This window comes from Bufo gargarizans, chromosome 4, assembly GCF_014858855.1.
Source record: "Bufo gargarizans isolate SCDJY-AF-19 chromosome 4, ASM1485885v1, whole genome shotgun sequence".
In the NCBI taxonomy this organism is placed as follows: Eukaryota; Metazoa; Chordata; class Amphibia; order Anura; family Bufonidae; genus Bufo; species Bufo gargarizans.
In genome coordinates this window covers 113,331,322-113,403,410 of record NC_058083.1, presented here as the reverse complement: position 1 = coordinate 113,403,410, position 72,089 = coordinate 113,331,322, and the positions used below count along the sequence as shown (strand labels likewise).

General features: G+C 44.9%; 1 protein-coding gene across 1 annotated transcript; it reads left to right on the top strand.

The window, feature by feature from the left end:
- Positions 1–48,610: 48,610 nt before the first annotated feature.
- On the top strand, positions 48,611–54,662 carry KCNE4 (potassium voltage-gated channel subfamily E regulatory subunit 4). The gene is made up of 2 exons (XM_044289927.1): positions 48,611–48,744; positions 51,417–54,662. The coding sequence occupies exon 2, from the start codon at positions 51,450–51,452 to the stop codon at positions 51,939–51,941; it is 492 nt and encodes a 163-aa protein (XP_044145862.1). The 5' UTR covers positions 48,611–48,744; positions 51,417–51,449; the 3' UTR covers positions 51,942–54,662.
- Positions 54,663–72,089: the final 17,427 nt, after the last annotated feature.

The following is a 72,089-nucleotide window of genomic DNA, read 5'->3' as shown; positions in this document are numbered from 1 at the left end:
TGAACCTGTCACATAATTGAGACAGAGGAAACGCGTCGGGACTTAGGAATGCTCATTGGGAGTAACTTTTTAGGGTCAGAATCTAGGGTTTAGCCGTCGATAAGTGGGGTCGCTCCACTAGGGAGTGATACTTCTGCATTTAGGCGGGGGCCATCTCCACTTTTAGGTAGGGATAGTAATTCTTATAGGGCTAGATCTCCCATTTTTTTGTGCCCTAATACATCCCTTTCTTCTGAACCCTGGAACACCTGCAGCCGGAAGGACCATATCCACAATACGATCAAGATATCAGATGACCGAAATTCCATCAGCGAACACCATACGTCTGAATCGTGAGTGGTCACATATGACCTAGTGTGTGTTATTATTTATTTGTCCGGAGTATTGAATACCCTATCTATACTTCGCTAGATTTATCTGCAGCTATCTAAAACAATATTTGTTTTTGTTGGAATTATTTTAGATAATATCATTATATAAAAGTTATGTTTTAAAGTAGGTTTAATACTTCAGTGATCTTTCAGACATAAACATAACAACAATATCTTTATGACCACAGGGGTGGCTCTCACTGGCAGGTAATATGCACAGGAGGCTGCTCCAGCCAAGCATGACTGAAGCAACCTCCTGAGCCATGCCAAACACCAAGGCTATATAGGCCAAGAAGCCACACCCCACAGTCGGACACACACAGTGACATCACACACACACACTGGGAAGGGAGTTAACCCTTCCACCACCACAGAAGGGAAACACACATAAAGGGGAAGTGACCAAACTAAGATCATACTGTGGCTGTTGCCGCAGGCAATGACATGTGTGGCAGCCATCCTGGGAGACAGCCCGAAGGCCGGGACACTGCCACCACATGTACAACATACCAAACATTGCCACGGGCAGCCACAGAGAAAGGAAGATGTCCGTGCGCATCAAACATAAAACACAGTGCACACCAGACATACAAAAGTGCATACACACACGCACACAACTCCAAGGGAACCGCACACATCACTGTTGTCCGCGGCAACCGCACTTGAGGCAAACAACATCATGCCTCAAGCTGCGGTTGAAACAACTACCCAAACCGCGGGCAACTGTATGCGGCTCCCAAGGAGTCACGGCCATAACTGTGGCCGTGACACTCCCTCTATTGTATATAACTCATTGGTGGCACAGTGTGCGGCCCCCCTCCCTCCCTCTATTGTATTTAACTCATTGGTGGCACAGTGTGCGGCCCCTCCCTCCCTCTATTGTATTTACCTCATTGGTGGCACAGTGTGCAGGCCCCCCCCGGCCTCTATTGTATTTAACTCATTGGTGGCAGTAGCGTCCTGGTTGCCATGGTTACCGATCGGAGCCCCAGCGATTAAACTGGGACTCCGATCGGAACTCTCCGCTGCCACCAATGATCGGGGGGGGTTAATTGTACGGATCACAGCCCCCTGTAAGAGATCGGGTGCTGCCAGGCAGCAGGGGGCAGTTGTGTACACAGTTTGTAGTATATTCTAACTAGAAGCGTCCCCATCACCATGGGAATGCCTCTGTGTTAGAATATACTGTCGGATATGAGTTTTCACGATGTAACTCATATCCGACAGTATATTCTAACATAGAGGCGTTCCCATGGTGATGGGAACGCTTCAAGTTAAAATATACCATCGGATTGGAGAAAACTCCGATCCGATGGTATAAAAGGGACTCCTGACTTTACATTGAAAGTCAATGGGGACGGATCTGTTTGCAATTGCACCATATTGTGTAAACGTCAAACGGATCCGTCCCCATTGCATTGTATTTCAGGACGGATCCGTTTGGCTCCGCACGGCCAGGCGGACACCAAAACGACTTTTTTTTCATGGGCGTGGATCCTTCAAAAATCAAGGAAGACCCACGGACGAAAAAACGGTCACGGATCACGGACCAACGGAACCCCGTTTTGTGGACCGTGAAAAAATACTCTCGTGTGCATGAGGCCTAAATGACAACTTTTTACTTTTTTTATACAAAGTTGTCAATTTACTGAGCTATTTCTCTCACCCAGCATGGGTATATGTAAAAATACACCCCAAAACACATTGCCCAACTTCTCCTGAGTACGGCGAGACCACATGTGTGACACTTTTTTGCAGCCAAGATGCGCAAAGTGGCCCAAATTCCAATGAGTACCTTTAGGATTTCACAGGGCATTTTTACGCATTTGAATTCCGTGAGGGGTATGGTGAGTTCATGTAAGATATTATTTTTTGTCACAAGTTAGTGGAATATGAGACTTTTTGTAAGAAAAAACAAAACAAAAAAAAGATCAATTTCCGCTAACTGGTGCCAAAAAAAAAAAAATCTTCTATGAACTCGCCATGCCCCTCAAAAGTGATCTTTATAGCGCCACAGCAATTTTACTGTGTTTTTGCAGTGATCAGAAAAAAAAAATTCTGTCACTGCGGTGGGGCGGACTGAAGTGTGCACACAAGATCAGGCCTGATCGGGTGAACACTGCGTTTTTTGTAGCGCCTTTAGAACATGTCCTATTCTTGTCCGCAATTGCGGACAAGAAAAGGCATTTTATATATAGTTCTGGCAATGTGCGGATCCGCAAAATGCGGAAAGCACATTGCCGATGTCCGCAAAACACATACGGATGTCTGAATGGAGCCTTACAGGGGGGTAATCAATGACAGGGGGATGATCAGGGAGTCTATATGGGGTGATCAGGGGTTAATAAGTGACAGGGGGGTGTAGTGTAGTGATTGGTGCTACTTACAGAGCTGCCTTGTCACGGAAGGTGTACAGAAAACTAGAAGACACAAAATGAAGATCCGACTGACTGGATCCAAAACTAAGGAACAAAAGGGAGACCCCTGCATCAGACCTGGCTCTCTCCCTAACTGCTCAGCCTATGCGAAAATCCCAATGGTAGATGATCGCATATCCTCGTACCTCGACTGTATAACACCTGAACACCCTATAATAGTGAGGGGACACGACCACCGGCTCCCTACACTTGATACGGAGGGAGTCAGGGTCACCTGGGATCCAGCAAACAGGAAAACACAAATGAACGAACAAAACTTATCTGTAGAAGACTCAGTAGCAGGATCAGCATGCACACACTCCAGGAAGTAATATAAACCGCAAAGTGATGGAGTATGGGGAGGGATTTAAAGGGATGCAATCAGTGCAACTACATGACAGCTGAGAGAGGCTAACAAGATGAGAAAATGAAAGCAAAACAAAAGGAACCTCAAGGAGGAGGTTCTGAAGGAAGTCTGGTGGTGACAGTACCCCTCCTTCTACGAGTGGACTCCGGACACTCAGAGCCCACCTTCTCAGGATGGGACCTATGGAAAGCCCTGATGAGACGAGTGGCCTTAATGTCCGTCACTGGGACCCACATCCTCTCATCAGGACCATAACCCTCCCAATGAACGAGGTACTGGAGAGAACCGCGGACAACACGAGAATCCACAGAGACCTGAAATTCAAGATTACCATCAACCACAATCGGAGGAGGAGGCAAAGACAAGGGTACAATGGGTTGGACATAAGGTTTTAATAAGGACTTATGAAAAACATTATGGATCTTCCAAGTCTGAGGAAGATCAAGACGGTAGGCAACAGGATTGATGACGGACAAGATTTTGTGAGGCCCAATAAACTTAGGACCCAACTTCCAGGAGGGAACCTTCAATTTGATATTCTTAGTAGACAACCACACCAGATCACAAACATTCAGGTCCGGACCAGGCACACGTCTCTTATCCGCCACACGCTTATATCTCTCACTCATGCTCTTTAGATTGTCATCTATTTGGCAAAAGATTCAGGATAAAGACGAGGAGAATCTGTCCTCATCAGGTAAACCAGAAGACCCCTCTCCAGAGAATGTCCCAAACTGCGGATGAAACTCATATGCACCAAAAAATGGTGACTTATCAGAGGTGACTTATCCTGACGACGGTTATTTAAAGCAAACTCAGCAAGGGACAAAAAAGAACACCAATCCTCCTGATTCTCCGCTACAAAACAGCGCAGATATGTCTCCAGATTCTGATTGACGCACTCTGTCTGACCATTCGACTGCGGGTGGAAAGCAGAAGAGAATGACAACCGAACCCCCAAGCGAGAACAGAAAGCCTTCCAGAATCTGCAAACAAACTGTGTTCCCCTATCAGAGACTATGTCTGAAGGAATACCATGCAATTTGACAATGTGATCAATAAATGCCTGCGCCAGCGTCTTAGCATTGGGCAAGCCAGGAAAAGGAATGAAATGCACCATTTTGCTAAAAACGGTCCACCACCACCAGAATCACAGTCTTCCCCGAGGAACGAGGCAGGTCCGTAATGAAGTCCATGGACAGATGTGTCCAAGGACGGGAAGGAATGGGTAACGAAAGGAGAGGACCTGATGGCCGTGAATGAGGGACTTTGGCACGAGCGCAAGTCTCGCAGGCTGCCACAAAACCCTCAACCGACTTACGAAGCGCCGGCCACCAAAATCTCCAAGCGATGAGATCCACTGTGGCTCTTGCCCCCGGGTGCCCAGCAAGGACAGTATCGTGGTGTTCCTTAAAAATCTTGTGTCTTAAAGCGAGAGGCACAAAAAACCTCTCAGGAGGACAAAGATCAGGAGCCTCTGACTGGGCTACCTGAACCTCTGCCTCCAATTCAGGATAAAGAGCAGAGACCACCACACCTTCAGCCAAAATGGGACACGGGTCTTCAAAATTCCCACCTCCCGAAAAACAACGTGACAGGGCATCCGCCTTCACATTCTTAACCCCAGGGCGGAACGTGACAACAAAATTAAACCTTGAAAAGAACAAAGACAATCTGGCCTGTCTCGGGTTCGGACGCTTGGCTGACTCCAAGTAGGCCAGATTCTTATGGTCAGTAAACACGGTAATAGGGTGTCTGGCTCCCTCTAGCCAATGGTGCCATTCCTCAAAAGCCAACTTGATGGCCAACAACTCCCTATCTCCCACATCGTAATTTCTCTCTGCGGAGGAGAGTTTCTTCGAGAAAAAGGCACACGGTCGCCATTTGGCAGGAGAGGGACCCTGAGACAAGACCGCACCCACACCCACCTCAGAAGCATCAACCTCAACTATGAAGGGTAGAGAAATATCAGGTTGTACCAAGATGGGAGCGGAAGCAAAACTCTCCTTGATATTAGAAAAGGCCTTACGCGCCTCTACCGACCAGGAGGAAAAATCTACCCCCTTTCTAGTCATATCAGTGAGTGGTTTAACAACAGAGGAATAATTCAAAATAAACTTTCTGTAATAATTGGCAAAACCCAAAAACCGCATCAGCGCCTTCTGATTCTCAGGAAGCTCCCACTCAAGCACAGCGCGGACCTTCTTGGGGTCCATGCGAAAACCAGAAGCGGAGAGAAGAAACCCCAGAAATTGAACATACATTTTTCCAGTTTAGCGTACAATTTATTCTCCCGCAGGATGAGCAAGACCTGACGTAAGTGTTCCTTATGAGTTTTGAAATCAGGAGAAAAAATCAAAATGTCATCTAGATACACTAATACAAATTTCCCCATTAAATGATAAAAAATGCTGTTCACAAAATGCTGAAAGACGGCTGGAGCATTCATCAAACCAAAAGGCATAACCAAATTCTCAAAATGGCCCTCAGGGGTATTGAAGGCCGTCTTCCATTCGTCTCCTTCTCTGACCCTGACCAGGTTGTATGCCCCTCTTAGATCCAACTTGGAAAAAACTTTAGCCCCAACAATCTGGTTAAACAGGTCCGGGATCAGAGGAAGCGGATAAGGGTCACGAATTGTGTTACTGTTCAGCTCCCTGAAATCCAGACATGGTCTTAAAGAACCATCTTTTTTCTTAACAAAGAAAAAAACAGCGGCAACAGGTGACTTCGAGGGTTGTATGTGTCCCTTTCTCAGACTCTCAGAGATATAAGCACGCATAGCGACCCTTTCAGGTTGGGAAAGATTGTATAAACGAGATTTAGGCAGCTTGGCGCCTGGGGTGAGATTAACCTCCTCAGGACCACCGTACGCAGGATTGCGTCCTGCCAGCGGCCCTGTTCTTCTGGGTGAACGCATATACGCGTCCTCCCGCGAGAGCCGAGATTTCCTGTGAATGCGCGCACACAGGCACGCGCGCTCACAGGAATGGAAGGTAAGCGAGTGGATCTCCAGCCTGCCAGCGGCGATCGCTCGCTGGCAGGCTGGAGATGTGATTTTTTTAACCCCTAACAAGTATATTAGACGCTATTTTGATAACAGCATCTAATATACCTGCTACCTGGTCCTCTGGTGGTCCCTTTTGTTTGGATCGACCACCAGAGGACTCAGGCAGCTTACTAAAGTAGCACCAAACACCACTACACTACACTACACCCCCCTGTCACTTATTAACCCTTTATGAACCACTGATCACCCCTGATCACCCCATACAGACTCCCTGATCACCCCCCTGTCATTGATCACCCCCCTTACAGGGGGGTGATCAATGACAAAGGGGTGATCACGCATATAGACTTCCTGATCACTTCACTGTCATTGATCACCCCCCTGTCATTGATCACCCCCCTGTAAGGCTCCATTCAGATGTCCGTATGATTTTTACGGATCCATGGATACATAGATCGGATCCGCAAAACACATGCGGACGTCTGAATGGAGCCTTACAGGGGGGTGATCAATGACAGAGGGGTGATCACCCATATACACTCCCTGATCACCCCCTGTCATTGATCACCCCCCTGTCATTGATCACCCCCCTGTAAGGCTCCATTCAGACGTCCGTATGATTTTTACGGATCCATGGATACATGGATCGGATCCGCAAAACACATGCGGATGTCTGAATGGAGCCTTACAGGGGGGTGATCAATGACAGAGGGGTGATCACCCATATACACTCCCTGATCACCCCCTGTCATTGATCACCCCCTGTCATTGATCACCCCCCTGTAAGGCTCCATTCAGACGTCCGTATGATTTTTACGGATCAATGGATACATGGACCGGATCCGCAAAACACATGCGGACGTCTGAATGGAGCCTTACAGGGGGGTGATCAATGACAGAGGGGTGATCACCCATATACACTCCCTGATCACCCCCTGTCATTGATCACCCCCCTGTAAGGCTCCATTCAGACGTCCGTATGATTTTTACGGATCCATGGATACATGGATCGGATCTGCAAAACACATGCGGACGTCTGAATGGAGCCTTACAGGGGGGTGATCAATGACAGAGGGGTGATCACCCATATACACTCCCTGATCACCCCCTGTCATTGATCACCCCCCTGTAAGGCTCTATTCAGACGCCCGTATGATTTTTACGGATCCATGGATACATGGATCGGATCCGCAAAACACATGCGGACGTCTGAATGGAGCCTTACAGGGGGGTGATCAATGACAGAGAGGTGATCACCCATATACACTCCCTGATCACCCCCTGTCATTGATCACCCCCCTGTCATTGATAACCCCCCTGTAAGGCTCCATTCAGACGTCCGTATGATTTTTACGGATACATGGATCGGATCCGCAAAACACATGCGGACGTCTGAATGGAGCCTTACAGGGGGGTGATCAATGACAGAGGGGTGATCACCCATATACACTCCCTGATCACCCCCTGTCATTGATCACCCCCCTGTAAGGCTCCATTCAGACGTCCGTATGATTTTTACAGATCCACGGATACATGGATCGGATCCACAAAACGCATACGAACGTCTGAATGGAGCCTTACAGGGGGGTGATCAATGACAAGGGGGTGATCACGCACATGGACTTCCTGATCACTTCCCTGTCATTGATCACCCCCCAGTAAGGCTCCATTCAGACGTCCGTATGATTTTTACGGATCCATGGATCGGATCCGCAAAACACATGCGGACGTCTGAATGGAGCCTTACAGGGGGGTGATCAATGACAGAGGGGTGATCACCCATATACACTCCCTGATCACCCCCTGTCATTGATCACCCCCCTGTCATTGATCACCCCCCTGAAAGGCTCCATTCAGACATCCGCATGTGTTTTGCGGATCCGATCCATGTATCCATGGATCCGTAAAACTCATACGGACGTCTGAATGGAGCCTTACCAGGGGGTGATCAATGACAGGGGGGTGATCAGGGAGTCTATATGGGTGATCACCCCCCTGTCATTGATCACCCCCCCTGTAAGGCTCCATTCAGACATTTTTTTGGCCCAAGTTAGCGGAAATATATATATATATATATATATATATATATATATTTTTTTTTCTTACAAAGTCTCATATTCCACTAACTTGTGTCAAAAAATAAAATCTCACATGAACTCACCATACCCCTCACAAAATCCAAATGCGTAAAAATTTTTAGACATTTATACTCCAGACTTCTTCTCACGCTTTAGGGCCCCTAAAAAGCCAGGGCAGTATAAATACCCCACATGTGACCCCATTTCGGAAAGAAGACACCCCAAGGTATTCCGTGAGGGGAATATTGAGTCCATGAAAGATTGAAATTTTTGTCCCAAGTTAGCGGAAAGGGAGACTTTGTGAGAAAAAACAAAAAAAAATATCAATTTCCGCTAACTTGTGCCAAAAAAAAAAATTCAATGAACTCGCCATGCCCCTCATTGAATACCTTGGGGTGTCTTCTTTCCAAAATGGGGTCACATGTGGGGTATTTATACTGCCCTGGCTTTTTAGGGGCCCTAAAGCGTGAGAAGAAGTCTGGGATCCAAATGTCTAAAAATGCCCTCCTAAAAGGAATTTGGGCCGTTTTGCGCATCTAGTCTGCAAAAAAGTGTCACACATGTGGTATCGCCGTACTCAGGAGAAGTTGGGGAATGTGTTTTGGGGTGTCATTTTACATATACCCATGCTGGGTGAGATAAATATCTTGGTCAAATGCCAACTTTGTATAAAAAAATGAGAAAAGTTGTCTTTTGCCGAGATATTTCTCTCACCCAGCATGGGTATAGGTAAAATGACACCCCAAAACACTTTCCCCAACTTCTCCTGAGTATGGCGATACCACATGTGTGACACTTTTTTGCAGCCAAGGTGGGCAAAGGGGCACATATTCCAAAGTGCACCTTTTGGATTTCGCAGGCCATTTTTTACACATTTTGATTGCAAAGTACTTCTCACGCATTTGGGCCCCTAGAATGCCAGGGCAGTATAACTACCCCACAAGTGACCCCATTTTGGAAAGAAGACACCCCAAGGTATTTTGTGATGGGCATAGTGAGTTCATGGAAGTTTTTTTATTTTTTGTCACAAGTTAGTGGAATATGAGACTTTGTAAGAAAAAAAATAAAAATATAAAAATCATCATTTTCCGCTAACTTGTGACAAAAAATAAAAAAATTCTAGGAACTCTCCATGCCCCTCGCGGAATACCTTGGGGTGTCTTCTTTCCAAAATGGGGTCACTTGTGGCGTAGTTATACTGCCCTGGCATTCTAGGGGCCCAAATGCGTGAGAAGTACCTTGCAATCAAAATGTGTAAAAAATGGCCTGCTAAATCCGAAAGGTGCACTTTGGAATATGTGCCCCTTTGCCCACCTTGGCTGCAAAAAAGTGTCACACATCTGGTATCGCCGTACTCAGGAGAAGTTGGGGAATGTTTTTTGGGGTGTCATTTTACATATACCCATGCTGGGTGAGAGAAATATCTCGGCAAAAGACAACTTTTCCCATTTTTTTTATACAAAGTTGGCATTTGACCAAGATATTTATCTCACCCAGCATGGGTATATGTAAAATGACACCCCAAAACACATTCCCCAACTTATCCTGAGTACGGCAATACCAGATGTGTGACACTTTTTTGCAGCCTAGGTGGGCAAAGGGGCACACATTCCAAAGTGCACCTTTCGGATTTCACCGGTCATTTTTTACAGATTTTGATTGCAAACTTCTTCTCACACATCTGGGCCCCTAGAATGCCAGGGCAGTATAACTACCCCACAAGTGACCCCATTTTGGAAAGAAGACACCCCAAGGTATTTTGTGATGGGCATAGTGAGTTCATGGAAGTTTTTATTTTTTGTCACAAGTTAGTGGAATATGAGACTTTGTAAGAAAAAAATAAAAATAAATCATCATTTTCCGCTAACTTGTGACAAAAAATAAAAAGTTCTATGAACTCACTATGCCCATCAGTGAATACCTTAGGGTGTCTACTTTCCGAAATGGGGTCATTTGTGGGGGTTTTCTACTGTCTGGGCATTGTAGAACCTCAGGAAACATGACAGGTGCTCAGAAAGTCAGAGCTGCTTCAAAAAGCGGAAATTCACATTTTTGTACCATAGTTTGTAAATGCTATAACTTTTACCCAAACCATTTTTTTTTTACCCAAACATTTTTTTTGATCAAAGACATGTAGAACAATAAATTTAGCGAAAAATTTATATATGGATGTAATTTTTTTTGCAAAATCTTGCAACTGAAAGTGAAAAATGTCATTTATTTGCAAAAAAATCGTTAGATTTTGATTAATAACAAAAAAAGTAAAAATGTCAGCAGCAATGAAATACCACCAAATGAAAGCTCTATTAGTGAGAAGAAAAGGAGGTAAAATTCATTTGGGTGGTAAGTTGCATGACCGAGCAATAAACGGTGAAAGTAGTGTAGTGCAGAAGTGTAAAAAGTGGCCTGGTCATTAAGGGGGTTTTAGCTAGCGGGGTTGAAGTGGTTAATAGGGCAATCGTTCTCCCTGTGCGGGGGCAAGTCCTGAACACCACTCTCAGAGAACACATCCGAAAATTCAGAGAGAAAAGATGGTACAGTCTTAGTAGAAACCTCAGAAACAGATGTCGTGAGGCAATTCTCTCTGCAAAAGTCACTCCAACCATTTATTTGCCTCGCTTGCCAATCAATGGTGGGGGTTATGTTTAGTGAGCCAGGGTAACCCCAACACTAGAGGAGTAGGCAACCCGCTTAGGACGAAACATGACACATCCTCAACATGAGTATCACTCACAATCAAACGGATATTGTGAACTATGCCCTTTAACGATTTCTGAGAAAGTGGAACGAAATCAATAGCAAAAACAGGTATATCCTTTTCCAAAGTGCATACCTGGAAACCATGAGTTATAGCAAATTGACAGAGATTGAGATTGACAGCTGCTCCACTATCTACAAAAATCTCACAAAAAATGTTCTTGCTCTTTAGCGCCACCCTGGCAGGTAGGACAAAATGGGAACTACAAGCAAACGGAAAACCTTCAATTTCTGCATCAACCTTGCCAATAGTAACAGATGGAACGTTTTTAGAGGATTATTTTTCTTTTTGTTTCTTTATTACTCTAAAAAAACTGCCTGAATCTCCTAGAGGGACAAACATTTGCCAAATGATTTATACCTCCACAACAGAAACAAACCTTCCTATGAGAGCTGAATCCTCTATTGTCAGAGGCAAGCAAACCCAGCTGCATGGGCCCCTGCTCAGAAGGGATTGAGAGCGACTGAGACCCCTGTGCACTGAATGAGACCACCGCACTGTCCTTGGACTGAGTATGACAGGGAGGAGTGATCTCTCCTCTCTCTCTAAGACGCCTGTCAATACGAACGGCCCGAGACATGGCAGAGTCCAAGGAGGTAGGTCTCTCATGAAAGGCAAATGCATCTTTCAATCCCTCTGAAAGACCATGGCAAAATTGACTTCGGAGTGCAGCATCATTCCAACCAGTATCAGCTGCCCATCTCCGAAATTCGGAGCAGTATATCTCTGCGGATTGTTTACCCTGACATAAAAGACGTAGTCTAGACTCAGCCAGAGCAATACGAGGAATGGGGAAGTAGGCGAAAATGGAGTTTGCAAGCCTCTCTAAAACGAACAAAATTCTCACTACCCCCGGAGAACGTATCCGGGAGTGAGATCTTAGGCTCAGAACAAACTCCATGAACGCAAGCTGAACCGGTCACCTGAAACTGAGAAAGAGTCTTACGGAGATCTGCTACCTCCAATGAAAGACCCTGCATGCGTTCAGTCAAAAGTAAAACCGGATCCATGCTTGAGATGGTTTTGGCGGTTTATAATGTCACGGAAGGTGTACAGAAAACTAGAAGACACAAAATGAAGATCCGACTGACTGCATCCAAAACTAAGGAACAAAAGGGAGAGCCCTGCATCAGACCTGGCTCTCTCCCTAACTGCTCAGCCTATGCGAAAATCCCAATGGTAGATGATCGCATATCCTCGTACCTCGACTATATAACACCTGAACACCCTATAATAGTGAGGGGACACGACCACCGTCTCCCGACACTTGATACAGAGGGAGTCAGGGTCACCTGGGATCCAGCAAGCAGGAAAACACAAATGAACGAACAAAACTTATCTGTGGAAGACTCAGTAGTAGGATCAGCATGCACACACTCCAGGAAGTAATATAAACCGCAAAGTGATGCAGTATGGGGAGGGATTTAAAGGGATGCAATCAGTGCAACTACATGACAGCTGAGAGAGGCTAACGAGATGAGAAAATGAAAGCAAAACAAAAGGAACCTCAAGGAGGAGGTTCTGAAGGACGTCTGTCAGAGCTTCTCAGATGTCTGGTGGTGACCTGCCTGTGTCCTCTGGTGGTCGATCCAAGCAAAAGGGACCAAAGGAGGACCAGGTAGCAGGTATATTAGACGCTGTTAACAAAACAGCGTCTAATATACTTTTTTAGGGTTAAAAAAAATCACATCTACAGCCTGCCAGCGAATGATCGCTGCTGGCAGGCTGTAGATTAACTTGTCAGCCGCGCGTCGCTGTGAACACGCGCGCATGCGTGCGAAATCCCGGCCCTAGTGGGATGATGCACCGACGCGTCAATGAGGAATAACCGGCCGCCCGCAGGACGCATCCCTGCGTTAGGCGGTCGGGGAAGGTTAACCACCTCAGCTCCCCTAGCTTAAACACCCTTAATGACCAGACCACTTTTTACAATTATGCACTACACTATTTTCACGGTTAATTGCTCGGTCATGCAACTTACCACCCAAATGAATTTTACCTCCTTTTCTTCTCACCAATAGAGCTTTCATTTGGTGGTATTTCATTGCTGCTGACATTTTTACTTTTTTTGTTATTAATCGAAATTTACCGAAATTTTAGCCAAAAAATGAAATTTTTCACTTTTAGTTGTAATTTTTTTTTAAAACTACATTTCTATATCAATTTTTCTCTAAATTTATTGTTCTACATGTCTTTGATAAAAAAAATGTTTGGGTAAAAAAAAAAAAGGTTTGGGTAAAAGTTATAGCGTTTACAAACTATGGTACAAAAATGTGAATTTCCGCTTTTTGAAGCAGCTCTGGCTTTCTGAGCACCTGTCATGTTTCCTGAGGTTCTACAATGCCCAGACAGTAGAAAACCCCCACAAGTGACCCCATTTCGGAAACTAGACACCCTAAGGTATTCACTGCTGGGCATAGTGAGTTCATAGAACTTTTTATTTTTTGTCACAAGTTAGCGGAAAATGATGGGGTTTTTTTGTTTTAGTTTTTCCTTACAAAGTCTCATATTCCACTAACTTGTGACAAAAAATAAAAACTTCCATGAACTCACTATGCCCATCACGAAATACCTTGGGGTGTCTTCTTTCCAAAATGGGGTCACTTGTGGGGTAGTTATACTGCCCTGGCATTTTAGGGGCCCTAATGCGTGAGAAGAAGTTTGAAATCAAAATGTGTAAAAAATGTCCTGTCAAATCCTAAAGGTGCTCTTTAGAATGTGGGCCCCTTTTCCCACCTAGGCTGCAAAAAAGTGTCACACGTGGTATCGCCGTACTCAGGAGAAGTTGGGCAATGTGTTTTGGGGTGTCTTTTTACACATGCCCATGCTGGGTGAGATAAATAGCTATGTCAAATGACAACTTTGTATAAAAAAAATGGGAAAAGTTGTCTTTTAGAGAGATATTTCTCTCACCCAGCATGGGTATATGTAAAAAGACACCCCAAAACATATTGCCCAACTTCTTCTGAGTACGGCGATACCACATGTGTGACACTTTTTTGCAGCCTAGATGCGCAAAGGGGCCCAAATTCTTTTTAGGAGAGCATTTTTAGACATTTGGATCCCAGACTTCTTCTCACACTTTAGGGCCCCTAAAATGCCAGGGCAGTATAGATACCCCACATGTGACCCCATTTTGGAAAGAAGACACCCCAAGGTATTCCGTGAGGGGCATGGCGAGTTCATAGAATTTTTTTTGGCACAAGTTAGCGGAAATTGATTTTTTTTTGTTTTTTCTCACAAAGTCTTCCTTTTCCGCTAACTTGGGACAAAAATTTCTATTTTTTTATGGACTCAATATGCCACTCAGCAAATACCTTGGGGTGACTTCTTTCCGAAATGGGGTCACATGTGGGGTATTTATACTGTCCTGGCATTTTAGGGGCCCTAAAGCGTGAGAAGAAGTCTGGAATATAAATGTCAAAAAATTTTTACGCATTTGGATTCCGTGAGGGGTATGGTGAGTTCATGTGAGATTTAATTTTTTGTCACAAGTTAGTGGAATATGAGACTTTGTAAGGAAAAAAAAAGAAATAATCAATTTCCTCTAACTTGTGCCAAAAAAAATGTCTGAATGGAGCCTTACAGGGGGGTGATCAGGGAGTCTATATGGGGTGATCACCACCCTGTCATTGATCACCCCCCTGTAAGGCTGCATTCAGATGTCCATATGTGTTTAGCGGATCCGCGGTCTCCGTGTTTTGCGGATCCACGGATCCGCAAAACACATACTGACGTCTGAATGGAGCCTTACAGGGGTGTGATCAATGACAGGGGGGTGATCACCCCATATAGACTCCCTGATCACCCCCCTGTCATTGATCACCCACCCCCCTGTAAGGCTCCATTCAGAGGTCCGTATGTGTTTTGCGGATCCGATCCATGGATCCGTGGATCCGCAAAACACATACGGACCTCTGAATGGAGCCTGACAGGGGGGTGATCAATGAGAGGGGGGTGATCAGGGAGTTTATATGGGGTGATCAGGGGTTAATAAGTGACAGGGGGGTGTAGTGTAGTGTGGTGCTTGGTGCTACTTATTACAGAGCTGCCTGTGTCCTCTGGTGGTCGATCCAAGCAAAAGGGACCACCAGAGGACCAGGTAGCAGGTATATTAGACACTGTTATCAAAACAAAGTCTAATATACCTGTTAGGGGTTAAACAAAAAAAATCGCATCTACAGTCTGCAAGCGAGCGATCGCCGCTGGCAGGCTGTAGATCCACTGGCTTACCTGCAGTTCCTGTGAACGCGCGTTCACAGGAAGTCTTGCGAGATGATGCGCCGATGCGTGACTGTGCCTCAGTGACCCGCCTCCGGAACGCGATCCTGTGTTAGGCGGTCTGTAGGCGGTTAAAGAGGCATATGGGAGATGGGGGCTGGGCTGCACTGGAGACCAGCAGTTTCTGTTTTTACGGAATAGAGAGGGTATTGAGACCAGTGAGAGGAGGGGACCAAGGAAGAAATTAGTTAAATAGGGAGGTTTCTTGCATTTTTCTGTTAAATATGAGATTAACTTTGGACTTGAATCTCCGTCAAGATTTGATTTATCACTATTAAATAGTGTTAGGCGAAGCAAAGCATTCGAAGCGGAATTTGGTCCGAAGTTTAGAAAAACTTTGACTCGCAACAAATCTGAATTTCCTCGCGCTTCGTGGTAATGAATACGTTTTTTCTAAAATGGCGGCTGCACATGTTACAAAGTGAAAGTAAAGATCACTCATAATACCATGCACCCAGCCATCCGCTGTGACGTCACAGCCCTATAAAACCCTCATCCCGTGCGGTCTCCACCATTGTCCTGTGAACTGAGCATAGGGAGAGTTGTGGCGCTCTCCGATGGATGCAGGAGGAAAGAGCAGTAATTTACCTACTGGCGGGCACAACTAAACTGCCACACCTTACCTGTTATTACCCTAAAAGAACAAGAATCACTGTTTGGGTGTGTGTTACAGGCTAGCCTGCGGTGCAGCACAACAGCTTACAATCTTACACAGATCTACAGTATTTCCCCTCCCATGACCGGTCCTGTAGCATGTGCCTGAGTATTCCTTCTGAGCAAAAAGCCAGCCTGGCTTGAGTTTGAATTTTATCAGCTCTCCATTGTGAAATGTCACTTTAAGTTAACGAGTCCTTGCAATGAACAGTAGTAACACATGTGGCCTGACACAAACAGAGACCCTAACTAACTACAGGCCTGGTCTCAGTCTCTAGGCGCCAACACTGTAATGAGGTGCGCACGCGATCTTACCGACCCGGGTCTGCTCTGCATCCGCTGGTGTCTCTAAACAGAACAAATGCCTCTCCAACAAGCATGCGGTACCGCTGTGTATGTAACTTTGCTCCTCAGCTCTCATCAGCGTTCCTGGATGCAATCCTCGTTCCTCTGGATAGGATCAGGGTCTTGAACACTCCTCCCACCTGTAGGACAGGAGAGGGCTGGAGTTTGAGAAATGGGTATGCCAGAGCTGATTAATATTCTGTGTTTACTGCAAATAACCTGCAGGAGATTGCAGGCCAGAACAGCAATAATATGCATATTGTCCCCCCACCTAACCAGCCAAACCCCACACCAACAACAGCCCCTGTTTAAAGGTGCTGCGCGGCCATTAACAGTGAAGCAGGACTATACAGTGTGGTCCTCAATATTAGCTAAAAGGCAGCTGCGGGCTAATTGGCAGCATGGCTGCTCTGTGTGGCCGTACCCTAAGGCAGAGTGGCCTGGGTATACTCGATTTATAGCGATTTGTGGGACCAATCAAATTTCTTGGCTAACTTCGGCAAAGTTGCTGAATTGAGATATTCAAAACTTTGCTCATCTCTACTATTAAAACAACCCATTTATTATTCATGTTATGTATATCTACTAAAATATTTGTACTATGAGATTGTTTTTTCATTAGTGTGGTGTATATGGGGTTAAACCGCCATGCGTTCAACCCACTAGTTTGGTGGTGGGCATGCGCACTTCACATTGTACTTTAGGGGGAACATTCATTCTGTAACTTGCTATGACTAAGGATTTGTATATCCAGAATGTGTAAGTTATGCTACTATTGGATCAGTATTCAGACTGCTTTTCATTTTTCTACAATAAAGAACACATACTTTGTCACTAGAGTTCTGGATTTAGTTTCCTAACACTGGGTTTCTACAGTTTACTATCAACTAATATTTCTAAGTCCTTTTCCATGTTACCCAGTGTTTTACTGGCTAGTATGTACGGGTGACTTGCATTATTCCTTCCTATGTGCATAACCTTAAATTTGTCAGTGTTAAACCTCATCTGTCACTTCTCTGAACAAGCTTCCAATCTATCCAGATCCATCTGTAGCAGTATACTGTCCTCTTTCATTTTAAATAATCTACACAGGACTACTACAGTAGTATTTTCAGCATAAATCAATATTACCGTGCAAGGTTATTTCTAGGTATATTGAAGAGAATAGAGCCCAATACTGACCCCTGTTGTACCCGACTAGTAAAAGTGACCCAATCTGAGTGTGTACCATTAATAACCACCCTCTGTTTTCTATCACTCAGCCAGTTACTTACTCACATACACAAGTATAAAGGGCAGATATGGCTTCTCTTTTTGAATTCACTCCAGTTTAAGGCTTCCAAACTTGCATCAGAAAACTTGACCATGTGGCCGTACCCTAAGTTTTCTGAATTTGGAATACAATTTATCTTAGAATTTGATGGTCTAACCTCAACTATTCGAAGAGGCCTCTGTGAGTGCTTAGGCCCCTTCTTCGACCATGTGACGTCACCGTACATCAGTGTACGGTGTGGCCTAGGCACAGCTCAGTCCCTTTCAAGTGAGTGGGGCTAAGCTGCAATACCAAGCTATGTAATGTACAGTACTGCGCTTGGTAAGTTGTGAAGCGAATGCAGTACTCACCATACAGTAGCTCTGGTGGGTGTTGCAGTCTTTTCAAACAGCTGATTGGCGGGGGTGCCAGGAGTGGAACTCCCATCAATCTAATATTGATGACCTTAGGATAGGTCATCAATATAAAAATTCCTGGAAAACCTCTTTAACCATACGTACAAAATCCTCTGGTAAAGTTTTGAGAGAACAAAATTTAGATTTGAAGCTTTTGGCCTCATCTGTTTCTTCTACCGCAATATCAAAAATGTTTAATAATTACCAGAGCTGTTTAAACAAGAGATTTAGACATTTGGGAGATAGCGCTATGTTATGGCAGGTCATTCAGTGCTTGTATCCACAGCACGGGCAGTGATGACAACAGATGTCTTTTATTCCAGCCTATCAGTTTTGCTACAGCGAGAGGAATGGACTGGAGGTCTATAACCATGTGTCACTGTGGGCAGGTCATTCATCCAGTAACAAATCTTTAAAATCCTATCCCAATAGCTCTAACTGTGAAAGAGAACAGAAGGCAAAAGTGACTTCTTCCAGAGCAAGTAGAAATAGAAGCCCCAAAATCCCACAAACTGCAATCCCTAAAAAAAATCTGAATAAGGGAATCTTAGAAAATACCTAGGTAGGTCTTAGATGGGTTGCCAGCTTTTAAATATTGATCACCTATTGTACCTTCAGGACGCGTCATCAATACCAGATCGGTGGGGATCCAACACTGGACACCTCCTCTGATCAGCTGTTTTTAGCAGCTACTGGAGCTGGAAACATTACGGAGGACGGAGCTGGAAGCAGAAGACTTTGTCTACTGTGTAGTGGCAGTGCCGAGATACTGCAACTCAGCTTCTATTCACTCGTTGAAAGCCATTTAAATGGAATATGTCTTCAGAATGTGACCTATTGTTAGATCAAGTTTTTATATTAAATATAATGGTTTTAGAATTTTTAGTCATTTACCTTTTTTTATTTATATTCCTATATATAAATTTAAAAAAATTCTAAAATTCTGTCGTTTTCTCACTGGCCACCAAACATTATAATATGTAGAGACCTCATGTTCTGTAGAGATCACTTTTCCAGGAGTCATCTCATTATCACAGATGGGATTACCATAAAAGGTAATACATAAAGATATATAAAGATATATCTTATCATATAAAGATACATACAGAAAATACATGATCATATAATTCACAATAGGTGATGGTCACAGCTCATCTTCTTGCACAAAGACCCCTGCAGAGGTCACACAACATGTCTAGAAAACATCTCATATTTATTGTATCTATAACAGAGATTAATCAATTCTAAACTAATCTGATTCATTATGAATTTCACCAAAATTCTGCTGACAAACAAATCAGAAATTTTGCTTGCTTCTGACAAATTGTGCAAAACGGCCCCTGTGCCATTTTACTGTGAAAATTAGCTGGGAACAGGGATGAAGGTGGACGATCACATGACCCTGGTAGGAAGGGGAGCTTTCTCTGATTGGCTCAGAGGCTGACAGCCAAATAGGGGGCAGAATTTTGGCAGGTCCTTCAGGCTCACAGCTAGCTTAGAAACACAGAGGCTATTCTGAGCTTAGTCTGCCATCTGAGAGGATGTGTGTTGTATGGCAAGCAGCAATTGCAGAGACAAGCCAGCAAGATTAGGGTGTTGTAGGGTTACTTTAGGGACATGTTTAGTTATGTAAATTAAATCAATAGGTAGAAAAATCAGGAGTTGTGTATTTGTGCTTTATAATGAAGGGAGGTGCTAAAAGTGGAAAATATACATTTTGTTGGAAACGCTGTGCAATTGTGCTTTTTTCTTTCTAAAAACCAGCTGCAATTTTTCTTTTGTTTATAATTAAACTGTTCAGCTCATTTTACCAGTGTGTACATAGCAGGACACGGTTAATAGCACCTTTGTTAATTACCAAAAAAAGTTTCAATTTACCTACCATTTGTAATTGCACATTTCAGTGCATCAATATGGCATTTATTGAATGCATTGTACTGTGTCAATATACCAGTTAGGGTCCATTCACACGTCCGTTTTTTCTTTCCTGATCTGTTCCATTTTTTGCGGAACAGATCTGGACCAGATCTGGACCCATTCATTTTCAATGGGTCCTAAAAAAAATCGGACAGCACAATGTGTGCTGTCCGTTTCCGTTGTTCCGTTCCGCATGTCCGAAAAAATATAAAACATGTCCTATTCTTTTCCGCAAAAATTGGATCCTGGTACAATACAAAGTCAATGGATCCACAAAAATCGGAAGACATTCGTATGTCATTACGTATGTCATCCGTTTTATGCGGATTCCGTTCCTGGAAATTAAATCCTGCAAACAGAAACTTTTTTTTTTTCAAAGAAATCCAAACAACTTTATTTGCTTATTGAAATTTATACATGTTTCCGTTTTTTGCGGATCCGCAAAAAATGGATGACATACGGAAACATTTTCAGGAACAACGGATCCGCAAAAAACGGACCGAAATTCGGGATATAGAAAAATACTGGCGTGTGAATGTAGCCTAATTTAACACACTTTATTGTGTCAGTATACCAGTTAATGCTGTTTGCTGCATCAATATACCAGTTATTTAATGCATTGTACTATGTCAGTATACCAGTTAGTTAATGCATTGTACTGTATTCATATACCAGTTATTTAACTCATTATACTGCCTCAATATACTAGTTATTTAATGCATTGTACTGGGTCAATATACCAGTTATTTAACGCATTGTACTGGGTCAATATATCAGTTATTTAACGCATTGTACTGCGTCAATATACCAATTACAGTATTTAATGCACTTTACTGAGTCAATATACCAGTTATTTAACACATTGTACTGGATCCATATACTGTGCAATTTAATATAATGCATTGTACAGAGTCCATATACCAGATATTTAGCACATTGTACTGCATCAATATACACGTTATTTAATGCATTATACTTCATCAGTATACCAGTTAGTTACTGCACTGTACTGCGTCAATATACTAGTTATTTAACGCAATATACTGCATCCATATGTCATGCAGTTTATTATAACACATTGTATTGCTCCAGTATATCAGTTATTAAACTCATTGTACAGCGTCAATGCACCAGTAATTTATTACACTCTACTGCAACCATGTTATTTAGCGCATTGTACTGAGTCAATATACCAGTTATTTAACAAACTGTACTGCATCAATATACCAGTTATTTAGAACATTCTTCTGCGTCAATATTTCAACTTCATTCAATGCATTTTTCTGTGTTACTATACCACTGTAAATTAATATCAGTGTGCAGTGTGTTCGTAGAAGGGGAGGGATATTTAATTGCATTTCTGTCTGTTAATTACTGAATAAACACTTGCAATTTTGAAATCTTTAATAATCTGTGTACCAGTCCCATGTTGCGTCATTCGAGAGTCACAATGTGGGTGGCTGTATTAGTTTAAACAGCAGTAGCTGCATTGGCCATGTGGCCAGTAGTAGTGGTACTACCATTTGCCACAGTTCTGCATTGGTTCAGGTAGGTGCCACATTATTATTGAGGATGACATTGTCGACTGGATGACTCACACCTCTCTGTAACAGTAGGATGATGTGGAGGTCACCTCTGAGTCTAGCACTGTGCCTTTAAACCAGGGGTCAGCACATTCCTCCTGCTTCTCCTCCTTTCAGTCCCTGATAAATGTTTTCACTTGCACCATCTCTGTCTTCACCTTCGCCTGTTAGTAGGGTGCCTTCTTTTTTCCTAAGAAGAGGCAAATAAACCCCATGTGCTATGAAATATACTTAAGATAATCTCCTGTTAATGACTTGAGTTGTGTGAGAATAGTGTTTGGACCTTCCATGAAGAGTATAGGGGGGCCCTATGCATAGCGGCGGTAATGTTGGTAAGGGCAGTGGTACCTGAGGCGACAGTGGCACTTGCAGCAAATACAGAGGAGGGAGGACTATGATGATGATTGGATGTTGTACAAGAAAGAGTAGGATACATCAGAGGAGGAGAGTTGTGGCCATGGTGCCAATAAAGAGCAGAGACAACATACACCCAAAACTTCCAAAAGAGCGGACAAAGCCAGATCTGCTTCTATTGTCGTCAGTTTTGGAACTGGTGATGTCACTGATTCTGTAGCCGCGGGCTCAAAATGTGTCAGACCTAGGCCAAGCTTGGCTGCTGCTAGCTCTTTACAAGTATCTCCTATTTGGCAGTTTGTCTCCACAAGGCTGGCACATAAAACCACTGCTGGGTGGAAGATGTGCAGGATAAGCTGTGGGGGTTCAAACACAAACATAGGTACCAGGCCCTATTGCAGCACATGAGACGACATCACTGCATCCAGTGGAAAAATAGAACTGGCCAGAATTCTTTTTATGCCAGTCTTCTTTGTGACCAGACCACATTCCAAAGCAGTACAGTGTCTTTGTCATCATCATCCGCTACTTTCTCTCCTGCTGAGACTCCTCCTCCTTGTCTTCCGTTCCCTCATGAGACATCCATAACGGAATGTGTGACCATAAGAAAACTATATGCTCCCACCTCGGTAGTTGCTGCCATACAACTTAGTTGTGGTAAATGTGGTGCAGTTCTGCACCATCACCCAAATTTTATTCTGTTCTATAGTATTGCTACTGCTGGCCAGCTGGCCATAAAAAGTCTCATTTTTAAAATGTTGTGTAGTTCTGTGCATGTAAGGCAGCATCAGCAGATTCAGTGGGGAAATAAACCTGGCCAGCAGTTACAACAAGACAACAAGGTTGTGCCTCTTCTACTCCATTGGCTTACCTGATCCTGGTTCGCCCTTGTGTGTCTCTGAGACTCATATACTGCCATATAATTATTGGATTAAATTTTTATCAATATATTTCTCTATGCGTTAGTTGTATTATTCCAAATGAGGTGTGCACAACTACTCTATACTCTTCAACTCTGTTGTCAGTCATCAATAATGCAATGTGGGGCCAGAAAACAACTCTAGACACCCAGAAATCCCATTGTGGGCAAGCTGGCAGTTACTGGCAGTGCAGTTGCTGCCATACCACTTAGTTGTAATTGTAGTTCAGTTCCACTCCTTCACCAAAATTGAATTGAGTAGCCAGGTGTTATTACTTCTGACTTGCTGAGAAACCTATACGCTCCCAACTCGGTAGTTGCTGCCATACAACTTAGTTGTGGTAAATGTGGTGCAGTTCTGCACCATCACCCAAATTTTATTCTGTTCTATAGTATTAATACTGCTGGCCAGCTGTCCATAAAAAAGTCTCATTTTTATAATGTTGCGTAGTTCTGTGCACATGAGGCAGCATCAGCAGATTTAGTGGGAAAATAAACCTGGCCAGTAGTTACAACAAAACAACAAGGTTGTGCCTCTTCTACTCTGCTGTTATTCATCGATAATGGAATGTAGAGCCAGAAAACAACTCTACACACCCAACAATCCCGTTGTGGGCAAGCTGTACTCCCACCTGGCCAAGTTACTGGCAGTGTAGTTGCTGCCATACCACTTAGTTGTAATTGTATTTCAGTTCTCCTTCACCAAAATTGAACTGAGTAGCCAGGTGTTATTACTTCCGACTTGCTGACTGTAAAACATGTCTTGCCTTTCTGCTAATATGGCATGCGCCTTCACCAAAATGTATTTCAGCAGACAGTAGTACTGTCACGGCTGAGGTTGGGGAAAACTCTCAGCCGTGCGGTATCAGAAGGCGGATGTTCAATGCCAGGCCAGGACTGGAATCAGGGAGCAGGTCACCTCCTACACATCCCTAATTCTGAACCTGTCTCCTATCCGTATGAGCCAACCGTGATGGTAGGAGAACCTGATATTCCTGCTAGCCCTCAGGGTGGCCCTGGACTAGGAGCAGGGTAAGACGACCTGTTCCTCCTAGACACGGAGGGACAGGAGTCTCACTGGCCAAGCTACATAGAAAGGGGGACATGAACAGACATATGGCAATGACAGGTAAGTGAGACAAATACCACACTTACCTGCCACAGACACACAACCTGGAACCCAAGTACAAGTGCTGCTGTCCAGAACAACACAAAGGACACAGCACACCACAGACATCACACGGGAACCCAGGAAACCATATGCTGCAATAACGAGGAGACCAAACAAAGATCTTCTAAACACCATACGTGAACTTATGACCACAAGGGTGGCCCCCACTGGCAGATTGAATTACACAGGAGGCTGCTCCAGCTAGCCATGGCTGAAGTACCCCTCAGACTAGAGATATTCACTGAGGCTTTATAGGCCCAAGTAGCCACACCAAACAGACGCACCCAGTGTTCACACACACAGAAGGGAATTAACCCTTCCGACACCAGGCAAGGGGAGAAGGGGAGACGGCCACTTAAAGGGGAAGTACACACATAAACCCACACTTCACCTGTTGCCACGGGCAACGGCATGCATGGCAATCATGTCCTGGGGATCAGCCATAGGGCTGAGACACTGCCACCACATGCACACAACACCACACTTTGCCATGGGCAACCAAGTGAAGGAAAGTGTCACACCATAGGCCGTGACAAGTACTTCTTGCAAGCTGTCCATAAAATGTGTCTCCAAATCTAACACAGTTCTGCGCTTTTATTGAAAGTTACGTCACCACTCTCCCACTGTCTCTGCTAAAACAAGTAGCCAGTTCACTTTGAAGCATGATGGAATTTTTTTTTCCACTGCTGCACCAAACTGACACACATCAGTAAAAGTACATGCACCGCCTGAACAACTAGATTCAGTCATACCTGGACTGTGTCCTTTCTCTAGCACATACCCTGTTCCCTGGCCCAATGAGGCAACTTCTGATGTCTGTCTGTTCATCATGTTCCATACTGCACTGCAGCTGCTACTTTCCCTGGTACCACTACTACTACTCACATCTCCTGCCTTGTTTGTGAGGGTCTGCACTGCACTGCCACTACCAATAAAAGAGAGAATTTTTGGGCACTTGTTCAGAACAAGCCACAGTTTTTACCGTGTGTATAAACAAAGGAAGTTTTTGGATAGATTTGTTCAAACTAGAACCAAGATGGTTGACCCCATGATCATGTACAGAAAGTAACATACAAACCAGGCAAGATGGTTGACTTCATGATCATGTACAGAAAATAACATAAAAACATCAGAGAGTAAAAGAGATATGTTTTATATATTTTCGGTAACGCTGGGCTCTTCTTGCGCCTGTTCTAATGAAGGAACCTCCTCCTACAACCTGGTACCCTGGAATATACAGCTTTCCAGCTGTTTAAAAATATAATGCCTACAACCTGGTTGGGAGTTGTAGTTTAGCAACAACTGCAGACAGTGGCATGCACTCAATCCCAGCGCCTGATTCTCCATAAAGAACCCATTTGTCTTGGTGTTAGAAACCTCTTTGGCCTTCAGTACAGTCTGCATTCTGTCATCGATTCCTTCAGCCTATGTTTGCCTTCCTAAAGGTTGCTATATACAGTAGAGTATACTTTTAGAAAGCATATAGGTTTTTCTGATTTGATGCCAGACTGTTTATTGTTTATAACCCGATGAACTTTGTCTTATAGACTTATAGCAAGAACCAAGAACCTGCTGCACACACCACAATAATAATAATAATAATAATAATAATAATAATACATGCTAAGTCCATTGCTTGTTCTTATTCCTGACCCTGCCATTATTATGTCACGTTCCCACACAACAGGAAACTTCCGCACTGAAGATGGCCTGAAATCTGCTGCAAAATCTGTATGTTACATGTGGATTATTCACCATGACATTGCAGATTAAAAAATCTGCAAATGTCTATATGGACTTTTGTAAAGCTCCACTCACATGCACAGTACAGTACTTTCCTGCAGATTCTTGCTATAAGGTCCTTACTGAAAATTTGCAACAAATAGACCTGGGAAAATTTTCCAGACTGGCGATGCATCAGTATGGGCCAGATCAGTGCTAAAAAAGTTGCTGTAGTGGAAAGTAAATGGAAGAGTAAACATTTACATATATAGTGGTGAATTTGCAATAGCCATAGTGCAATAAAGTAAGGTAATTTTATAATTAGTAGAATCCAGTATGGATCTAAAATTGATCACGTATGTAAAATCCAACTTTACTTTTGGCAACCATCTCTTCTAGATCTAGTTCCTTTCCACGACAGCTAGGGGCTTTCTGACTTTTTTATACTGTTCTGACCTATCCTTTGGTTAAGTCATCACTGCCTGATCAGTGAGGGCCCAACAATCAGGACCCCCACGATCATCTCCAGGATTGGGCCCAGGAAGCATGGGCCGTGTGTTGGTCATATTTCCCGGGCCAACCGCAGCTCTCCGGACCTGAATTGTCTGTATCATAGTAAGTTATGATGCAGTCAGTCTGTATTTGATTGGGCTGCTATTGCTGTGTACCCACAAATGATGTGAGTACACAGCAATAGCTCCGCAATCAGATATCAGAAATTACTATGATAAAGTCAGTTCGGGTCATGGGAGCCATGGTTGGCCGGGGAGATGCAGCCAACACACGGACTGTGTTTTATCGCGCTGACCACGGTCATATGCCTGAGCCCTTATTAATACTATTTCTGCATAGATTATTCCAGAATTGTTTTGGATCACCATATTTTGGATAAACGAGGGTCCCCTGTTCAGTAAATCAAGGCAGTCACATATGGATGAAGAGCAAATAGAGACGTGGCTTTGGATGTACCGTTTTCTCCAGTGAATCTATGAAAAATATCTTTACAAGTGAACTGAGCAGGCCATGCATGTACGATATAAGGTGTCCTGAACTCCACCCTGTTGTTCTACCATTAGTAGGATAAGTTAGTGTTTCTTATTTTACAGGAAAACCTTAGGTTTTAGCGACAATATGAAGAAAAACAGTGCCAATAACCATCATCCCAATGTACTGTGACATGAAATAATAAGATATAAAATATCTGTGACTCAACAAGATGTCTGTGTATACTTGGAGGATCAGTCATGTGGCACGTTAACATCAGCACGATAAGGAGACGTGAGCATTGTTCTAGCTGCCTCCTGTCTGGACTCATCTGTTCCTTTGTGTTGAAAACAGCTCACATTTTCCATGACAGCCGTTGTGTGCCTTAAGATATAGCCACAAGGCAGCCAGATATAAATAAAGAGGGAGTCTGGGTCTAATCTACGACTATAATACGCCAGTGTGAAGCGGCAGATTCACAAACCGCCAAAATACTGGAAATTTTACAAACTTAAACAAACAGGAACTTATTATTTATAATGTTATTACATCAACATCCCTGCTGCTAGGGAAATGTAATAGAATTACAAAAAATACATATTTTGTAGCCACAAATACCTAAGAATCTTATTGTTCATACAGTTTGTCCATACACATATGGGTGTTGTTGAGACCTGTAAATATATACAAGTAAGGCTACATGCACATGACCGTATGTGTTTTGCGGTCTGCAAATTGCGGATCTGCACAAAACAAAAAAGGATGACATCCGTATGCCATCATTTTTTTTTTTGGGATCCATTGTAACAATGCCTAAAGGGGACAAGAATAGGACATGTTCTATTTTTTTGTGGGGCTATGGAACGGACATACTGATGCGAACAGCACCCATTAAAATGAATGGGTCCGCATCCTATCCGCAAAAAAATACAGACAACAAACAACGTTCGTGTGCATGTAGCCTAATGGCAAGCTATTGACCTACTTGTAGACATCAGCCTTATTGCCTGCAGCTGCTTTCACACAGCCATAATATAGGCTCATATTATTATCCAGAGTATCTCCTCAACCGAACCTAAGGGTCCATTCATTCGGACATGTGAATGGACCCTTATGGTGATCAAAATTTGGTCAAAGAGATATTCCCATCTGGGACATTGATGGGATATCATTAGGATATTCTACCAATCCAGATAGGTGTCGGTCCCACATGTGTGACCCACTCCTATCTCTAGGCTCCCCAAAGTGAACAGACAGCAGTTGTGCATGGGAGTTCCAAAATTAGCCTAGCACTGGCTTGCCTTTTTTTGGCAATCCCAATAGCAGTGTTGCCAACCATAGTTTTTCTTTTTTCTGAACATCTTATCCAAAAATAACGGACAGACAAATTGGAAAACCAGAATGAATGATAAAGATTATACCGTAAGTGATACATGTCTAAAGCTCAACATACTGATAACACCTCATTACCAGCATTTACTGCGAGCTGTAAAATGTTGAGAATTACCACCAAAATAATCTAGGCAAGTACCACCAGCCTTTAAAAAACAATCACAGACACATTTATTTATTTTCATGGACACATGAAAAAGGTTGCCTATTTTTACGGACTGTCCAGGAATTTCTGGACGTTGGCAACCCTGTTCCATAGCGATGAATGGAGGTGGTGTGCTATGCATTCACCGCTATGGGACTTCCAAAAATAGCTGAGCACGGTCTCTCGGCTTTTGTCGGAACTCCCATAGCAATGATCAGAGCAGTCTGTCTTGCTTGCCTTCACTTTGAGAGCCCTATTCTGTAGATAGGAGTGGGTACCAGAGGTGGCATTGATGGCATATCCTAACGATAATAAAAATACACCTGTATTTTGGCCATTTGAAAATGGCTAAGGGTAAACTCCTGGCTGTGGTCAATATGGCTGCAGTTTGGAACATTACATGGTTGAAGAAACCAAACAGCTTTTTTCCAGAAATAGCACCACACCTGTCCATTCCTGTCCGGCAGGAATCAGCAAAAACGCTTTCATTATTGATAATACAACCGTCTGAATACCTTATGAACGGATCCGGTTGTATTATCTTTAAAATAGCAATGACAGATCAGGCATTAAAACTATTTTAAGTCAATTGGGGACGGATTCGTTTTCTATGTCCAAGAAAACGGATCTGTCTGAAAATGTCTGAACTAGAAAAATATAAAAATGTTTATCCTGCACAGTAAACAATGTAATGAAAAAAAAAAAATCGAAATGGCTTAATTGCAGTTTTTTGGTCACCTTGCCCACTTTTTTTTTATTATAAATTTCTTTATTAATTTTCTCAGAGGGAAGACAATATACAAATATAAAAAAAGAAGAACATATTGCATATACATTGCCTCCCATTTGTAAGACAGGCTTGCTTTTTTTCTTGGGTAGTCTCAGGGAATACCCCTAAATTTTGTAGCCCAAATGTCAAACAGGGGGTATTCTTCTGAAGAGGCCTACAGGCTTCTGACCCAGTCGGATGAGGAATGGGAACCCTCATCTGACGAATCTAGCGGGTCAGAATATGAACCTGTAGAAAGCAGTGGCAGTCTGACTCAAAGTTCGGACGAGGAGGTTGAGGTCCCTGATAGCCCCAGGCGTACCCGGCCCCGTGTCGCTAGACCACAGGTTGCGCAGGATCCGCTTCAAGGGCAGCAGAGTGGGGCTGGCGCTGTCGGATTACGTGGTGAGGCATACACTAGCAGCGCAGCCCTCCCTGGACCTAGTACCAGCACTGCCGTACAACATGGTGAAGTGGCGAGCACCAGAAGGGCAGTTGAAGCTGGTACGGTGGCACGTGCAGTAGTTACCCCGTCGCAGCCACCGCACAGACAGGCCCGTAGACCCCCTAGAATCCCTGAGGTGCTGGCAAACCCTGATTGGCAGTCCCCAACTTCAGCCGCACCTGTAGTTCCCCCTTTCACCGCCCAGTCTGGAGTTCGGGTTGAGACAGCTCAGATCGGTTCGGCACTGTTTTTTTTTTTAGCTGTTCTTGACTGCGGAGCTCTTGGACATAGTCGTGGCAGAAACAAATCGGTATGCCACACAATTTATATCCGCCAACCCGGGAAGCTTTTATGCCCGGCCTTTCCGGTGGAAACCAGTCCAAGTTTCCGAAATTAAAATTTTTCTGGGCCTTCTCCTCAACATGGGTCTAACCAAAAAGCATGAATTGCGGTCATATTGGTCCACAAACCCAATTCATCACATGCCCATGTTCTCTGCTGCCATGTCCAGGGCACGATTTGAGGCCATCCTGCGTTTCCTGCACTTTAGTGATAACACCACCTCCCGTCCCAGAGGCCACCCAGCTTTTGACCGGCTCCACAAAATTCTACAAAGAAATTTGCAGATTTGTATACCCCGGAGCAAAACATCTGCGTAGACTAGTCCCTTATACATTTTACCGAGCGCCTTGGCTTCAAACAATACATCCCAAGCAAGCGCGCCCGGTATGGGGTCAAATTGTATAAGCTCTGTGAAAGGGCCACAGGCTATACCCACAAATTTCGGATCTATGAGGGAAAAGATCAGACCCTGGAGCCGGTCGGTTGCCCTGACTACCTGGGGAGCAGTGGGAAGACAGTCTGGGACTTGGTGTCACCCTTATTTGGCAAGGGGTACCATCTTTATGTGGACAATTTCTACACAAGTGTGGCCCTCTTCAGGCATTTGTTTCTAGAACAGATTGGCTGCTGTGGCACCGCGCAAACTAGTCGCGCGGGCTTCCCCCAACGGCTCGTTACCACCCGTCTTGCAAGGGGGGAGAGGGCTGCCTTGTGTAACGAAGAACTGCTCGCGGTGAAATGGAGAGACAAGCGTGACGTTTACATGCTCTCCACCATTCACGCAGACACGACAATCCAAATTGAGCGAGCAACCACGACTATAACCTTCACATGGGAGGGGTGGACTTCAATGACCAGATGTTGTCTCCGTATTTAGTTTCCCGACGCACAAGACGCTGGTATAAGAAGGTGTCTGTATATTTAATTCAATTGGCTCTGTATAATAGTTTTGTTCTCTACAGTAAGGCTGGGAGAACAGGATCCTTCCTCAAATTTCAGGAAGAGATCATCGAGAACCTCCTGTATCCAGGAGGTTCCGTGGCCCCATCCACCAGTGTAGTTAGCCGTCTACACAAGCGACATTTCCCCAGTGTCGTTCCTGGTACCTCAACCCAACCGTCACCCCGAAAAAGATGTCGTGTCTGTAGCAGGAGTGGAATAAGGCGTGACACCCGCTATTTCTGTCCTGACTGCCCTGACCACCCTGCCCTATGCTTTGGAGAGTGTTTCCGGAAGTACCACACACAGGTACACCTAGCATAGGGATCACATCTCACAGGACAGGCACACAGGGCTATTAGGGCCCATTCACACACAGCTGCTGCAAACCTCTCCTTTCACCTGGGACAAAGTGCATAATGTACTTCGCCACATCTTTGGGCGATTTGCGCTTTGCACATTGTCCCATGGGGAAGGAGAGGTTTGTCCTATAAAGGTAAAAAAAAAAAAAAAAAACACCAGTAAGCAAAAAAGTTAACGTTCAGTTTCAAAAGTTAAATAAAGTTTATATGTTCTGTTCTAAAGTTATTATAAAGTTAATAAAATTTCTTGCGTTGCGGCCTGGTTTTTTCTTTTTTTCTTTTTTTTTTTTACCTTCCAGGTGGACCAACCGATCGACTAGCTGCAGCACTGATGTGCATTCTGACAGAAGCATTGCGCTGCTGTCAGATTACACACAAGTCGGTCTATGCGGCGCTGCAAGACGAGATTTCTCCTCTGCAGTAAAAGATACGTTTGCCGAGGCATATGAGCTGAGGAGGTGGCGGTGTTCATATGCTTTGGCAAACACTTTGTAGATAAAAAAATAAAAATAAAATCCCGGCAATGATTTATTCATCCACATCGATTGATGTGAATGGAGAAATCGGGTTTGCCAGGGCATACGAGCTAAGTGGGTATGGATGTTGGGCGAAGATCCTATGTCCTGGCAGACGCCTTTCCCCTCCTTTTTTTTTGGCAGAGATTTTTTCATCCACATTGTTCGATGCGAATAAAGAAATCTGTGCCGTTCATTTTTTTCTTTCAGCCCAGAGGCTGAACGGAACAAAAAAATCTCATTACCTGTATGCTCAATATAAGGAGAATAGCAGAAACTCCTAATGCTGGCCATACATGTAATGATTGCGGAGACCCTCAAATGCCAGGGCAGTACAAACACCCCACAAATGACCCCATTTTGGAAAGACACCCCAAGGTATTCGCTGAGGGGCATATTGAGTCCATGAAAGATTGAAATTTTTGCCCCAAGTTAGCGGAAATTGGTACTTTGTGAGAAAAAAACTAAATAAAAATCAATTTCCGCTAACTTATGCCAAAAAAATAAAAAAATTCTATGAACTCGCCAGGCCCCTGATTGAATACCTTGGGGTGTCTTCTTATCAAAATGGGGTCACATGTGGGGTATTTATACTGCCCTGGCTTTTTAGGGGCCCTAAAGCGTGAGAAGAAGCCTGGGATCCAAATGTCTAAAAATGCCCTCCTAAAAAGAATTTGGGCACCTTTGCGCATCTAGGCTGCAAAAAAGTGTCACACATGTGGTATCGCCGTACTCAGGAGAAGTTGGGGAATGTGTTTTGAGGTGTCATTTTCCATATACCCATGCTGGGTGAGATAAACATCTTGGTCAAATGCCAACTTTGTATAAAAAAATGGGAAAAGTTGTCTTTTGCCGAGATATTTATCTCACCCACCATGGGTATATGTAAAATGACACCCCAAAACACATTCCCCAACTTCTCCTGAGTACGGCGATACCACATGTGTGACACTTTTTTGCCGCCTAGGTGGGCAAATGGGCTCACATTCCAAAGAGCACCTTTCGGATTTCACAGGGCATTTTTTACAGATTTTGATTTCAAACTACTTCTCACGCATATGGGCCCCTAAAATGCCAGGGCAGTATAACTACCCCACAAGTGACCCTATTTTGGAAAGAAGACACCCCAAGGTATTCCGTGAGGGGCATGGCGAGTTCCTAGAATTTTTTATTTTTTGTCACAAGTTAGCGGAAAATGCAGATTTTTATTTTTTTATTTTTTATTACAAAGTCTCATATTTAACCCTTTCACGACCGCAATCTGTATATATACGTGATAGCTGCACATGCCCCGTGCAGCTACCACGTATATAAACGTTCTGGCAGCTCTTTAATCCAAGCGCTGCAAAGCGCTTGGATTAAAGCTTCTGCCCCTGCCCTGCTGCTGTCACGGACAGCATACAGTGCAGTAATGCCGGCAAGGGACCAATCAGAGTGGCCCCTTGCCGGCAATCGATCCGATTGGTTAGTCTGTGCAGACTAACCAATCGGATCGCGGCAGTGTTAAAATGCCGGTTTCATGCTCTGATCTGCGCTCTGCAGATCAGAGCATGAAATCAGGTAATGTGACCTCGGGTAATAAACCCCCCTCCCGCCGATCTGTGCCCCGATCTGTGGCTGTGCCCCCCCTTGTGCCGCCTGCAGCTCATTCTCCTACTAGCTGCCGTGATTTGGTCCGCCCCCTCCCCGCCCCATGCAGTCATTTAGTAGCCTCGGCGATCCCCCCCCCCCCCCACCCATGCAGTCATTTTGTAGCCTCCCCGATCCCCCCCACCCCACCTTTCCAGCGCTGCCCCCCCGATCTCCCTGCTGTGTGCGATGGCGGCGGCTCCATTACTGAGCCGCCGCCATCAGCAGAGAGTGTCAGCTCTATGCTGACACTCTCCTGTAACCCCATAGATGCCGCGGTTGCGGCATCCATGAGGTTAACAGAGGGAGGGAGCTCCCTCTCTCCACCATCGGGGCTGCAGCGCTGTGATTGCAGCACCCGATGGTTGCCATGGCAACCGGACGCTTTGCAAAAGCGTCCTGTTGCCATGGAAAGGTGTCCAGTGCTGCCACCTACAGGACATCTGTAAGTATTATACTTTGGAATGCAAGAGCATTGCAAAGTATAGTACAACTATCAGCCCCACTGGATCTTGAAGATCCAAGAGGGAACTGATAAAAAAAAGTGAAAATAATAAAAGTAAAAATAAATAAATAAATAAATAAAAATGTAAATTGAAAAAAAGAAATTGCCTTTTCCTTTAAAAAAAATGAAAAAATAAAATAAAATACACATATTAGGTGTCAGCGCGTCCGTAACGACCGCCTCTATAAATATATCACATGATAGACCCCGTCCGATAAACACCATAAAAATAAAATAAAAAAAACAGTGCCAAAAAAGCTATTTTTTTAACCTTACATCACAAAAAGTGCAACAGCGAGCGATCAAAAAGGCTTATGACCCCCAAAATAGTACCAATCAAACCATCACCTCGTCCCGCAAAAAATTATACCCTATTTAAGACAATCGCCCAAAAAATTAAAAAGTTTTGGCTCTCAGACTATAGAGACACTAAAACATCATTTTTTGGGTTTCAGAAATGCTATTATTGTGTAAAACTTAAATAAATAAGAAAAAGTATACATATTAGGTATTGCCACGTCCGTAACGATCTTCTCTATAAAACAATCACATGACCTAACTCCTCAGATGAACGCTGTAAAAATAAATAAATGAAAACTGTTCCAAAACAGACAATTTTTGGGTCACCTTGCCCCATAAAGTGTTATAATGAATGATCAAAGAATCCTATGTACCCAAAATTGGTACCAATAAAAACCTCAACTCTTTCTGCAAAAAACGAGCCCCTGCACAAGACGATCGGCAGAAAAATAAAAAACATATGGCGTTCAGAAAACCAATCCAGCACAATCTGCCTTCCAAAAACCGTATGGCATTCCTTTCCTTCTGCGCCCTGCCGTGTGCCCGTACAGCAGTTTACGACCACATGTGGGGTGTTTATGTAAACCGCGGAATCAGGGTAATAAATATTGAGTTTTCTTTGGCTGTTAACTCTCAATGTGTTAAAGAAAAAAAAATAATAAAATGGAAAATCTGCCAAAAAAGTGAAATTTAGAAATTTTATCTCCATTTTCCTTTAATTCTTGTGGAACGCCTAAAGGGTTAACAAAGTTTGTAAAATCAGTTTTGAGTAACTTGAGGGGTGTAGTTTCTACAATGGGGTCATTTATGGGGGTTTCCACTATGTAGGCCCCACAAAGTGACTTCAGATCTGAACTGGTTCTTAAAAAGTGCGTTTTGGAAATTTTCTTAAAAATTGCAAGAATTGCTTCTAAACTTCTAAGCCTTCTAACGTCCTAAAAAAATAAAATTACATTTCCAAAATGATGCCAGCATAAAGTAGACATATGGGGAATGTTAAGTAATAAATATTTTATTAGGTATCACTTTCTGTTTTGGAAGCAGAGAAATTGAAATTTGGAAAATTGTGAATTTTTCAAAATTTTTGGTACATTTTGGATTTTTTCATAAATAAAGGTGAAATATATTGACTCAAATATATGACTATCATGAAGTACAATGTGTCACGAGAAAACAATCTCAGAATGGCGTGGATAAGTAAAAGTGTTCCAAAGCTATTACCACATAAAGTGACGCATGTCAGATTTGTAAATTTTGACCTGGACACTGGGGCATCAATGACCCTTGGTCATGAAAGGGTTAACTAACTTGCGACAAAGAATAAAAAATTCTAGGAACTTGCCATGCCCCTCACGGAATACCTTGGGGTATCTTCTTTCCAAAATGGGGTCACTTGTGGGGTAGTTACACTGCCCTGGCATTTTAGGGGCCAAAATGCGTGTGAAGTAGTTTGCAATCAAAATGTGTAAACAATGGCCTGTGAAATCCGAAAGGTGCTCTGTGGAATGTGGGCCCCTTTGCTTACCTAGACGGCAAAAAAGTGTCACACATGTGGTATCGCCGTACTCAGGAGAAGTTGGGGAATGTGTTTTGGGGTGTCATTTTACATATACCCATGCTGGGTGAGATAAATATCTTGGTCAAATGCCAACTTTGTATAAAAAAATGGGAAAAGTTGTCTTTTGCCAAGATATTTATCTCACCCAGCATGGGTATATGTAAAATGACACCCCAAAACACATTCCCCAACTTCTCCTGAGTACAGCGATACCACATGTGTGACACTTTTTTGCCACCTAGGTGGGCAAATGGGCTCACATTCCAAAGAGCACCTTTCAGATTTCACAGGGCATTTTTTACAGATTTTGATTTCAAACTACTTCTCACGCATATGGGCCCCTAAAATGCCAGGGCAGTATAACTACCCCACAAGTGACCCCATTTTAGAAAGAAGACTCCCCAAGATATTCCGTGAGGGGCGCGGCGAGTTCCTAGAATTTTTAATTTTTTGTCACAAGTTAGTGGAAAATGATGATTTTTTTTATTTTATTTTTTCCTTACAAAGTCTCATATTCCACTAACTTGCGACAAAAAATAAAAAAATCTAGGAACTCGCCATGCCCCTCACGGAATACCTTGGGGTGTTTTCTTTCCAAAATAGGGTCACTTGTGGGGTAGTTATACTGCCCTGGCATTTTAGGGGCCCATATGCGTGTGAAGTAGTTTGCAATCAAAATGTGTAAAAAATGGCCGGTGAAATCCGAAAGGTGCTCTTTGGAATGTGGGCCCCTTTGCCCACCTAGGCTGCAAAAAAGTGTCACACATGTGGTATCGCCGTACTCAGGAGAAGTTGGGGAATGTGTTTTGGGGTGTCATTTTACATATACCCATGCTGGGTGAGATAAATATCTCGGCAAAAGACTTTTCCCATTTTTTTTATACAAACTTGGCACTTGACCAAGATATTTCTCTCACCCAGCATGGGTATATGTAAAATGACACCCCAAAACAGGTGAATACCTTAGGGTGTCTACTTTCCGAAATGGGGTCATTTGTGGGGTTTTTCTACTGTCTGGGCATTGTAGAACCTCAGGAAACATGACAGGTGCTCAGAAAGTCAGAGCTGCTTCAAAAAGTGGAAATTCACATTTTTGTACCATAGTTTGTAAACGCTATAACTTTTACCCAAACCATTTATTTTTTTACCCAAACATTTTTTTTTTTGGAAAAATTTTACAACTGAAAGTGAAAAATGTCATTTTTTTGCAAAAAAATCGTTAAATTTAGCAGCAATGAAATACCACCAAATACTGGTCATTAAGGGTGTTTTAGCTAGGGGGGTTAAAGTGGTTTATTATGCCATAGTATAGCCCACGGAGATATGCCTTCATCGTGTCCCACACAAAATGGATGGGTGTTGATCCGATGTTTTGTCTTCAAAAGTGGGCTAATTCCTTGTTTATCCTATCTTGGTCCTGTACAATAGATAGCCAGTGTACATTCAATCTGAAGGGTCTAACACTGGTATGTTGTCCCCCTATCTTAATGGCTGGTAAGATCGGTAAGTGATCTGAAATTCCGTGGATCTCATATTTCATTTTCAGAATTAGGGGGATCATCTCACTGTTTGCCAGGGCAATATCAATTCTGGACATGGCGTTGTATGTCTTGCTAAAGCATGAAAAAGCCTGTCTATTGCCATACAACGCCCGCCAGATATCCATTAGCCCTGATTCTTCACAGAACCCTTGGAATAATGAGTGTTTTCCCTGGTTGTATTTTGCAACATTAGATATTCTGTCCAGTTCGGGGTCTAGCACACAGTTAAAATCCCTGGATACTAAAACCGGAGACCGCACTCTGCTATATACGAACGTGGCCAGTTGCTTCAGGACGAAAAAGGAAAAAAAGACAGCTTCTACATATATAATCACCAGAAAATTGCCCTGAATGTCTGACAATGCGCATCAACGCATACACACCCACCATGCATCAAATTCTGTTATCAGCAGTACACCCCCAACCGGAGGCACAGAATAAACCCGCAGTTCTACGGACACATAAAGCCTAAGGACCACCGTCCCACCACCCCCACTCATGCGCCCAATCCTGCAAAGCAATATGTTGAAAAAAAGGCAATATATGGGGGCAGGTATTCTTATATATATATTTCGACAATATATGGAGGCAGGTATTCACACATGTATCCAACACAGGCAGTTCATGCGACGGCAATAATTATGGTGGTCACTCACCACCACATAGCCAACTACAACGATGCAGTTTGTATGTATTCCAACAAATTCCAGTAGGTTAGTATGTTAATTGGGTTATATATGTCCGCATACAGTGCCACTTCTGCGCGCGTTCCGATTATGTATTTGTAATAGTGGATTACACCTCAGCACCTCACGCACAGTTGGACCAGGGTCCCAAACATTAATGCTTCAGCAAATAATCCGTCCAACAATATTACAGGTGTTGTTGTGTCGCCATATCTGACGAGATGCAAAATACACTGATGTTTCCGGGTTAGCTGATATGTTATCTATGGCCCGCAAAGGACCATGCAACCTATTCCAATATGCTGACCCACATAAGGTAAGGTTATGTTACGTATAAGTTAGTGAGTTATGTGTGTTAATAGCACCCGTAGGTTAGCACACTCTCACCAATCTTCAGCCTGCCGGCCAGGAACAGACAGCATCAATCTGCAGGCAATGCGGCCCCAACGTGTCCACGTTTGTCGTACAGCGACTTCACCTGGTACGATGATACAGGAGCGCAACATCCAACTGAGAGGTCGGAGTTTTTGGGTGACCGAAAAGAACTATGCGGTCCCGGTTCCCCAGCGCTGTTCTAAGATGGGACCCGTGCGCTTCATCTTCCGACACAGCTCACTCAGTCCTGCTGCTACAGCGCTGCCCGGTCTCCTCGTAGCACACTCCTAGACCCCCCGTAAATAGCCGCGCGACTGTCGGGCCCACGGCATATCATATTCAGCGTGGTTTACAGGCCAGCCGGACGCCGAGGGTGAAGGACGTGGTGGACAAGTAAGGGGGTGGCACCTCAGCGGACACGCGGCACGCCCACGTAGCTACGTCATGCCGCTACGCTCATTCCCTCCGCGACTGCCCACTTGAGAAAGAATTTCATGGAAACTGCAGCTCATCTCCCACAAAACAAGCATTCGTGTACTTCTGTATATAGAAACTAAAAAAAAAAGTTATGGGTGTCAGATGGAACTGAAAGCTGCAGAGGAAAAAATTATGAAAATTTTTAATAAAGACTAGAGTTGAGCGGACACCTGGATGTTCGGGTTCGAGAAGTTCGGCCGAACTTCCAGGAAATGTTTTCGGCACTAAAAAGACTGTAAAACAGCCCAGGAAAGAGCTAGAAGGCTGCAAAAAGCAGCAACATGTAGGTAAATCCCCTGCAAACAAATGTGGATAGGGAAATGAATAAAAATAAAAATAAAATAAATAAAAATTAACCAATATCAATTGGAGAGAGGTCCCATAGCAGAGAATCTGGCTTCACGTCACCCACCACTGTAACAGTCCATTGTCAGATATTTAGGCCCAGGCACCCAGGCAGAGGAGAGAGGTCCCGTAACAGAGAATCTGGCTTCATGTCAGCAGAGAATCAGTCTGCATGTCATAGCAGAGAATCAGGCTTCACGTCACCCACCACTGTAACAGTCCATTATCATATATTTAGGCCCAGGCACCCAGGCAGAGGAGAGAGGTCCCGTAACAGAGAATCTGGCTTCATGTCAGCAGAGAATCAGTCTGCATGTCATAGCAGAGAATCAGGCTTCACGTCACCCACCACTGTAACAGTCCATTATCATATATTTAGGCCCAGGCACCCAGGCAGAGGAGAGAGGTCCCATAACAGAGAATCTGGCTTCATGTCAGCAGAGAATCAGTCTGCATGTCATAGCAGAGAATCAGGCTTCACGTCACCCACCACTGTAACAGTCCATTGTCATATATTTAGGCCCAGGCACCCAGGCAGAGGAGAGAGGTCCCGTAACAGAGAATCTGGCTTCATGTCAGCAGAGAATCAGTCTGCATGTCATAGAAGAGAATCAGGCTTCACGTCAGCCACCACTGTAACAGTCCATTGTCATATATTTAGGCCCAGGCACCCAGGCAGAGGAGAGAGGTTCCGTAACAGAGAATCTGGCTTCATGTCAGCAGAGAATCAGTCTGCATGTCATAGAAGAGAATCAGGCTTCACGTCAGCCACCACTGCAACAGTCCATTGTCATATATTTAGGCCCAGGCACCCAGGCACCCAGGCAGAGGAGAGAGGTCCTGTAACAGAGAATCTGGCTTCATGTCAGCAGAGAATCAGTCTGCATGTCATAGCAGAGAATCAGGCTTCACGTCAGCCACCACTGTAACAGTCCATTGTCATATATTTAGGCCCAGGCACCCAGGCAGAGGAGAGAGGTCCCGTAACAGAGAATCTGGCTTCATGTCAGCAGAGAATCAGTCTGCATGTCATAGAAGAGAATCAGGCTTCACGTCAGCCACCACTGCAACAGTCCATTGTCATATATTTAGGCCCAGCACACAGGCAGAGGAGAGAGGTCCCATAACAGAGAATCTGGCTTCATGTCAGCAGAGAATCAGTCTGCATGTCATAGTAGAGAATCAGGCTTCACGTCACCCAAAATTGGAACAGTCCGTTGTCATATATTTAGGCCCCGGCACCCAGACAGAGGAGAGGTTCATTCAACTTTGGGTAGCCTCGCAATATAATGGTAAAAGGAAAATAAAAATAGGATTGAATGAGGAAGTGCCCTGGCGTACAATAATATATGGTTAAGGGGAGGTAGTTAATGTCTAATCTGCACAAGGGACGGACAGGTCCTGTGGGATCCATGCCTGGTTCATTTTTATGAACGTCAGCTTGTCCACATTGGCTGTAGACAGGCAGCTGCGTTTTTCTGTAATGACGCCCCCTGCCGTGCTGAATACACATTCAGACAAAACGCTGGCCGCCGGGCAGGCCAGCACCTCCAAGGCATAAAAGGCTAGCTCTGGCCACGTGGACAATTTAGAGACCCAGAAGTTGAATGGGACCGAACCATCAGTCAGTATGTGGAGGGGTGTGCACATGTACTGTTCCACCATGTTAGTGAAATGTTGCCTCCTACTAACACGTTGCGTATCAGGTGGTGGTGCAGTTAGCTGTGGCGTGTTGACAAAACTTTTCCACACCTCTGCCATGCTAACCCTGCCCTCAGAGGAGTTGGCCGTGACACAGCTGCCTTGGCGACCTCTTGCTCCTCCTCTGCCTTGGCCTTGGGCTTCCACTTGTTCCCCTGTGACATTTGGGAATGCTCTCAGTAGCGCGTCTACCAACGTGCGCTTGTACTCGCACATCTTTCTATCACGTTCCAGTGCAGGAAGTAAGGTGGGCACATTGTCTTTGTACCGTGGATCCAGCAGGGTGGCAACCCAGTAGTCTGCACACGTTAAAATGTGGGCAACTCTGCTGTCGTTGCGCAGGCACTGCAGCATGTAGTCGCTCATGTGTGCCAGGCTGCCCAGGGGTAAGGACAAGCTGTCCTCTGTGGGAGGCGTATCGTCATCGTCCTGCGTTTCCCCCCAGCCACGCACCAGTGATGGGCCCGAGCTGCGTTGGGTGCCACCCCGCTGTGACCATGCTTCATCCTCATCCTACTCCACCTCCTCCTCATCCTCCTCGTCCTCCAGTAGTGGGCCCTGGCTGGCCACATTTGTACCTGGCCTCTGCTGTTGCAAAAAACCTCCCTCTGAGTCACTTCGAAGAGACTGGCCTGAAAGTGCTAAAAATGACCCCTCTTCCTCCTCCTCCTCCTCCTGGGCCACCTCCTCTTCCATCATCGCCCTAAGTGTTTTCTCAAGGAGACATAGAAGTGGTATTGTAACGCTGATAACGGCGTCATCGCCACTGGCCATGTTGGTGGAGTACTCGAAACAGCGCAACAGGGCACACAGGTCTCGCATGGAGGCCCAATCATTGGTGGTGAAGTGCTGCTGTTCAGTAGTGCGACTGACCCGTGCGTGCTGCAGCTGAAACTCCACTATGGCCTGCTGCTGCTCGCACAGTCTGTCCAGCATGTGCAAGATGGAGTTCCACCTGGTGGGCACGTCGCATATGAGGCGGTGAGCGGGAAGGCTGAAGTTACGCTGTAGTGCAGACAGGCGAGCAGCGGCAGGATGTGAATGCCGGAAGCGCGAACAAACGGCCCGCACTTTATGCAGCAGCTCTGACATGTCGGGGTAGTTGTGAATGAACTTCTGCACCACCAAATTCAGCACATGCGCCAAGCAAGGGATGTGCGTCAAACCGGCTAGTCCCAGAGCTGCAACGAGATTTCGCCCATTATCGCACACCACCAGGCCGGGCTTGAGGCTAACCGGCAGCAACCACTCGTCGGTCTGTTGTTCTATACCCCGCCACAACTGCTGTGCGGTGTGGGGCCTGTCCCCCAAACATATGAGTTTCAGAATGGCCTGCTGATGTTTACCCCGGGCTGTGCTGAAGTTGGTGGTGAAGGTGTGTGGCTGACTGGATGAGCAGGTGGAAGAAGAGGAGGAGGAAGCTGAGTAGGAGGAGGTGGCAACAGGAGGCAAAGAATGTTGCCCTGCGATCCTTGGCGGCGGAAGGACGTGCGCCAAACAGCTCTCCGCCTGGGGCCCAGCTGCCACTACATTTACCCAGTGTGCAGTTAGGGAGATATAGCATCCCTGGCCGTGCTTACTGGTCCACGTATCTGTGGTTAGGTGGACCTTGCCACAGACAGATTTTATCGGATACTTGGTTGTGCAGGGAAGGCACGGCACTCTTGGAGAAGTAGTGCCAGCTAGGAACAACATACTGTGGGACAGCAAGCGACATGAGCTGTTTGAAGCTGTCTGTGTCCACCAGCCTAAATGACAGCATTTCATAGGCCAGTAGTTTAGAAATGCTGGCATTCAGGGCCAGGGATCGAGGGTGGCTAGGTGAGAATTTACGCTTTCTCTCAAATGTTTGTGAGATGGAGAGCTGAACGCTGCCGTGTGACATGGTTGAGATGCTTGGTGACGGCGGTGGTCGTGTTGGTGGTACATCCCCTGTTTGCTGGGCAGCAGGTGCCAACGTTCCTGCAGAGGCGGAGGAAGAGGCCGAAGCGGCAGCAGCAGAAGAGGCCGAGGCGGCAGCAGCAGAAGAGGTAGCAGGGGGAGCCTGAGTGACTTCATTGTTTTTAAGGTGTTTACTCCACTGCAGTTCATGCTTTGCATGCAGGTGCCTGGTCATGCAGGTTGTGCTAAGGTTCAGAACGTTAATGCCTCGCTTCAGGCTCTGATGGCACAGCGTGCAAACCACTCGGGTCTTGTCGTCAGCACATTGTTTGAAGAAGTGCCATGCCAGGGAAATCCTTGAAGCTGCCTTTGGTGTGCTCGGTCCCAGATGGCAGCGGTCAGTAGCAGGCGGAGTCTCTTGGCGGCGGGTGTTCTGCTTTTGCCCACTGCTCCCTCTTTTGCTACGCTGTTGGCTCGGTCTCACCACTGCCTCTTCCTCCGAACTGTGAAAGTCAGTGGCACAACCTTCATTCCATGTGGGGTCTAGGACCTCATCGTCCCCTGCATCGCCTTCCACCCAGTCTTGATCCCTGACCTCCTGTTCAGTCTGCACACTGCAGAAAGACGCAGCAGTTGGCACCTGTGTTTCGTCAGCATCAGAGACATGCTGAGGTGGTATTCCCATGTCCTCATCATCAGGAAACATAAGTGGTTGTGCGTCAGTGCATTCTATGTCTTCCACCGCTGGGGAAGGGCTAGGTGGATGCCCTTGGGAAACCCTGCCAGTGGAGTCTTTAAACGGCATAAGAGACTGCTGCATAACTTGAGGCTCAGACAGTTTCCCTGGTATGCATGGGGGTGATGTGACAGACTGATGGGCTTGGTTTTCAGGCGCCACCTGTGCGCTTTCTGCAGAAGACTTGGTGGGAGATAATGTGAACGTGCTGGATCCACTGTTGGTCACCCAATTGACTAATGCCTGTACCTGCTCAGGCCTTACCATCTTTAGAACGGCATTGGGCCCTACCAAATATCGCTGTAAATTATGGCGGCTACTGGGACCTGAGGTAGTTGGTACACTAGGACGTGTGGCTGTGGCAGAACGGCCACGTCCTCTCCCAGCACCAGAGGGTCCACTAACACCACCACGACCATGTCCGCGTCCGCGTCCGCGTCCCTTACTAGATGTTTTCCTCATTGCTACCGTTCACCACAATAAGAAAAATATTATTTGGCCCAATGTATTGAATTCAAATTCAGGCCTTTTTTTTACAGACACCTAACACTATCTGGCTATCTATTTAGGTACCGTATTACACTAATACAGGCACAGCAGTAACGACAGATTTAGCTGAATATAAATTTGAGGCCTAGTATTTAGGCGCTGGGTGACAGGTATAGGTTTACTGACAGAATTAGACTTGGAAATGCACAGTAGCGTGTGTGAAGTTATTCAGAGTGACCCTATGTGCACCTTGAATCTTATATACCCTTTTAGGGATAGATTTAAAATAGCTCTGATACAGCAGAAACCACAAAATTAGGAAATTGCTAAATTGGGAATTGTATTTCAACCCAGAACAAAAACTGTGCTTTGACGGACACTAAATAACTTGATCAGCCACAGCTGTAACAACAGATTTAGCTGGATATAAATTTGAGGCCTATTATTTAGGCGCTGGGTGACAGGTATACGTTTACTGACAGAATTAGACTGGGATATGGCCAAAAAATAACCACACTATTGATGGTTAAATGCACTTGGTGTGACAGCTTGACCAACCACACTATTCAGGGTTAAATGCACTTGGTGACAGGCTCAGCTTGCCCCTGATGTAGTATATGGACAAAAAATAACCAGACTATTGCTGGTTAAATGCACTTGGTGTGACAGCTTTACCCTGATGTAGGATTTAGCCAAAAAACAACCACACCATTGAGGGTTAAATGCACTTGGTGACAGCTTGACCCTGATGTAGTATATGGCCAAAAAATAACCAGACTATTGATGGTTAAATGCACTTGGTGTGACAGCTTGACCCTGATGTAGGATTTAGCCAAAAAACAACCACACCATTGAGGGTTAAATGCACTTGGTGACAGCTTGCCCCTGATGTAGTATATGGCCAAAAAATAACCAGACTATTGATGGTTAAATGCACTTAGTGTGACAGCTTGACCCTGATGTAGGATTTAGCCAAAAAACAACCACACCATTGAGGGTTAAATGCACTTGGTGACAGCTTGCCCCTGATGTAGTATATGGGCAAAAAATAACCACACTATTGCTGGTTAAATGCACTTGGTGTGACAGCTTGACCCTGATGTAGGATTTAGCCAAAAAACAACCACACCATTGAGGGTTAAATGCACTTGGTGACAGCTTGCCCCTGATGTAGTATATGGCCAAAAAATAACCAGACTATTGATGGTTAAATGCACTTGGTGTGACAGCTTGACCCTGATGTAGGATTTAGCCAAAAAACAACCACACTATTGAGGGTTAAATGCACTTGGTGGCAGCTTGTGCTGGCACACCACAAGACACAAAATAGCCGCCGATCACCCCAGAAAAAAGTGACAGAAAAAAGCTCTGGGCAGCCTAAAAACAGTGAGCAATTCAATAGCAGCAGTTCAAACATCCACAGCTGCAGATCGATCTCCGAATGAAGTCTTTTGGAGGAGTTAATCACTGCCTAATCTCGCCCTAACGTCGCAGCTGCAACCTCTCCCTATGCTGATCAGAGCAGAGTGACGTGCGCGCTATGTGACTCCAGCTTAAATAGAGGCTGGGTCACATGCTGCACTCTCCAATCACAGCCATGCCAATAGTAGGCATGGCTGTGACGGCCTCTTGGGGCAAGTAGTATGACGCTTTGCAGCCTTTCAAAAAGCACCAAGAAAGCGACGAACACCGAACCCGGACTTTTCCGAAAATGTCCGGGTTTGGGTCCATGTCACGGACACCCCAAAATTCGGTACGAACCCGAACTATACAGTTCGGGTTCGCTCATCCCTAATAAAGACCAATTGATAACAAATTGCCTCCAAAGGTGTCCATGACATTTAGGTATCTTAGAACTTGAAGCTCCTAGGAGCAATGCGAAATCTGTAACAAAGTACAAGCCCTACTGTGTAATTTATCATTCTGGTTTGCCAGTAGGGCCTTTGCATACTCTTAGGCACCAGACCCTGATGCAACTGCTGCCTCTGCACCCCCTATGGCTACACCCTAAACTAGAGTTCTCCTTTTAATCTTTTGTTAATGCAGAATGATAAAGACTACTATTATTGAATAGTAGCTAATTATGCAAACTTCTCCAGGAATCCCTAATTTGGGGTTCTCTCAGTAGACACTACCTTTATTTCCAGGTGGCAGTAGCAAATCTATCTGCACTGATCCTAGAGAAGGAAGGCACTGTCAGAGACAACTTGGTGGGAAACTGATGCTACTGTATATGCGTAATAAATGTGACTTTTGATTACAATTGAGATGTGCTGATTCATTCCACTTGAGCGGATGGATAGAGTCCAGCCATAATGTGTGAGTTGGATGGATTCCATAAAGTTGATGATTTTGCTGCGAAGTACAGTAGGCCTTAGTAGACAGAGTTGCACTTAGGTCTACCATCCCATAAAAAGTGGTAAAAAGTAACCATCATTGATGAATTTTGGAATTAAAGGGGTTATCCCATCTTCGACAATGGGGGCATATCACTAGGATATGCCCCCATTGTCTGATAGATGCGGGTCCCAGAGGTGGGACCCGCACCTACAAGAAGAACGGAGCGGAGAAATTGAGGGCGCACTGCGCATGCGCGGCCGCCCTCTATTCATTTCTATGGAGCCACCGAAAATAGCCGAGCCCATAGAAATGAATGGGAGCGGTGACCGCGCATGCCCGGTGCGCTCCCATTCACTTTAATGGGAGAGGCGGAGAGCTGCGCCAGGTGGTGGACGGACCACGGGAAACCCGGGGTCCTCCAGCCGCAACTCTTCCTGGCTCCGTTCTCCTTGTAGGTGCAGGTCTCAGAGGTGGGACCCGCACCTATCAGACAATGGGGGCATATCCTAACGATATGCCCCCATTGTCTAAGATGGGATAACCCCTTTAAGCAAATGATTTGATCGTTTTTTTAAGGTGTTACGTTTTTTTTTTTTTTAATGCAAAGTAGAAACCTGATCAATTATTAAGACCCCTTTATACAGGCTGACACAGCAGGCAATTATCGAATGAACCTTTTGTTCCCAGTGTTGGACTGAAGGTTCCTAGGGCCCACCAGTAAATTTGCTGTGGGGGACCACCATACAGATATATTCAAATATATTCAAATATTACCTGCTCACACAGCAGCAAGACAATACAAGATGAATGATTATGGGGGTCCCTGCAGCGACTTTGAGAAGGGAGGTCCCTGGGAAAAGAGGATAATGACTGGCCTGTCTATGTACCTTGATTTTCCACTATATAATCTGTGATTCATATAGATTATAAAGTACACATTGTGTTTCATTCTGAAAAACTACTTTTGATTGTTCCACAATGTATGAAAATATTCCATGATCCTTATCTGTGATGTGTTTTATATATACTGTATATACTAGTGTGCAGGATGTCAGTGATTAATGTACATTCTTTGCAGTGAAGCTGCTGTAGATTTTATTGACCCTTATAGAGCTATTGTGGTGAATATTACTACGTTTCCTTCTCTCAGTACAGGGTTTGATTGACACAGTTTGGTATATGAAGGTTCCCCAATGGGCCCAGGACATGACAAAATAACAGGCTCCCAACAACCTATTATACCTTAAAGGGAGTCTGTCACCTACCTGACTGGTTTCAAACAGGTGACATTGTTCAGTGGGGCTCAAAGACATGACACAGATGTTACCCGTGTTTAGTTCTTCTGATGCTTGTTTTTATCATATGCTAATGAGCCGTCACAAGTGCCCAGGGGCGGAGAGTTTTCTGAAAGTGCCCAAGTTCCCCCGCCTCACTCGCGCCTAACTCTGCCCCTCAGTAAGCTCAGGCCAGCCCTGTGGCCCTGTGACATCATATTTCCCTAGAGGCTGTTTGCGCAACACTGCCGGGCATGCGCACTGTTCTGCCCACTGTGGTCAGAGGCACAGAGATATGCAGTGGGCATGCGCCAATTTCACACCAGTAACTGGTGCATGCACACTCCATATCCCTGTCCATGGCACTTGTGGATATACGTGTCCACTGTAAAGTTCAGACTTGAGTTTTGTTTGGCCAAGTGGTGGTATTGGTGATGGGTGTCTGAGCTGTTGTCCCTCACCTTGCAGCAGTGTCTGTAAAGATGTATTTTGCTGATCACTCTTCTGTCTTATTTTTCAGGTGCTTTCTTGACTTACTGAATTACTTTTTTTTTTTTTCTGGAGAATCATATATCGTTCCAAGGAGTAGGAGCTCCGGCATGTGCTTCCTCTCCCCAAAGTATCTACACACAAACTCCCCCCCCCCCCCCCCTCCCGGCAGAAAGCAGGACCAGCCCACTCCTACCATGAGGGAAGGAACAGGGTGCTTAGCCCTGTTCCTGCCTACCAATGCCAATCATACCACCTCCTGCTGTTGCGTATGACCAATGCATGACAATAACAACATACAACTATTTACAATTGAAGATACCCCCAGCTCTGCTATACTATCCACAGTCTACAAGTATGTTCCCACTAGAGGGTGATGCTTCAATCTGCTCATCCACTTCTAGGCAAGCTGCCGATATGATTACTGATTTCATTTTACCAATGGTAAAAAATGACATTTGTCTCTTGTTAGTGAACAAAAGTTTATTTCACGTATTCACTAATGAATGTGCAATTCCCAGTCTACTTGTGACCCATGACTCTTCTGAAAGTGTTCCATGACTGAAGGCATTGCTGTCAGCAGCCCTAGATATGAGGATAACCCTGTATAGTAATTTGTTTTTAGTTTTATTTACTTGGCTAATTTCAATCAGACCTAGAAGTCTTCAAATCTTCCACTTTTCCTCATCCTTTGTTCTCCCTCTTGTGGCTGTCAGTGGGATGTTCTGCGTGTCTCCAGGCACAAGCCTCCACCCTCCCCCTTCTACATCATGTCACGCAGACGTCCACAGCTGCCTATATATGACCCTGCAGCACAGAGCTGCCAGAACTTCAGTTGGAAACTTTCAGCTTTCCAGAGACACTGAGAACTAGAACTAGCTTGAAATTGCCCGCCAAGTGCTTCTTACACGTAAGTCCATGTCATACAACATCCCACACAGTTTATCTCTGTGTATATTTAAGATCATGCTAACATAATGGTAGCTTTACTGGACTCATTTCTGTACTTAGTTTAATAAGTGATATTGCGGTATAGTTTATTATGCCATTATGTACTATATGTGTCATCACACTGTATAAGGAATCATTATTACCGTCTCTTTCATCTAGCTTCACACACATAGCACCATCATATTCTTTAGTACTTTACTTGAGACATTGTTTGGTAGATCTAATATAGAACTAACATTACTATGAAGAAGACAGCACATTTAAACCAATGGGCAATTACCATATACATCAATGTAAAAGGGATCTGTGGTCTGCAACATCATTTTTTATTATAAACTGCATTACGGACAATGTTAGATTCACATCAGTACATTGTTCGAGGCTGATTATGTGGAATCTCATATAGGCTACTTTCACACTAGCGTTTCTATTTTGCGGTATTGAAATCCATCATATGGTCTCAATACCGGAAAAAAACGCTTCCATTTTGTCCCCATTCATTGTCAATATGGACAAAACGTAACTGAACAGAACGGAATCCTCGAAAATGCATTCAGTTCCGTTCTCATACTGGAGAGTAAACAGCTGCATGCTGCGGTTTGTTTTCCGTCCTGGGATGTTTTCCGTCATGACCTACAATGCAAGTCAATGGGGACAGATCAGTTTCCTATGACACAATCTGACACAATAGAAAACGGATCCGTCCCCCATTGATTTTCAATTGAGTTCATGATGGATTCGTTTTGTCCATGTTAAATATAATACAACTGGATCCGTTCATAACGGATGCAGATTATTGTATTATCTGTGACGGAAGCGTTTTTGCTGAACCCTGCCGTATCCAGCAAAAACGCTAGTGTGAAAGTAGCCTTAGACAGGAGACGTGGAATCCCATGTGTAAACTATGAACTATATGCTGTATCACCACTCATAGAGTGCCCTGGATCAGATCCCCTGCGCATGGTAATATATTATGTAGGAATTTCCAGAATAAAAATGTGCTAGCTTATTCAAATAAAAATGATTAATATGAACTGTCACCATTCCCCTATTGTTCTGTAAAACACCCTCTTGGGGGTAAGAAAACCTTAATATTCAAATGCACCCAAGGCTGGGTTATAAATAGCGAAAAAGGGCAATTGTTCAGAGCATGGGAGACTGAAAAGATTTACAGTGTACCTACAAAAGTTTTAATAAGATTGCTTTTGGGATTGTTCTGCCTAAGGGATTCCACCAACCTTGATTTGGCGGTGAGTCTTGCCTTCTCATCAGCATTCCCTTTTCACAATACTATGCTATACAGTGTACTGTGGGGGTGGAAACTGCATTTTCCTGAGCAATTGAGGGTGAGAACTATTTTAAGTTCCTCTTGAACTTTACCCTTTAGCATACTATGGGATAAGACTGCATCTTGCTCTATTTACTGCAAGCATAGCGACATAGTTTACAGTACAATGATTGATCTCTGATCATGTAATCATAACGGTTTACATATACCTCACTGCATTGGATGGCTATTGGATCAGAATGGCTTACTAACCGCACTCACCACTTCCTATGGTGGAAAATTCCATGAACATCAATGAGAACAACTCATTCCACAAAAGCCCAGGGAAGTGCATGACATGAAGTAGTGAAAGAAATAATATGCTAAATATGACTCATTAAGGACTCTGTTACCTGTGTATACAGATCCAGATCTGAATACAGTGTTACATATTTAGATAAGGGCACATAAAATGTACAAAGGCTAGGGAAACGTTTCAGAGACAGGGTTATATTGACAGTGTTCAATGAAAGAAGTGAGTCTATGAACAGTGAAGTTTTAGAAGTGCTGCAGATCATACTTTTTTGCATTTATGACCTGTATATGTTGGGCTCTGAGTGATCCTTTGTCTGCAACATTTTAAGACATTACCTCCTCCATGTCTACTACATGGGCAACCTGTGCCAAGTCACAAACACCAATGACAACAAAGACAATGCCCACAAGGGTCGTCTTTCAGCAGACCTAAATTCCATAACAATTCAGATGTCTCTGCCATTCGGCATTGTAGAAAAGCCATTAGTCTATGTTGTTGAGAATGGCATCTTAACAAAAAATTGGTTTACAGGACAATTTTCCATGTCATCTTATGATTTTAAAGGGGTTCTCCAGTAATAATGACATTTTACTGAATGTCAGCAGTCTGCCTCACTAAACTAAGGATTCATACTTACCTGCTCCACTCTTCCACACTGCCTCTGCCGTCTCCATGTTCTGGTCCCTGCAGTGTTTACATTCGGCACAGCAAGGGCATGGTCAAATACTCCACTGCAGCCAATGACCACTTTGGTCATGTCACTGCTGAAGCCAGTTTTGACTGCAGCGGAGCATGTGACCATGCCCATGCTTTGCCAGAACAAGGAGACACACCCGAGGGAGCGTGAAGGACTGGAGCAGAGGGAAGTAGGTAAGTATGAATCCTTAGCCTAGTGGGACAGGCTGCTGGCACTTAGTAAAATGTCATTATTACAAGAGAACTTCTTTAAAGGGAAATCCAATGTATATATCTGTACTTCTGAATTATTCCACAATTGAGTGTTACTTTGTGTTATACAAAATGTAATGAGATTTTTTTCTAAATGTAGATAAGACGACTGATAGACTGAACTATTGCTTCAATGTTGACGATGGAAGATCCGGTGAATGGGACCATGACGAGCCAAGACATTAGTTTGCATCAAGGAACACCAAGCCAAGTAACAAATGGGAAGGATAACAATGAGTATCTTTATATTCTGACTGTCATGGCCTTCTATGGAATATTTCTGATGGGCATCATGCTAGTCTACATGCGATCAAAAAAGAGGGAGAAAGAATCCAAACTTCTTCTACTCTACCAGGACGAGGAGAAGTTGTGGACAGAGATCAGAAAAAGCACATCTTCTCTTTCTGTATCCAAAACTCCCCAGCAGAGCACTATGTTCTCTATCCTGCAGGAGAGTTTTGTACCAAGCCGTTTCTGCACTGACTACACTATAGTGGACAGTAGCCTGAGCTCTGAATCTTCCTCCTCTGAGGTCCACTTCACCATCCAAGAAGAAGCTACAGAGGGACCTGCTCAAGAAAAAGCAGTTGAAGAAAAATCTGAGGATAAAACACAGATTTCCTAGCAATGAACTAAAGAGACAACAAAAGCTCAGGAATCTATAGGATCTCTGCTTATGGGATCTTGAGTTTATGGTCCTGTTGCCTAACAAGCTCCTTTTAGATAAAGGAAGTACAAATGTTATAGGTGGGACATGTAAAGATGGACTGCCGTGTATAGAGGGGTAGCATTGTCCTCCTTTCAGATGCAGTGAACTGAAAGGTATCATAGGCTTTAGCATTGACACTGGCCTTAGAAGTAAAGAAGAAGCTGGTCCACACAGTCTATAGCATGGGTGATACGAGCTGAGAATGATAATGAAGCAAAGCTAGAGTTATCAAGTCAAAGATGGTTAGAAATGTTACTACATAGAAACTAGAGATGGTGTGAGTCTCTACTGCGAATACGCTATACTCTGTTGGAATATGGCTATAGGAAACCAGAAATTGCTGTAGATTAGGTCTTGGCATGGTTTATTGAAGAAACAGGGTTGTATATTTACCGGTGTTATCTAAATGAATTTCACTTTCGTTGTTACATATATCATGTCACTAGATGTATCCTGTACTTGAACCATGTAGATTTTCATTCATATTTTCTCTAGTGATCTGTAGGCCACTAACCTGACCTAAATCTCCATAGTGAAACATGTCAAGTAAATTAGAAAATCACCCAGGAAACAAGAAAAATCCCAATTTTTATTCTGTCACTGTGATGGCCAAACTTGGTCCTTGCGATCTATCATCCATCTATGCCTTGAGTTCTCTTCACAGATTCAGTGCTGAGATCATTAGTGTTAATCTGTGGGTTATTAGACAACCTGCAGTGACGATGCACCGCCTTAGAAGTGCAGAGAACATGCATTGGTATGCAATACTGAGGACCAAGTGTGGTCACCACTGCTCTACAGCTTCCATTTATCACTGTCATTTGGCAACCTTATCTTAGTGATGGACTATTAAGCTGTAGAATATATGAAATAGTGACACAATGTTGGCAAAAATCAAAATTTTTACCTATTCAAATTAGAGTAGATTAGTTTAATTATCAGTGAATCGCTGTGTATCTACAATATCCTTACTGAAGTACTGATTACTGTTTTATATAATATTTTTAGTAGTTTGTCTGTTTTAGAAGACTAACCTTAGTATTATTAAATTTACAAAGGTCATTTTTTAGTAACTTGCACTATACCAGGGGTCAGCAACCACCGGCACTCCAGCTGTTGTGAAACTACAACCCTCAGCATGCTCCATTCACAGAAGTTTTGAGAACAGCCAAGCAAGTATGCATGCTGGGAGTCTTAGTTACACCACACCTGGAGTGCCGAAGGTCGCTGATGTCTGCACTATACCAATCTTTGGTACCTCAACCTGCTTATTAAAGAGAGTGTACAACATTTTTTAAAATGTTCAGATTTTTTTTTCCAGGATAAGCACCACTCCTCTCCATGGTTTGAGTATGGTATTATTACACTTCATTCCCATGCACTTCAATGAGGCTGAGATGCAGTACCAGTGATATCCCGTGGACAGGAGTGGCGCTGTTTCTGGACAAGAGCAGACCATTTTTCTTAGCCCCTTTAGGAGCTGTAACACTAATAATCCTTTTGTATAAATCCCATAACTTGTAATAGATGGGACAACATATAAAACAAAGATGTGACCTGGAAGAACCCCCTCATATGACTACATGCAGACATTTTGCTGTGAAGTATTTAACATTTCTATTTATAGGAAAATGTAGATGGTAGAGAGCGGGCTCCTCTCCTCATTACTCACTTTGTGTTAGGGCTGCAACGAGTACTCTATTAAATCGAGTAATTCAACAACAAAAAACTTTGCATCGAGGATTTGTTTGTGTGACGTCAGGCCCAGAGCAGCGCGGAACGATGGAGTGTCGGCGGCGCCCCTGCTGGAAACATAAGTTGGAAACACCGAGGGGGTGGGGGCGCGACTAAGGCCGGGCGCCTGGAGTGCACAGCGTCATAGCAACCAATGACGCTTTCCACTCCGGGTGTCAGGAGGAGGGCAGGTTGGGCTTTCATGGACCGTGCGTCCATGGTTTAACTGAAGTGTGGCCTGGCCTTAGGGGAAAGATGGCACAAGGGGAGCAGAGATGATGGCACAAGGGGGGAAGAGATGATTGCACAAGGGGGAGAGACGATGGCACAAGGGGGAGTGGAACTGGTGGAACTGATGGAACCGGGGTGGGGGAGAGCTGAAGGCACCAGGGTGGGGGAGAGCTTATGGCACTGGGGTGGGGAGAGCTGATGGCACTGGGGGAGTGGAGCTGATGGCACTGGGGTGGGGGAGAGCTGATGGCACTTTGTGGGGAGAGCTGAAGGCACTGTGGGAATGGAGCTGAACGCACTGAGGGAGTGGAACTGAAGGCACTGGGGTGGGGGGAGAGCTGAAGGCACTGGGGGAATGAAGCTGATGACACGGGGGAAGCTGATGGCACTGGGGTATAGTGGAGCTCTTGGGACTGGGGGGAACTAATGCACTTGGGCTGATCGCACAAGGGGGAACGAAGGGTGTTGGGGACTGATGGCAGGGGGTCTGATGATTTTTTATAAAGGAAAACAGTAATTTCATTTTTTCTTATTAGAGTACTCAAATAATCATTCATAAAAATAATCGGTAGAATACTTGATTGCTAAAATAATTGTTAGCTGCAGCCCTACTTTGTGTCCTCTGGTGGTTACACTATATGGTGCTATGTAAATAAAAGATGATAATTATAATAAAAACTGTGTTCAGGTTTTTTATTTTAGCATTTTTCATGAGTAGCAGAAGCAGCTGCGACCACATCAAATGCACTTCTGCCTTAAGCCTCTTTTACATATCAGTGAATCATGGACTGTGATGTCTGTGTTCTTCACGTACAGAACATGTACCCATTGACTTTATGTGTTTATTTACAGTGATCAGTGATTTTCCACTAACCACGGGTCAGTGGAAACAATGGAGATATGCACTTCTTTGGTCCATGATGCGGACCAGACACTCATAGAGGTCTATGGGTCTGTGAAGACCACTAACAGTACACGGATGGCAACTGGGTTCCGTCAGTGATTTTCACTGACTGTCGGTAGGAGATCATCTGGAAACGGATAAAACACAGAGCAAAAAATGGACACAGACCAAACACGGATCCTTCATGGACATCTCCATGGATTAACTACTGACCATCTTGTCATAGATGTCTTCATAGACTCAGACGTGTGAAAGGGGCCTTACACCGAAAGGTTACAAATAGTGACTACAGTACAGTGCATAGTGCAGTAAAAGGGAGTCGGTGAAATAATTGAACACTGAATTTTAGGGACTGGCAGGGTGGGTTATTCTGTAGCTCCAATTGTGGGTAACAAAAGAGCTTGTCTCACTTTTGTTCAGCACTTGCATGTAATATTTATTAGGGAATCTGATAAAGGTCCCCCAATGGGGGTGTATTTGGCCAAATTATACCCTAGACAACTTTTTACTAATAACATTTTTCACTTTAGCTGGTTGTGGTAGGTTACGGACGGAAGAGTATAAAACTACGGTCAACAGACCTTTAAAGAACCGTCCCTACAGTCTGATTCCCTGCAACAACAATTTTCCCCATGTACATACATTCCCCTACTTATTAGTAGGGGTTGAATTATTAGACATTTTACTCTATTTACAAGGATAGGTAAAGCAGATATGGAAATATATATAGATCAATGGGTGATTATAACGTCACCACAATTGATGTAGACCTATTGGCCACGGACTCAGCCCCACCTGCCGGGCTCTTAAACAAAGAGATATCATTGACCATTATTATGTGTCCATCAATCTAATCTCCTGACTCATTTTACATCACAAATGATCATTGGTAACAGCAACTGTCACTCACATCTTATGGACACACATTGGGCATTAGACAGATGGGGAGTTAATAAAAGAGGGTGTTTGGTGTCCCTCGTGTTAGTAAACCCTTTTCCCCTGACGAAGCCGCATTGCAGCTTCGAAACATGTCGGGAGGGTTAGCGCTTGTTATTTTAGGCTAGCTGACAAATATGTAAAAGAATCGGTATGGATGCTAGGAAGAGGGAGAGTTCTGGTGAGGCAGGGATAGTCTGCATACTACCTGTTGTATGAATGGAGTACAGGGAAAGAACTCTCTAGGCAGGGAAAGAACTCTCTAGGCAGGGAAAGTGATTGATTGTCTCTCTAGCCGCTTGCAATCCCTTGCGACGCAGCCAATCAGTATATGTGATCTAAGGCTAGTTTCACACTAGCGTTCGTCGGTCCGCTCGTGAGCTCCGTTTGAAGGAGCTCACGAGCGGACCCGAACGCTTCCGTCCAGCCCTGATGCAGTCTGAATAGATGCGGATCCGCTCAGACTGCATCAGTCTGGCGGCGTTCAGCCTCCGCTCCGCTCGCCTCCGCACGGACAGGCGGACAGCTGAACGCTGCTTGCAGCGTTCAGCTGTCCGCCTGGCCGTGCGGAGGCGAGTGGATCCGTTCAGACTTACAATGTAAGTCAATGGGAACGGATCCGCTTGAAGATGTCACCATATGGCTCAATCTTCAAGCGGATCCGTCCCCCATTGACTTTACATTGAAAGTCTGAACGGATCCGCTCAGGCTACTTTCACACTTAGAATTTTTTCTAAGTTATTAATGCAGACGGATCCGTACTGAACGGAGCCACCGTCTGCATTAATATGATCGGATCCGTTCAGAACGGATCCGATCGAACGCTAGTGTGAAAGTAGCCTAAGTTGGTATTATTAGTAAGACAGATAATGTTCTGGTCATTATAAGAGTGGAGAAGCGTTAGAAAGTCATTACCTGTACGTATCTTCTACTGCTCGTAACTTTCTCACTGCACAGCAAGACAGTACATATGCTGTAAGTACAGTAAGTGTGCGCTGTATATGGGACAAGTGGTGTTCTCATCAATATAAGAGCATAGAAGTATCAGGTCACTGAAACAGTGTAGCAACATAATAACAAAGTAGTGGATGAGATAGACTTAGTGGCTGATCTAGTGCAGAGAGAGATCAGCTAATGATGCTGTGTGTGTTAAACCTTATTATTTACTAAATATAAATATGTACAATATATCGCTAAAAGCATCAAGAGACACTGGATTGCTAATCCCAGACCTATTCGACTCCCTGGCACCACACTGTAACAACGAGCCATTTAGGACGTATTAATTCTAGACAAAAAGTCAACTGATAGTTTTAATATATTTCTCTCCATAGGCATCTATCTTAGAAATGAAAAATAAAAGTAATGTTTTAATTTTTCAAATACAAGCAAGAGGATTTTGATCACAGAGGATATAAGCTTCAGAAGAGCCATCCCATAGAAGTAGAAGGCATCTGCACACTGGTCAGCCGTCTCCCCATATTTCTTCCCCAGAAGGCTGCTTGCTTCCTGGAAGGCATTGACTGCGGGGATGTCTTTCATGACCAGGTCCCGGTTACTCACTGCCATGAGTCTCATGGCGTCTGCATCCACATCAGCTCCATCAACTTTTTCCATCTTCTCTGCCTCGGCTGGCACAGCAGCATCACCGTCTCCAGACCCATTCTTATCAGACTCTGGCTTGGATTTCTTGGCATCTTTCAGAGGACTCTCCTCCTTAAGTTTCTTATTTACCTTCTTCCATAATAGATGAGAGATGTCTGATACACAGTTGGTTCCCTGTACGATGTAGTCCCCATTCTTCTCTGTTGCAGCAGCAGATGTAGGAGTACCACCGTTCTCTTTTGGAAACCCTGAGGAAGATCCATCCCGGGTCTCTTTAAGTGTTTTGACTGTGTCTTCTGCAGTTTCTGTGCTTCTTTGGAGTCTTTAATCTTCTCCTTGATCTCCTTCTGGGTCTCCGTCTTTGACTAAGGCTACTTTCACATTAGCGTTTTTTACGGATCCGTCATGGATCTGCAAAAGCACTTCCATTACAATAATACGACCGCATGCATCCGTCATGAACGGATACGGTTGTATTATGTATTTTATAGCCATGACGAATCCGTCATTAACACCATTGAAAGTCAATGGGGGACTGATCCGTTTTCTATTGTGTCCGAGAAAACGGATCTGTCCTCATTGACTTACATTGTGTGTCAGGATGGATCCGTCTTGCTTTGCACTACATCGCGGACAGAAAAACGCTGCTTGCAGAGTTTTTCTGTCCGCGATGGGGACGCAACCAAACGGAACGGAATGCATTTTGGTTTCGTTCAGTTCACTGACAATGAATGTGGACAAAACTGAAACATTTTCTTCCGCTATTGAGATCTTATGACGGATCTCAATAGCGGAATTGAAAATGCTAGTGTGAAAGTAGCCTATCTGAAGCCTTCTCCAGTTCTGTGAGGACAGCTAGTCTCTTCTTTATCGTATCTATGGACTGTGTGGAGAGAGAAAAAGCATCCTTATGTTTGCAGCTGTACTGATATGCCATGCCTAGCTAGTAGTGAGCCTCTGCTAGCAGTCAGTCCTGCCCTTCTAGACGCTCCTTTTGGATGGTCAGACCTGCCAGGAAGTCTTCCACTGCCTGGGTATAGTTCTGGGTATGTCACAACCCCTTTATCAACCCTGCACCCGAGCTCACTAGCCATAGAACACTGTGAAGACTACTTATCCACACCTGGTACGTGTGGTACACCCTGTAGCACTGCCACACTTTCCTGCACATTTATCATAGTGGGTTCCCTCAGCTGTGTGCTGTCAACATCAACCAGCATCTTTGACTCACATACATTGTTACCAGCAGGCGGAGCATCTTCCCCGATCAAAGCCTGCACATCTATTTTAGATGACCCCACATTTTCATCATGCAATTCAATTAAGTTGACATGTTCACTCTGCACCTTATCTGTACCATTGTTTTCAATGGTCGTTTCACCTAAACCATTGTATATACTGTGCATCTCCCTTGCACATTCATTTAAAGGGACAGGTACAGGTCCTGCAGGAGTTTTTTCACTTGCTGCAGAAGTGTTTCCATTTCCCCACAACTCTCAGTACAAGAGGAAATCATAACCCAACATTACATCATACATGAGCATATTTACAACACCAAGTTCATAAGTTGCAGTTCTCACTGGAGTCCCACACTCAGTGAGAGCCACAGGATAGTTCTTGCTATCCCCATGTAGGTCCAGCACACTTAGCTTTTTGTCCAACAACGCTTGGACTGCCATCCACCACAATGTCACACATTTTTGTCGCAGTCTCTAGTCCCTACCGGCCGCCAGCTCACACCACAGTTCACGGCTTCTGAGGTAGTAGGGCACTGGTCAGCAACATGCCCAACCTCCAGAGCCGTGCTCGCTATCACATTGACTTCTACCCCAGCGATAAGAGGAACGGTCTTACCAATTGACGTCACTGGTTTTGCACTCCCGGGAGATGAGGGTGCTGGTGCTCCAGGAACATCTCCCCCAAGATAATCATCCTTCTCCTGGACCTTGGGAACCTCCTGCCCTTGGTTCCTGGTGCCACAATCACACAAAGGCTCCTCAATGCACTGGTTGCATGGAAAACTCCTTGACCTTGAATCCAGTGTTCTTTTTCAGGATGATGAGTCACACATTTTTCCTCTGATTCTTCAGCCGGACACTTTGAAGCACTTTCTCTGCTCCATAGCTGCCCAAAAAAACTGAAAGTTTCTGCCCAGCACAAATTCTACCTCCAGGGTCTCGCATTTCAAGAGCTCCCACTGTACAGATCAATAGTCTGTTACAAAGGTCAGAGCCAATGTGGTATCTGTCTCTGGCCCCCTATCCAGGAAGTCCAGTATGGCGGGCATAACCCGGGATACTTGTTGATGAGCACCTAGAGCAGGGGTGCACAAGTGGCGGCCCCCGTCCTGCTGGGCAGAAACACAGTTGATCTTGCGATCAGCTGTGTTTCTGCCCGGAGCGCCGCACAGCGGATTAATCACAGGTTTTGCTCCTGCACTGTAGCAGGAGCGGATAGGGTCCCTGGCAATTAGTGAGATCGGGGAAGCCGAGAAGAAGACAGAAACGCTTTATCAGCGCTTCTGCCTTCTCCTTTATGAGTGCTCTGCAGTGTGTCTCGGGGGCAGAGGAGCACAGAGCTGCAGGGTCAGTAGACCCTGCTCGGCTATGCCCTGGTACAAAGACCCCCCAGCAAGCTAGTTTTCCTGTAACTGGAGCTCTTTTGGATGCTCCAGTTACAGTGGAAATAGCAAAAAAAAAAAAAAATAAAAAATTCTAAAATAAAATACAAATAATAAAATACAAATAAAAGTAAAAAATAAAAAGGAAAAGGTGCAAAATGTTTATGACCTCTTGAGGAACATATTATGTAGCAGAAATATATCAAATATTAAGTTGTTAAAAAAAATACATAATTGAAAAAACACCCACACCAACCAAAACCATCACTATTTCCGCCCCATTCACGTGAAACTATATATTATATAACAAAACGACCTACACAAAATAGGGAACTAATTATTATAATTTAATTTGGTGTCAGTTTGCATATTTAAAGAATAAGGAGCTATAGTTTTAAAAAAAAAAAAACTTTAAAAAAAGTTTTGTGCAGTTTTCCCCAAATAAAAATTGTTGCAAAAATTATTTTGCCAGACCAACAAATAGTTACAACCGTTTGAATCACGACGCGCGCTAAATCACAAAAAAGTGTCTGATCATTAAAGCCTTTTCAAGCCTGGTCATTAAAGTGTTAACCAATAAGTGCCTTCCCCACTAGAAAGGTAAAGTGCTTACTGGTTACTGCAGGGCGCCTATAACTGGATTGGCAGGAGATGGTAGTAACCAGTGAGCTCCGTCCTCTGCAGTGAAGGAAAACGCTGATTTATAAATAGGAGGCAGGATGGAAGGAAATGTTGCCACTTTTGTGGTAAAAATGATTATCAAGTTCCTGCAGCATGGCCTCTGAAATAGAAGATTCATAATTACATGTTCCACACTGCTCTGGTCCTCTGCGCTGCCTCCATCTTGTGGTCCCCATGCTTTTTACAACTGGCAGAGCATGGCCAGGGTCACTTGCACGGCTCCAGTCAATGACTGGCTTCAGAAGTGACCACTTGTGGCCACTTTACCGCGTAAGCCATAGTGTTGAGCACGAATATTCGTAATGCCGAATATATATATATTTTTTTTAAAACACCATATACATCAGGTGATCATCCCTCCCTTCTTCTAGCTTGTGGGCCAATGAGAAGGCTTTGTCTGAGCTTAGCAACATCCCTACCAACCAATAGGAAAGTTGCCTACCCCTTAGTATATAAGAACCTCCCCAGCAGCAATTTTCTAAAGTTTATTGCAGTTCTGAGAGAGACAGCAGTGTCATTGCTGTGCTCTGTTGTATTACATTAGACACTTAACTTATATACTGTATATAATTTAGATAGTTAGTGGGAGATAGTCAGTGTAGGTTAGATAGTGATATAGTGTAGCTGATAGGTTCTGCTGTCCATACATACATACTACAGACATTGTGCTGTGATGTCACAAGTTGCACGTATTGCAAAAAAATATGCGTATCGTTAATTGACAAAAATTTGCAAGCGCAAATATATTGGAGCACTCTAACTGCATATACAGCTATTCTAATGTTCTGCCGTGCCAAACATTTTCTCCAGTCTCAGGAAACTTATACCACCTTGAAAAATGTAGCATAAGTGATCCACGCCGGTATTTCACGCGCATTACACGAATCATACATTGCCGATTTTCGCTATCAAGAATATAATCTCGAATTCGCGAATATTCTACAAAATATTCGTGAAATATTGTGAATTCGAATATTGCCCCTGCCGCTCATCACTAGTGAGCCATTCATTGGCTGGAGTGGTGTATGACCATGTCCATGCACTGCCAGGTGTAAACAGCGGGGGCAGTGCGAAGGCCTGGAGCGGCGGGGAGCAGGTAAGTATAACTCTTCAGTTTCCGGGGCTATGCTGCAGCACGATATTTGGGATAATTACTGGGAACAAGTGTTCATAGGAGAGTTCATATCCTATATCTGGCCAGTATAATCGTGAAGCTGATCAGTCGATAAACAAGGAATCGCTCATTTGTCGGCTGATTTGCATATTTTATCAGGATGAGAGATGTACAGTTATCTGCAGCACATCTCCCTGTGTAATCTAAATGAAGGTGGAATGACTGTGGTAGTGATCATTCCTCCCCAGTCACTTTGCACTGGCTTGTGCAATAGGCAGATGAGCACGATCAAATTTTTTTTTTATTTGCGGCCCCTTGAAATAGAGCAATGTGACAATGCAGCCCGCAGACCAAAAAAGGTTGTGCAACCCTGATCTAGCGTGATTACCAGCGGGATTCCCCAATCACTAAATCGCAGGATCTTTCACATGTTTTGTCAGATCTCCTGATAACAGGACAATCAGGTGCACACTTTCCCACTTGAAGGCATCCCCAGCAGCACTCTCTCTGTTGCTGAGCAGCTTCATGCTGTAGTGGTAGGTTGCTTCCAGCAACGCCATTCTGGCACCTCCGCACATCCTCTCTAGGACTCTGTACACATTTGCAGGGAACATATAAACTCCTGAGAGCTGAACCTTTCTCCATCTCATGTTGCTCCCGTTGGTTGCCCATAGTAATGGCACACATCGCCTTTTCCTATAAAACTCCAGGCACATCAGCCAACACCTTGGACCTTTACAAAGTGTCCACTCAGCGTTGAAGACTTTCTCTTCAGGACCAACTGCAGTTGCACCTCCAAAGCCTCCCGCTCTGCATCAAACCGCACTATTTCACTTTGGGTACAACCCATCTGTTTGGCCAGGTTTTCCTGCCGTTTTATCTCCCACAACCGCCTGACATATTACTCCATGAGACCCATGGTAACAGACAGTCCTGTAGCAACACAGTTTCTGCAACTTGGGCTTCTGGCCATTTAAATTTCAGCAAGTTTTCCTTGCAACACAGCAGAAGTGTCCATATTAGCAAGAGCAGCCACTTCACCGGACAACCAGGCTTCCGGCCCTTTAACTCTAACACAGTAACAAAGCAGCAGCTTTATCAAGACATTGGGCTTCCAGCCCTTTAAATATCCAACTCAATTTCATGCAAGATAGCAACAGTGTCTGAATTAGCAGCATTCAGCAGCACCTGCTCTTCTTGTCATGCCGTTGCCCCTAGCAACCATCATTGTGCCCTTTTTGCATGGACACTGCCTGCATCCTCCACTATATGTAAGGGATCGCTCTCTCAATGTCACGGTGGGGAGTGGGGAAAACCCCCCCACCATAAAATGTCAGATATAACGCGGAAAGCAGCTAGGCCAGGACGCCGAGATCAGGGAATAGGTCACCTCCTAAAGCGTCCCTAATCCTCACCCTAACTCCTCACCATATGACCGGACCTGGATGGTAGGACGGCTCATACCAGGATACCTATGGCCCTGAGTCGCCCTGATAATCCCTCACATAAGAGCAGGGGAGAGACGACCTGTTCTTCCCAGACACGGATGAACAGGAGTCTCAAATGGCCTAGCAGCAGGGAAAGGAAAAGACCATGTGCAGCAACAGAGTCGTCAGGTAAGAACACCAGACAACACGCTTACCTGCCGCAGCCACCATGACTGGAACCCGTGCATAAGTACAGGTGCCCACACACCAAATAGGACACCGTACAGACAACACACACACACACACACACACACACACAGGTATCCAGCACTCCTGATACTGCCTGGACCCCATTCCGCAAGGAGCACGGCAGCCCCAGGCATGATTCACCCCTCCGGGAAACCAGCCCCCTCACGGAGGTACAACACACAGGGAAAACGTCCTGCACACATGCAGGGACAAACACCAACAACATCCCAGACATATAACAACAAACAAGACGTATAACAAACCCTGAACATAAACCCACACCAAACAAGTGAGGCTGGGTACATAGAGGATAAGGGAGACAAAGGAATGACATCGCAGATAACATCGATGTCCTACAAGGTGGCCCCCAAGGACTGGGCAGATAGAATACCCTGGACTGGAGCAGAGCTTCAGAACCAATGACAGCTGAAGCACAACTAACTCCAGCCAGGAAGCCACAGGAGATAAAAAAAAAAAGTGACCACACCCTGTCAGGGAGTTAACCCTTACAGCACCAGACTGAGGGAGGCTACAACTTAAAGGGGAAGTGCACACACCAGCCAACACGCAACACGTAGCCACCGGCAACAGCATGCATGGAAACCATGTGACGGTGCACAGAGCCAAAGCTGAGACACTGCCACCACATGCCTTAACAACAACACGTTGCCACCGGCAACCGCAAGCACAGCAAAGGCTGTGACACTCAAGCAGGGCAGCGATGACAGATTCCTTCTTAGACAACGGGGGTTCAAGTCCAAATGGTGCTTTATTCTGGCACTTCAGCACCAGCACAAAGATAAACCAATAGGGTGATGTAATATGATCCTCCAGTGAGTAGACAGCCTGTCTTGGTTTTAATAAGGCAGCTTTATCACAAATTTCTGAGAGAAAGTTAAGCTGGGATTTACACGGCCCGATTATCGGGAACGAACGTTCCTGCGAAAGCTCATTCCAGATAATCTGCCTGTTTAAAGGTGCCGCAGATCACCCAATGAACTAACAAAATGTTCATTCATCGGGTGAAATGATTGTTGGTGTGGACACCTCAATCATGGTTCCCGGGCAGCTTATGGTTGGATGTCTAAACAGCACTCTAGTGCCCAGGAGCAATGATTTTGTGTGGGGACAAGCAATAGCAATCGCTCCCCCTTATACTGTGGAGGTATTCTAGCTTATTTCCCGATGATCGGCTTCTCCTCGGATAGTGTAAATGAAGCTTTCGTTTAGAAAAAGAGTGAAGAAGAAAACAGGTGATAACTAAAAGAAGGTATTTTTACTGCCGCCGTCCTGCCGCTAGTTCACGTGTGCCCCCAGACTGCCGCTCCGTCCTGATTGACTATAATGATAGCGGGGGCGGAGTTCCGGCGGCAGCACAGCAGCGCACGCTGAGAGGCGGCCGGACTAAAAGTACTACATGCACTAGCGGCAGGACAGATCCGACAGGCTGTTCAGCCGCCAGAACAGCCTGCCGGAGTCCCCTGCCGCTAGTGTGAAAGTACCCTAATGCCGGAAAAACGGATTCAGCATTTATTTTTTCAGTCTGCGCATGTGCAGACCAGAGGGACAGATCCGTCATTCATTCATTCATGGAAATAAAATGCCGGATCCGGCATTCAGGCAAGTCTTCAGTTTTTTTGGCCGGACATAGCAGGCTGCAGTTTTATCTTTTGCCTGATCAGTCAAAAAGACTGAACTGAAGACATCCTGATGCATCCTGAACAGAATGCTCTCCATTCAGAATGCATGGGAATTAAACTGATCAGTTCTTTACTGGTATTGAGCCTTTAGGACGGAGCTCTAAGGCCTCTTTCACACTTGCGTTGTCCGGATCCGGCGTGTACTCCACTTGCCGGAATTACACGCCGGATCCGGAAAAACGCAAGTGTACTGAAAGCATTTGAAGACGGATCCGTCTTCAAAATGCTTTCAGTGTTACTATGGCACCCAGGACGCTATTAAAGTCCTGGTTGCCATAGTAGTAGTGGGGAGCGGGGGAGCAGCATACTTACCATCCGCGCGGCTCCCGGGGCGCTCCAGAATGACGTCAGAGCGCCCCATGCGCATGGATGACGTGTCCATGCGATCACGTCATCCATGCGCTTGGGGCGCCCTGACGTCACTCTGGAGCGCCCCGGGAGCCGCACGGATGGTAAGTATGCTGCTCCCCGCTCCCCACTGCACTTTACCATGGCTGCCAGGACTTTAGCGTCCCGGCAGCCATGGTGACCATTGAGAAAAAGCTAAACGTCGCATCCGGCAATGCGCCGAAACGACGTTTAGCTTAAGGCCGGATCCGGATCAATGCCTTTCAATGGGCATTCATTCCGGATCCGGGCTTGCGGCAAGTGTTCCGGATTTTTGGCCGGAGCAAAAAGCGCAGCATGCTGCGCTATTTGCTGCGGCCAAAAAACGTTCCGTTCCGGAACGGAAGACATCCTGATGCATCCTGAAGGACGGACTGTCCATTCAGAATGCATTAGGAAAATCCTGATCAGTATTCTTCCGGCATAGAGCCCCGACGACGGAACTCTATGCCGGAAGACTATAACGCAGATGTGAAAGAGCCCTAAGGCATGGGTGTCAAACATGCGGCCCGCAATGAATATCTTTGCGGCCCGGCAGTCTAGTATCTCTGAACATGAGCGCGCTGCTATCGGCGCGCTCATGTTCTCTCAGCAGCACAGGGAGAAGGAAGCTGTCCTCCCTCCCCCTGTGCTGCTGCCGCTGCCACCAATGAGAAGTGAGGGGGGGGGAGGAGGGGCGGGCGCACTGCGCCACCAATGAGGAGAGAGGGGCGGGCGCACTGAGCCACCAATGATAGGACTATTCCCATTTCCCACACAGAGCGGCGCCCAGCGATGTCTCAGCACTCACCATTAGTCCTGGGCGCCGCTCCGTTCGCCCGCAGTGCCCCATTACTGTCTCCTCTCCTGCTCCACATGCTGGTGATTACTATCGGAGCGATGGGAGGAGACATCAGCTTCACTAGTGGGCGTTCCTTCTCCCTGCGCTGCGATTGGACAGCGCTACAGCCAGGAAGAAGGAACGCCCACTAGTGAAGCTGATGTCTCCTCCCATCGCTCCGATAGTAATCAGCAGCATGTGGAGCAGGAGAGGAGACAGTAATGGAGCACTGCGGGCGAACGGAGCGGCGCCCAGGACTAATGGTGAGTGCTGAGACATCGCTGGGCGCCGCTCTGTGTGGCCTGATAGTGAAAGTCAGTCTTTAACACAATACAGGAGGCGGGTTGCCGGCACCCTGCCGCTGACAGGGAGCTGCGATCAGAGGCAGTTAACCTCTTAGGTGCTGCACCTGAGGGGTTAACTGCTGATCTGCCAGTACCAGCTTCCTGTAAAAAGGGGTAATTTATCATTGGTGGTGCAGTGTGCCCCCCCCCCTCAACCCCCCCATCCCATTAAAATCATTGGTGGCACAGTGCGCCAGCCCCTCTCAACCCCCCCAGTATTAAAATCATTGGTGGCAGTGGCCACAGGGACCTCTCCCCTCCCCCTCCCCCTCATTGGTGGTGCAGTGGCAGCTTCTGATCGGAGCCCCAGCTGTGTAAGCCTGGGGCTCCGATCAGTTACCATGGCAGCCAGGACACTACAGAAGCCCGGGTTGCCATGGTAACATCCCTGATGCTGTGTGCACAAGGCACAGAGCAGCAGGGACAGTGTGAAGTCCTATTCACCCTGATAGAGCTGAATAGGACAAGGGATGAAAGATCCCAGGTTCTCGCCCCTAAGGCTACTTTCACACTTGCGTTCAGAGCGGATCCGTCTGAGACGGATCCGCTCATATAATGCAGACGGTGGAACCGTTCAGAACGGATCCATCTGCATTATATTGTAAAAAAAATTTTTGGGATGCGGCCCACATAAACTTAAATTTAGTTTTTTTGGCCCATGTTAGCCTTTGAGTTTGACATGCTTGCTCTAAGGGCTCTTTCACACTTGCGTTCTTGTCTTCCGGCATAGAGTTCCGTCGTCGGGGCTCTATGCCGGAAGAATCCTGATCAGTTTTATCCTAATGCATTCTGAATGGAGTGAAATCCGTTCAGGATGCATCAGGATGTCTTCAGTTCCGGAACGGAACGTTTTTTGGCCGGAGAAAATACCGCAGCATGCTGCGCTTTTTGCTCTGGCCAAAAATACTGAACACTTGCCGCAAGGCCGGATCCGGAATTAATGCCCATTGAAAGGCATTGATCCGGATCCGGCCTTAAGCTAAACGTTGTTTCGGCGCATTGCCGGATACGACGTTTAGCTTTTTCTCAATGGTTACCATGGCTGCCGGGACGCTAAAGTCCTGGAAGCCATGGTAAAGTGTAGCGGGGAGCGGGGGAGCAGTATACTTACCATCCGTGTGGCTCCCGGGGCACTCCAGAGTGACGTCAGGGCGCCCCAGGCGCATGGATGAAGTGATCGCATGGCACGTCATCCATGCGCATAGGGCGCTCTGACGTCATTCTGGAGCGCCCCGGGAGCCGCACGGACTGTAAGTATGCCGCTCCCCACTACTACTATGGCAACCAGGACTTTAATAGCGTCCTGGCTGCCATAGTAACACTGAACGCATTTTGAAGACGGATCCGTCTTCAAATGCTTTCAGTACACTTGCATTTTTCCGGATCCGGCGTGTACCTCCGGCAAGTGGAGTACACGCCGAATCCGGACAACGCAAGTGTGAAAGAGGCCTAAGGGCTCTTTCACACTTTTCTTTTCCGGCATAGAGTTCCGTTGTCGGGGCTCTATGCCGGAAAAATCCTGATCAGGATTATCCCCATGCATTCTGAATGGAGAGAAATCCATTCAGGATGCATCAGGATGTCTTTATTTCATACTGCAGCATGCTGCGCTTTTTGATCCGGTCAAAAACCCTGAACACTTGCCGCATCGACGGATCCGGAATACTAGCCCATTTAAATGTATTATTCCGGATCCGTCCTAACATCTTCAGTTGTTACGACGCAACGACGTATCCGGAAGTTGCGTCTGCGCCAGGAAGTAGAAAGGGCTTGGCTGGCGCGAAAAGAGACTGATCCGGAAATCCTGAAGCCAACATCAACGTTTTTTTTCCGCATCCGTCGTACGGATCCAGCCCCATACCGGATCCGGAAAAAAAACGTTCATGTTGGCTTCAGGATTTCCGGATCAGTATCTTACCAAAAAAGCCGGAAAGACACATCCGGAAAGAAAAAAATTATGCGTTCTTACGCATTTTTCCGGATCCGGCATGTAATTCCGTCAAATGGAGTACACGACGGATCCGGACAACGCAAATGTGAAAGAGCCCTAAACCGGAAAAGAAAAACGCAAGTGTGAAAGTACCCTAAGATATATTAAAAATTTTGTTATATTCACATCTACTATAGATTCATGCAAAGTTCTAAAGTAGCAAAGTTGTAAAAGTACAGTGACTGTTTAAAATGGTGCATTTTGTTTACTAAATCTCCCTGTGTTTTGCCTACTACAGAGACCGACAGGGTGGTGTACAGTCGTGGAGAATGACACAAATATTCGTTTTCACAAAGTTTGCTGCTTAACTGCTTTTAGATCTTTGTTTCAGTTGTTTCTGTGATGTAGTGAAATATAATAACACGCACTTCATACGTTTCAAAGGCTTTTATCAACAATTACATGACATTTATGGAAAGAGTTAGTATTTGCAGTGTTGGCCCTTCTTTTTCAGGACCTCTGCAATTCGACTGGGCATGCTCTCAATCAACTTCTGGGCCAATTCCTGACTGATAGCAACCCATTCTTTTATAATCACGTCTTGGAGTTTGTCAGAATTAGTGGGTTTTTGTTTGTCCACCCGCCTCTTGAGGATTGACAACAAGTTCTCAATGGGATTAAGATCTGGGGAGTTTCCAGGCCATGGTCCCAAAATGTCAACGTTTTGGTCGCCGAGCCACTTAGTTATCACTTTTGCCTTATGGCACGGTGCTCCATCGTGCTGGAAAATGCATTGTTCTTCAACAAACTGTTGTTGGATTGTTGGAAGAAGTTGCTGTTGGAGGGTGTTTTGGTACCATTCTTTATTCATGGCTGTGTTTTGGGCAAAATTGTGAGTGAGCTTACTCCCTTGGATGAGAAGCAACCCCACACATGCTTTACTGTTGGCATGACACAGGACTGATGGTAGCGCTCACCTTTTCTTCTCCGGACAAGCCTTTTTCCTGATTCCCCAAACAATCGGAAAGAGACTTAATCGGAGAATATGACTTTGCCTAGTCCTCAGCAGTCCATTCACCATATTTTCTGCAGAAGATTAATCTATCCCTGATGTGTTTTTTTGGAGAGAAGTGGCTGTTTTGCTGCCCTTCTTGACACCAGGCCATCTTCCAAAAGTCTTCGCCTCACTGTGCGTGCAGATGTGCTCACACCTGCCTGCTGCCATTCCTAAGCAAGCTCTGCATGGTGGCACTCCGATCCCGCAGCTGAATCCTCTTTAGGAGACGATCCTGGCACTTGCTGGACTTTCTTGGACGCCCTGAAGCCTTCTTAGCAAGAATTAAACCTCTTGATGATCCTATAAATTGTTGAATAAGGTGCAATCTTAGTAGCCACAATATCCTTGCATGTGAAGCCATTTTTATGCAACGCAATGATGGCTGCACACGTTTCTTTGCAGGTCACCATGGTTAACAGTGGAAGAACAATGATTTCAAGCATTACCCTCCTTTTAACAGGTCAAGTCTACCATTTTAACCCAATCAGCCTGAAATAATGATCTCTAGCCTTGTGCTCGTTAACATTCTCACCTGAGTTAACAAGGCGATTACTGAATTGATCTCAGCAGGTCCTTTAATGATAGCAATGAAATGCAGTGGAAATGTTTTTTTGGGATTAAGTTAATTTTCATTGCAAAGAAGGACTATGCAATTCATCTGATCACTCTTCATCACATTCTGGAGTATATGCAAATTGCTATTATAAAAACTTAAGCAGCAACTTTTCCAATTTCCAATATTTATGTAATTCTCAAAACTTTTGGCCACGACTGTATAATACAGGATTCTCGCTTTATTGTTCTTTTAATCTCTATATCATTCTCTGCACCCTCAGCCCCTATATTAGACATCACACAGTGTAGCAATTTTTTCTGGGAGGATAATCCTTTAATTCCTGGAATGTTATTTTAATCCACTGGCGATGATTGTGAACACTTAAAATGCTGTTAGCTAACTACAGGCTGACATTAAAGATGGCTATAGTCATTATGCGTATTGTTTATGAAATGTTCAGTTGATGTTTATTCTGCATATTTTGGGGGGATAAAAGGATTTTCTCTTTTCAGTTAGTCCACAGCTGTCTTTCATTCAACTAATGAAGACCAAGCTCTATAACCGGTCTTTAATGTTAGTAGCTGTGGGGCACCTTCAATACGGCAAGGCAATTAACAATGAAAGCCAGTTATACAGCGCAGTCTTGATTAATTAATGTAAGTCTACTTGGCCAGGCAGTTCTCAATGGCAGCTGGCCGTGCCCCTAACAGCTCATGACTGCACCATGTGGTCGTATCTTTATTCCTCTTTCCCCATTGAAAACACCTGCATAATTAGTTGAACTGTGTGTCTGCTGGGTTGGATTGGAATAGCAAATGGACTGACCCCTTGATAGGGACCAAAAGGAAAATAAAAAATTAACATTTAATGGTACATAAATTAGAATAAGTGGCACAAAAAAGGATACATAAATGGACAAGCCAGGATGGGCCAAAAGACAAGAGTACGAAGGAAAACCAGTGTAAAGAAAGGAACGTTCTCACCTGAGATGAACTTGATGGATAGATGGATGGGTCTATGTAGACAAAGCCAGGTTAGAGATGCATCAAGGGAAATGTCCAGTTCTTATGAGGTGGTGATCACTGGAAAACGTGCGTTGAGGATGATCGTACTGGAGATTGCTTGGTAGTAGGCAAGGTCGGGAACAAAGTCCCAAGGAGCGACCCAGTCCGGATACCTAACCTTAGTGCGGGCCGGTGTCCCTAGTATGCCCTATAGATGTCCCGACGTGTCACGTTTCAGTTGAAAAAACTCATCAGGGGACGTGAAAAATACAGGGTAACAGGCAATGAGGCGCCTGTAAAATTAGCAATATTGGTAGCCAGATGGGCTAAAAAAAAACTGGCTACAGGCTATGAGCGGGGTCATTATAGCCGCCAGAGTGACACGCAGGAGAGGAGGAGGGACAACGAGTGCAACAACCTGGGGGCGGGCTGGCTACCTAGCAACTGGACGCTGTGTTGAGTGTCATGGAGAATGAACCGCTGCAGAAGAGACCAGCGTGTCAGCGGTCTCGAATATGGAGCAATTATATTATAAAATTGCTGAGCTCACAGAGCTACTTATGAACTAGGAAACGCAGACAAACAGGCCCAGTTACAGTGACAATAGGCTGATGGTGGGGCTCGGAAACTAGATGAACAAAGACTATAGAATGATTATATTGAATCCAAGGGCCCCGATCAGAGAGAGGCGCAGCTGTGATCAGATGATCACAGAAAACAGCTAAAATGAAGCTGTTCATTAGGCCCCAATGGTGTCATGGATTT

Bases quoted from the DNA above. Each gene is read 5' to 3' on its own strand.
- KCNE4 (XM_044289927.1), top strand. From the start codon at position 51,450: ATGTTGACGATGGAAGATCCGGTGAATGGGACCATGACGAGCCAAGAC.